At 32.4% G+C, this 72,089-nt stretch overlaps 4 protein-coding genes across 7 annotated transcripts; all 4 read right to left on the bottom strand.

Moving 5' to 3' along the window:
• Nucleotides 1–4,019: 4,019 nt before the first annotated feature.
• Nucleotides 4,020–9,203, bottom strand: LOC148612352 (uncharacterized). Its single transcript, XM_088593698.1, has 2 exons — nucleotides 8,848–9,203; nucleotides 4,020–6,541 (listed from the first exon to the last, which is right to left on the bottom strand). The coding sequence occupies exons 1-2, from the start codon at nucleotides 8,900–8,902 to the stop codon at nucleotides 4,905–4,907; spliced, it is 1,692 nt and encodes a 563-aa protein (XP_088449824.1). The 5' UTR covers nucleotides 8,903–9,203; the 3' UTR covers nucleotides 4,020–4,904.
• Nucleotides 9,204–9,275: 72 nt separating this feature from the next.
• Nucleotides 9,276–13,904, bottom strand: LOC148612351 (uncharacterized). The gene is made up of 2 exons (XM_088593699.1): nucleotides 13,652–13,904; nucleotides 9,276–12,075 (listed from the first exon to the last, which is right to left on the bottom strand). The coding sequence occupies exons 1-2, from the start codon at nucleotides 13,704–13,706 to the stop codon at nucleotides 10,820–10,822; spliced, it is 1,311 nt and encodes a 436-aa protein (XP_088449825.1). The 5' UTR covers nucleotides 13,707–13,904; the 3' UTR covers nucleotides 9,276–10,819.
• A 3,517-nt stretch (nucleotides 13,905–17,421) lies between these two features.
• Nucleotides 17,422–22,675, bottom strand: LOC148612350 (uncharacterized). The gene is made up of 2 exons (XM_088593693.1): nucleotides 20,454–22,675; nucleotides 17,422–19,598 (listed from the first exon to the last, which is right to left on the bottom strand). Exons 1-2 carry the CDS (start codon nucleotides 20,470–20,472, stop codon nucleotides 17,662–17,664), a joined length of 1,956 nt encoding a protein of 651 aa, XP_088449819.1. The 5' UTR covers nucleotides 20,473–22,675; the 3' UTR covers nucleotides 17,422–17,661.
• A 132-nt stretch (nucleotides 22,676–22,807) lies between these two features.
• On the bottom strand, nucleotides 22,808–49,156 carry LOC148612349 (uncharacterized). Of its 4 annotated transcripts, none has more exons than XM_088593694.1 (15): nucleotides 48,977–49,155; nucleotides 44,043–44,124; nucleotides 42,965–43,006; nucleotides 39,326–39,379; nucleotides 38,253–38,300; nucleotides 36,980–37,012; nucleotides 36,189–36,221; nucleotides 33,519–33,794; nucleotides 29,679–29,741; nucleotides 28,850–28,867; nucleotides 28,007–28,078; nucleotides 26,787–27,020; nucleotides 25,892–26,359; nucleotides 25,238–25,303; nucleotides 22,808–24,086 (listed from the first exon to the last, which is right to left on the bottom strand). In XM_088593694.1, the coding sequence occupies exons 2-15, from the start codon at nucleotides 44,113–44,115 to the stop codon at nucleotides 23,677–23,679; spliced, it is 1,890 nt and encodes a 629-aa protein (XP_088449820.1). In that variant the 5' UTR covers nucleotides 44,116–44,124; nucleotides 48,977–49,155; the 3' UTR covers nucleotides 22,808–23,676. The 4 variants fall into 4 exon arrangements, with proteins under 4 accessions (XP_088449820.1, XP_088449822.1, XP_088449821.1 ...); XM_088593696.1 differs by having other exon boundaries at nucleotides 28,007–28,063; nucleotides 48,977–49,154; XM_088593695.1 differs by lacking the exon at nucleotides 48,977–49,155 and adding an exon at nucleotides 47,010–47,164.
• Nucleotides 49,157–72,089: the final 22,933 nt, after the last annotated feature.

Genomic DNA, 72,089 nt, shown 5'->3' with positions numbered 1-72,089 from the left:
CTGTAATACAGTTTTTTTAGATAACATGAACTCACTTTTTTGTACCATAATTAATATTTCATAAACGAAAATGTTGCGTTTGATATATTATATAACCTAAAACGAGAAAAAAAAAAAATTCTCGGCCAAGTTGACATGTAAAAATAAGTTTAATAAGCATTAATTTAAGATAATGTTTTGAAAATAATTAATGAGTGTTTCTTGAAACAGATATGCATAGATCTAGAACTACACTGTTTTTATGGTATAAATGGCATTTGACGACATAAGGAAACACAATATTTTTCATTTTTAATGTGTATTTGATTGACTTTTTAAGACAAATAATAACCATATCTCTTTCATGTACATTTCTACACACAGCGAATATATATATATAATAACAGTAATTCAAGCAATATTGGTCTGGTCTGTGAAAACAAGTTAGAGAAGTCCGTTGAAAGGATGAAAAAAAAACGGCTTTGACAAACCAGGGAAGCCGATAATATTTAGTGTTCAGGAACGCGACGCGCGGTGAGAAATACAGTGCTTTAAATCCAATTAAATTTTACCTGAAAAAAAGCATGATTAAAACAGACTGATTATTGTTGGTTTGTTTACATATATGGAAACCGATTAATTGCAATCAATCTTATTTCATTTTACTTTAGATCGCATCAAATTGTGGCGAAAAGAAAGTTGGTTTATGTAACAGATACCAAATAAGTTGTAAAATCTATTAAGATTTCAAGCACCAAAATTAGAAAAAAAAGATCAAATAGTTAATATTTCTGAAAAAAAACCAATAACTTGTTATATGTTTAGAGAGAGGTAGAACAGATTAACAGATTGTCGCGTTAACAAATATTATGTTTTGTTTTTGATACATGTTTTATTTATATAAGGAAAAGATATTGTGAAAGAGTTATCAAGCGAACCAACGTTATGACGGTAATTAAAAGAATGTAATCCAAGGACAAAGACCAGACATGGAAACAGACAAACACAACAAGGAACATAAAGTAACTAAAATCATACGTACAAAGTAACAAAAGCAAATGAGCAATTCGGATTCCACTAAAAACTGGGAGCATGAACCAGGTGCACCGGTAAGGTAAGCATCCACTCTTTTTTTTAGAAAAATCCGCCGAGTTGCTCATAAAAAGTCGAGTCCGGGGTAGACAATCGAGGAAAGGAAAACTATGACCCGTTGAAGAAATCAGTTTTCATGGTGCAGATGGATACACCATAACGATTCAAGAGTTAATGATGACGACCATAAAACTTCTGTAGTGATGACTTCAATCTTGTAATAACATAACCCTGTTCCAGAAGCCTATTTGTTAGAGTTCTAGCGCGATACAAAAAGTCTGCGTAGTTTCGACAAGCTCTGGCATAACGTATAAGTTGTGATTTGAACACTCCATACGCAGGTGTTGAAGGGATGTTGCCACAGATAAAAGGAAAGTTGACAATTCTGAATGAAAAGCCATCACGTTTGAATATTTCAAATTATAGTATACACGTAGCTGGCTACTTTCGTGGATGGGTGAAAACCTGTGCTGTATAAATTTATCATTAATACGATGCTTAATTATTTCATATGAGATATTATTGATTTCTTCATGTAGCCATACATAATTTAATTTTTGAATTTTGAAACCAAATTTACCGCACCATTCATTGCATCATTATATAAAGGTTTACAAACATCAAAACAACCATTGGTTTTTCTGATACATTACGTTACTTATATTATAATATGCGATGCTTTCGCAAGACACATAATGGTAAATGAACCAATTCAGCAAATATAAAAATTCGTTGGTACATTCTTATCCAGCCTTAAAACAAATTTGTGAAAACGTTTAAATACAACATTTATCCTTTTATCTTATGAAATCCCCATTTTTCTAATGCAAGAGATAAAACTGAACCAACCATACTGTCAATCATGTCATTCGTTGCTCAGGGCTTAAACATATCTGCTTAAGTAAGTTAATGAAAAAAAAACTTTGCTCTAGACCCCTGCTGAGCAAAACGCTATTGAGAATGCACAAACTTTCCGTTAAAATGTAATAACATTCCTAGATAAACATAGGAGTTAAATACTTTGAGTTCATTACCATTGTAATAAAAATATTCTTTTTTAGGCCTGTAGCCGTAACGAAACACATGCACTTTTGTTTTTTCCGTATTTATCTCTCTATTCCATTTACGGCAATAAACGAACAATTTATCAAGCAGATATTGAAGAATGTCTGGCGTTTTTCCGAACAAAGCAGTATCATCGGCAAATAAAATCAAATAAATAACAAATCCGTTGTGTTCCACATTATCATATCAAGTGTTGAAGATATATCTTGAATAATATCATTAATGAAGAATAAATATTGTAGGGGAGAAAGTTTACCTTGTTTGACACCAAGAATGTTATCAAATGCATCTGGAAGTAGTCTATAATATCGCACACGTAACTGGACGGACGTATATATATATATATATATATATATATATATATATATATATATATATATATATATATATATATATATATATATATATATATATATATATATATATATATATATATATATATATACTGTAGATCGTTCTGTAGTACATAGAAACTCGATTCTTGGTTCTGGTTAGATAACGGCGATAACATGTTATTCCTTTCTATTCCTATTATATTACCAAACACAAAATCATATTTTTCAAGATCTTGAGTCTACAATGATTCTGAATTGTACGTACAAAATATATTATATTACATTATATCTTATATTATTTTATAGTAATAAATTGTGTCCTATTCTATTCAATAGAAATTGAAGGTGCAATATGCTCCGATATGGTACTCTGTTTAGCGCAATTATTTTTTAAATATATTTTCCGCGAACACAGAAGTTCCGAATATCATATCATATTGCATACTACTTGTCGTGCGATAAACAAAACGAAATGGCTGAATAAGACAACGGATTTTTATGCAGAGGAGAATTCGACGCACCCGAAAAAAATGATAATATACTGAAGTCAATTGAACACGTTTTGCAGAAAAAGTAACAACCGTAAATTGTACAAAAAGCACTTTAAATATGGTCTACAAGTGGTTGGTATCGAACTTTGTCCAACTTGAACGACGTATTTTGCTTAGATACATATTGAATAACTATACATTTAACTCAAGTAATAATGTTCTACCAAAGTCATGTAGTGGTTATAACCGACCAAGAATGTATGGGAACATTTTACCAATCATCCAACTTATAGTTTACAAGACTGAGTGAAATAAAATATTATTGATCATGTTTCATTAAAAAAAATAAAATGAAATGACTGGAGTCTTTTTATACACATGCATTGGAAATAAACACTGTCAAAGGAAAAGTAATTTAAAATTGCACTAGTGCTTATATCAACATATTTGACCTTATTTGATATAACAACAGTGTTTAAAAAATGCACCTCAGTTAAAGATAATTTTCCAGAAACAATAGAAATATTATAACATACAATAAATGGATTATTGCATGAATATTAGTGTGTAATAACCCACGCAGAGTATCATATTGCACTTTCACGTTCGTGCAATATGATATTTGCTCAGGCCAATATTTATATTATATTATATTATATTATATTATATTATATTATATTATATTATATTATATTATATTATGCAGCTTGCATTCGATCTAGTCCATAAAGAAATACCGTGCAACATATTCTTGTATTTAGTCACTTCCTCACGCTTTTTAACATATTCCGGGTTTTATTCAAATGTTCTATCAGTGTCATAGCCGTATAGTGATTGATACCGACAAAAGTGCATAAGAAGATATTGTCCAATTGATTCTTCTGATCGTTTACATGACTGAGTGAAAATCAAAGTTTATTGTCTTAGTTTCAGTAAAATATAAAATCAAATGATAAAAGGATTTTTTTTTCAATTTTATTGAATCACTGTCAAAGAACAAATACGAACTCATATTTCACTGTATTGAACCCAATGCAAAATTAGGATATATCAATTTTTTTTTCTGGGAACGTCTAGAACATAATTACTATACAATATTCATGCTAAAATCTATTATATTATATTTCATTATATTATATTAGACTGTTCAAAATCGCAAAACTTCGTTTTACAAAAATAGAATCAATATTTTTGGACACCAATCCGCAAAACTTTCGAATCGCAAAAAAATTACCAGTTTTTTACGTACGGTTGTTCACTTTTAAAAAATGATATACAATGTTTTATGACCTGTGATTTAAGGATTTGAAAATTCGAATGGTGTTGTATTCAGTTCTGGTATTTAATGTATTGTTTCGCTCGATAATTTATTGAATGTATTTCTTGCATTGTCCTGTTTTTTTAAGTTTCATATATAAGCCTTTGAATAAAAAACAACTAAAAAATAACTGGAAGATAATTTTTGTTTAAAGTATAGAACAGTAATAATTAACTTTTTTTCAGACGTTCTTTATTGAACTACTTCAATGTGTTTTGTTGAAATGTTCATGTTTATTCTCGTCAGTTTAATTATTGTATGTTAACCCTATTGACGTCTTTACGACACAGAACTTCACGTGGTCAGGTTTGTTTTACCCATAAAGACGAAAACATATCATTCCATTATTTAAGATATTTAAGATATATACACCTTATAAGGAAACTTTGTGAAGAATGAAGTATATTACGACTTAACTATCTAATCATGGTATATTGAAAGTTTAATCAGTTGAGACCCCGTCGGTAACTTGTGTTTTTAGATATAAACTGCTACTGTTTATGACAAGTTTGAGTCCTTTTTATTACAAATTTAATATTCCTATAGAACGGAACCCACTCTAAGTTTGCATGAATCATTCAAAATTTCATTCATTTTATAGTTTAAAATGCAAGTTATAGTTATTTATAATTTTTCATAGAAAAAGTCTTCACTAGAAAAGAAATCCGAATCGTCTTCCCAAGATTCAAGATTCGATTTTCGTCTTCTTTTTTCAATACGGCTTATACTTCTGCCCTTGTCACTTTTGTCCTCCGACGAGTCAAATTCGTAAGAATCTCTCTCAGTTTTTTCCCAGCTGTCGTCTGATATACCACCAAAGTTGTCTGCCAGTGTTTTGCTCATGAGACCCCGTTTATCGACCCCTTCGCTGTCATCGCTATCGTACCAAAATCCCTCGTCACTGTTTTCCCATTTGTCTTCACTATTGTCATAGTAAGCGTCAATTATTTTCCTATTTCTTCTGTAAATTTGGGACTTTACGAATTTACCACGATTACCACGAGCTCCATTTCGAACACCAGAAATGGTTTTAATATTATTGCGACCTTGCCTTACATTATTTTCAGAATCGCTATACTCGTATTCATACTCATAACTGCTGTCTTCCGATGAATAGTAGTCCCAAACATCTTCATCTCTGTTTTTTTTTCGTCGAGAAATTGGAGAAAGATTAAGGCTTTTGAAGGGTTTACGGAAGTCTAATATCTTTCGGTTTTTTCCCCTTTGTGGAGAACGATTTGCGACAGAGTCAATGTCCTCCCAACTTTCTGACACTTCAGCGCTGTAATCATAGTCCTCACTATCATCATAATATTCGTATTCATTATTCAATTTATTGTTTTCTGCAGAATACACTTTGTTTTTTAAAGACTTGACCTTTGAAAGGAACATAAGTCCACCAGGACGCGAAGCAAATCGCATTTCCTCGCTAACGTCGAAATCACCTTCGTCGCTGTCGATGAAATTGTGTGAACTGGACTTTTTCCTATTTTGTATTTTTTCCCCAGGCAGATAGTATTCGTCTGAAAATTCCACGCTGGACTCATCACTGTAAATATTGTTCTTGTTGAGTGGGGATTTGACTTCATCAGAGTTGTCACTAAAATACTCTGAATAATCGCTTTCTACGCTGTCATATATCCATTCACTTGAGTCTGATTCTTTATTCGCCAACATGAGTAACGCTAGTGATGCATTTCTATTGAATAAGCCAGATGCTTTAGTATCATTTGTTTTAAGGTGACTGATTTGTTTTGAAAACGTAGTATTCTTACTCAAGTTCATATTAGTCGGTGATATTTTGATACTTAACTGATTTGATGTTTTTTGATTATTTTGAAATATAACCACTTTCGTACCATTGTTTAAATTTTTACGGTTTAACAAAATTGGACTTGAATATTGGTTTTGTTTGCTTGATAATGTTGAATTTATTTGTTGAGGCTTCAGGTCTTGAATCCGGTTTACCCGTCCAGTAGACTCTTTCTTTTTTATGGGTTTTATTGTAACGTTTAATTTAGGTTGGACAGTTACGTGATTTCTTGTTTTGACTACCTTTCTTGTCGGAGTTGTTGGTGTAACTCGTGGTTTGGAAGTTGTGACAATCTTTGAATTCTGATAATTCTGTTGCATTGCAGCATTTAGATATTCCACATTGAATGGGAGTTGTCCCCCTTGTATTGGTATATCAGCAGCATGATTAAGTAGGTTCGAGTTAACGACAGGCCTTATTTGCACATTTGCTTCGATTGAACCAGATACTGAAAGCAAACAAAATAGAAAATTAAAATTATAATAACAAACAAGCAATATTCAATATTTCAGGAAAAATATTCCCCTTATTTTCAAAGACAAATCAATATCAATTATTGCATATTCCTATATTTCACTTATTGCATCAAACAATTTCAATTAATAAAGACTATTGAATGACCTCGAGATTCAGGACTTCAAGGCTAAATCACTTGCCTGCTCTTGCAAAAACTCTCTATTCAAATATGGTTCTCTCCAGTCATGTCATCATCTCTCCGTAAAGTCCTTTTTAAAGGTTCCAAGTACCGTGAACCACGCTACATAAATTGGAATTATGACTTATAAGTTCTTATGGATGCCATGAATAACTACGGAAAAAGGTTAAAATGACAACAAGAAGCCATTATTTCTCTTTCAGAGTGGATGTAGGCTTTGAAGTCTTTAATTATGAAACGTATGAAAGTTTTTAGTAGGTCAATGAGTGTCAATTTTCAAAGAATCGGATGTAGGAAAAACATTGTGTACATGACAAATATCTTGTAGTACCAGCAGAAAATCCCAAAACGACATTATTTTTGTCTGTAAAACGTATTACACCCAATGTTTATTATCAGAGGTAGACGTAGAAAATAATAACAGTAATAAGACCTATACTGCCACCACACTCTCCAAAATCTGTGCTATCCTCTTTTGGTTTCTCTACCAAAGACGATGATTGTAATCTGCCGTCCATGTACTGGATTCCTAAACTCCACAAGAATACATACAAGCAACACTACATAGCTCGATCTGCAAAATGTACCACCGCTTTTTTGAAACTTTAAACTTCAATACTCACAGCTGTCAAAAAGGTTCTTCATTCCTACAATGACACTTGTTTCTCCCGTAGTGGTATTAATTAAATGTGGATCCTGAAAAATTCGAAAGATCTTCTGGAAACCATCAATTCAAGATTATTATTGGAATACAATAACAGCATAACCTATAATTTTTCAACTCTTTATACTTCTATTCCCCATACTTAGTTAAAATCCCGACTCAAAAACATTATACAGCGTTGTTACTAAAATAAAAAAGACGGTACACCTAGATACAAATATGTAGCTCTTAGTATACTGTGTAAAAAAAATCATCTTACAAGTATACCGAAGATGTTTCAAAATGCTGTAAGTTTTGATCGACAACATATTTGTCCAATGTGTTGGACGAGTTTCAGCATAACTCATTTGTTATGTCAGGGCTTGCTGTAACTACGCTGACTATTTGTATCGCGCTAGATTTTTAACAATCAGGCTTTTTGAATTGGGTTATGTTACTAAAAGATTGAAATCATCACTACAGAATTTGTATGGTCGTCATCATATACTCGTGGGTCGTTACGGTATATCCATTTGTACCATGAAAACTGATTTGTTTAACGTGTCATGGTTTTCCTTTCCTCTTTCGTCTACCCCGGACTTGACATTATATGAGCAACTTGGCGGGGATTCCAGGAAAGCCGAGGACGCTTACCTTACCGGGGCACCTGGTCCATCTTCCAAAGTTTTATAGGCTTTCGAGTTGCTCATTTACTATTATTGCTTTGTACATGTTATTCTGGTTATTTTATGTTCTTTGTTGTGTCTGTCTGTTTTCCCTGTCTGGTCTTTGTCCCTGGATTACATTCTTTAGATTTCCGCTAGAATCTTGGTTCCCTTGATTACTCTTATTACGGTTTTTATATTCCAATATTTTATATATATTTAACTACAATATTTTGAGTAGAAATGCTTTGAACCGTGACCAATTCATTCTCCGTAGCCTGTACTAAAGTACTTTATACGAGGAGATTGATACGAAGTAGAAGGTTTCTTAATTTGTCAATTATCATTTCAGAACAAAGAGCATTAAACCAATTTTTCTTGATATGATGGAAATTAAATTTTGAATATTCTTTTTAATTCATAAAATGATAGATCTTGGTCAAATTCATATGCTTTAAGTTCTTAATTTTGAGTATTTGAAATGCAATATCAACATTGTTGTCTTCAAGTCATTTTCTTCGTTGCCACTTATTTTCTTAAGGAAATTCCCTGTAGAGTATTGAGAGCGTTTTCGTGACATAGCAGATATACAAGATAAAAAGTAACAAACGACATATGTATATTACATATTATGCCATTGTTTCTTATGCAACTTTAAAAATGACATTATTTGACACGCTACTTGCTTATTTTGGAGTATTATGCATCAAATACAATCGAAAGACAGCAATTATACAACTAAACTATTATTTGCGGTTAAAAAATTAAAGAACTTCAAAACAACCACTTACCTTCAATATTCAATAAACAAAACAATGCAATCCATATTTGACCCTGAAGTCTCATTTCAATTGTCAATCAGTGGCTACGGACCACATTTGATAGATATGTCGTTTTTTCGATGTTAATGAGATACATGAACTGACAATAAACCGAGTGTTACAAATTTATTTTATGGTCAATAGGACAAGAGTGGCTTGATATGACACTACGTTATATTTTAGTTACGGTAACTGAGCAAACATCTGCATACATAGAAATAGAATATTTGTTCGTGTTGCATACGTAAATGTATTCATTATGTCAAGCTTATTTATTTTATATGAGTATAAAGCGTAGTAAAAATAGACAACACAAAGCTGACAAACGACACGAATATGAAGTATGGTTTACGTTGGAAATAAATTATCGTATGTATGTTACAGTAACAACGAAGAAGTATAGATATCAAAATTTATTTTGCCTATACTAAGTATTGTTTAAAATTTTAGAAAATCACACACATGTATATTGATTTCATAAACAACTGCAAGCTCACGTATGATCAATTATGAAATATATCTCACGATTTCAAAAATGTAAAATAAAATCACTTTTTATGATATTTTACTGTTTGTACCTTGACAAAAAGGAAAAACGAAATAAATTAGAAACATTTGAAGTATAAAACCACTTCCAGAACTAATGTATCCATGTAATGGTAGGAACATTTAATATAACTTAGGTTAGAAAGAAACACCGTTTTAACTTTCCTTCAGTGTAGAAGAGGTTTTACAATTTTAATAAATTTATTCGATGAGGCTAGTCGTGTGTCAATTGAATAGCGTTTTGAAGGTATTATCTTACTTTTAAAAATAAGTTTATGTGCTTAAAAATCTAAAGCAAATAAGCGTGAAGCTTTGCAAAGTGGTATTTATTGTTGTAAAGATACAGTATTTGTATGGGGGGAACACTTCGCATTCTATGGCACATGGTGCATGGAATTGAGAACGGAAATGGGGATTGGGTACGTGCATGGAGGAATGGGGATTTCAAATTAAGGTGAAGGGGAAATTACTTTTAAACGTATTAATTGATTTTATACCGGTATTACATTTAATTAAAAATAAATGTTTGAATGTTGAAGAAATCAAAAAGGTAATGTAAATAATTGATAAAAACGCAATTTGACTCTACTAGGGTTGGAGATTTTTACATGGGGAATGAGGATAGGACAAAGGAGAAAAGGGGATGGCATATGGTGCAAATTGGAAGTTTATATCATGCATGAGCTGCAGCCGTGAATGTTCATTGTAAACATTTTCAATAATTCACACTGTGAAATAAATTTGGTAATTTCATTCTAGGACTTTCTACCGCAAACAATAATAATAATAAAAAACAACAAACAAACGTTAAAACACGTCTTATCATCTTATCATCCGCCAATAACAAAATTCAAAATCTATGTTGAGAATAACACTAGTATATGGAGAAAAAATATGATAAATAGAATAATCAATTGGTTATTATGCTCAAAACAAGTTCCCCACACTCGTTAAATCTCTGCGATCTTCGACAGTCGTGATCATATCTTGGTTATTCACTCTTTCCTATTATTTATCCCCTCATTACTTGAACAATTCTTAGTGAATGTTTCACGTAGACATTGTTCTACATATTAGTTAAAACTGTTTAGTTGGTCGGTGTATCTTTTTAACATTCTAATTGGTTTGGTGGAAATGACCCATTTTGAGATTTTGTGATTAACGAAGTCTTACACAAATGATTTAAAGTATTCAAAGGTAGAATTTCTTGTTAAACAGTGTAAAAGTCTTTATAGTTGGTTGTTGATTTTACTTGTTTAAAACAAAAAGTGTTTATAGACATATTGCAAAAGTATAGTACCATTGTAAATCTAATGTAAAATTCAAAATCATGAAATAAATGCATATAGTTTTTTTTCATTTGTTAAAAAGATATTTTATTATAAGTTTACTTCGATTAGAAGAATTGCAATCGATCAGTAATTTTTCTGTATGATCTATATTTATCATTTATATACTGCAAATGATCGACTGTCGGTAAGACGGGGTCGAAGTTAAGTTCTCCGTATCCTAGGTACTCCTGGTAGTGCCTGTTCGATGTATCTGGTGTTGACAACCGACGTATCGTCGTCGGAGATTCAATAAACATCGCCATGTTAGGTTTCGTTACTGCGTATGGAGCCAAATACTCGACTTCAAATGAATTTTGCATGTTTTTCGGTTTTATCCGTACCTTTGTGGATTCAAAATATTTATCAGTACTGCTTTGTCTTGGTCTTTGAATGTTCAAAATTTTTCTTCGACTATCAGTGGATGTTTTCGAGTAACCTCTTGAGACCTTCCTGTGGACGAAATCATTATTATGAAAATGGCCGCTTTTCTTACTTTTCCTATTGAAACTGTGATGATCCCCACCCGAATAAGGCGTTGGGCTCTTATTCGTTACTGGCAGATTGGTCCTTGTTACATCAGGGGTTTCGACATCATAATGGTAATACGACACTTTCGACTTTCTTTTGTCGGTTACACGTAAATTTGTTGTTTTTATTTTATCGCTTCGTATTCTATCTGCTAATACATGATCAGCCGTTAAAGACATGGTGTCTATAGTTTTTGAAAGAATTTTTCTTGCATTCAGAAGGCCATTTTGATTTGAGTCCGATTTTGATATTTGTATGTCATTGTTCAATAACTCTCGAGTTCCTTTACTACTACTGCTTGACCTAGTTTTGTGTCTGTTTACTCTTTGAAAAGCTTTGTCACCTCTCAGTCCTCTTCTTTTTGTTGATCTTCTTTGTTGGTTTTCGATTGCGGTACGACTGCGTGAATGAAGTTGTGAGCTATGTATCCTTGGTAATTTACCTAGAGATCGCAGATTGGTTCTCGAAATGCCTAGAACATTCACGTTTTTGCCACGTTTGTCGGAAAAATATTGTGTCTGTTCTAATGTGTTTTTAATTGATGTTTTTCGGTTATCGAATGGTCTAGTTGCATCTTTTCTCTCCGGTTTATCCCGATGTTTGAATGTCCTTCCTTGCTTCGAAACTATCAAAGTTTTCGCGACAACCGTGTCGCTTAATATTCGATCCGCACTTACTTTTCTTGCGGTAAGTAAATCTGACCTCAGATGTTTCGCATTGATATCATCAGCTTGTAAAACCCCCTCATTGTCCGGATATTTCGAAAGAGAAAATTCACGGTTCCTAGAACTATCTGAAAAAAAGGTGTAAATCATGATGTTCAGTCGATGCATAGTTTGATTCTTGTTAACCGAGTGAGGCAGTATTTGGAAAAAATATGGTCCGTTATTCCATTGAGGACACGCTTTTACCCATAAGAATGAAAATAAAACTATGGTTATTGCTTTTTATAAACAAACGTCTTATGAAATTCCTGAGAAAAGAAAACCGTCCTTTTCTTCTCTGTTGCACATAAAAGCTATCTCTGGTAGCCTGATTATGAATGTCTTGTTTTTTGGCGTAATATCTTTCGAATTGGTGGTTGATAATGACTTTTGTGTGCTTTATACTTTCCATTTTAATAATGCATTCCTGACACCGTGTTTTGTGATAAGGCTCGTCTGGTATGCTGATTACATGTGATACTGCACGTCGTACTATTTTACACGATCACATTAAATGTTTACAAAATATTTGTAATAAACAGAATGAAAAGTAAATCAGTGGGAAAGTCTCAATATTTCTGCAGGAAGATGTATTTAAAAAAACAATGACAGCTCAGTGTATGCAATATGTGCAATGTTACATTACAAAAAATATAGACAACGGTCAAATACCTCAGGTGTTCTGTAGATGCACTGAACTGCAATAAATGTACATTATCAAATGATATATGTAATTGATAACCAAGATCATGAGATAAATAGTGTCGCATTTAGCAAATTAGAGAATATGCCAGCTTGTAACCTACTGATTGTTATTTGTTGTATTTATCTAAAATTAAAATATGTACAATAGTCAAAATATTAGTCATGAAGCGAAATTAATATAAAAAAAACATAATCGGTGATATCGGGTCATTGACCAGAAGGGAATATGAATTAAATAATTTAAATAAGTTGTTTTTAATAGTCTAGTTCGTCGTAATCTTTAGAGCTTGTTAATCGTTTAGAATTCCGTACACATATACATGTATGTATCATCACCGAGACAGAAATAGCTTGGACCTATCCGTTGTGAATAATTTATATCTGACATGTCATATACGTGTAAAGCGATCAAGGCAAATAATGACTTTTTTGACAGATAAACATTAAGCACATGATTGAACCTTTCATTTCTTAAAGAAAGTTGTCATCGTTTCGAAAAATAGAATTGCTTCATATTTTATCCTTATTATAAGGTGCAAATGTTAACCCAGGAAACGTGAACTGGGTAATTTTAAAAATGTTTTTGATTAATGGTATGTACATGACTCCTCAAAAGAGAGATTTGCAGTTTGTCTAAAGACCGTATTTGTGACATTTTTTTTCAATCGGCAAATTGAAACACAGACACAGACACATCAGCTTTAACTCAGCAACATTTTAAGAGAAATAACGTCAAACATATTTTTTTCATGCTGTATCCATAAGAAAGAAAAGAATAAACAAAGCAAATAAAAATAAACATGATGTTGCAAAATTGCAAAATTCTTCGATTTGATTTCAGATTTTGTGCATTACGATTTTAAAACTAGAGCGTGAAAAAAGTATTAATATTACAGATCTCAAACGCGATACTTAAACATTATAAGAGCTCAATAACTTTTTATCAAATTATTAAATTACCTGCACTTGAAGAAATTGCGATCAGAAGAAAACATGATCCAAAGATAAAGTTCATGTTCCAGAAGTTGGCAGAACTGGTTTCAATGATATAGGTTGGTAGTCCATTTATACAACGGATTCTTAATTTAGAATTTCGATGTTTGTGCTTTCATTATGTTATAATTCATCGGTGACTACACAATTTAATCATATGTTAACCATTTTGTACTGTAGGTTTAAGAAAAAAGCTAAATTTCTTAATACATGACTTTACCGAACACAGTTGTCATAAAAATTAGATACACATACCATTAAAGCCAAAAGGTGAAAAATAAATTTAGCCAGAGGTATAAAACACCATTTGCTTTGATTTAAGTTGTATGTATTTTTCAAATGGTTGTAAATTAATTAATTTTGTATGCAGTACATCTTTACTGAAGTGTGTACAAAAGGTTTTGGTCAATAATAAGGCTATCATAGAAAACATTGGTTATCGTATTCGTTAGCAAGGTCTTAAAATAAGTAAGTTTTACACAATCTTAATTGTAACAAAATAATCAACAGTACTATCGTGTTGATTTAACTTAAATAAATGTCACTGTGTGGATAAAAATGTTTAATTTCACCAAAATGAATTCATGTTTTGAACTAGATTTGATCTGTAACTTTCAAATGAGTTTCATTTTATACTCTTTCTGAATCTTATCTAAAACTAAGTTGGACATCGTTTTTTATGATAATATCTTCAGATTCTCAAGATATTTTTTTCTGTAAGAAGCCTTTAGTTTTATTCTTATTTAAACACGAAGCAAACATATAATACCCATAGAAACAAACTTAAAGACAATCTGTAAATATTTATCAAAAAATAAGATAACAATGACGGATTATAATAGAATATTTGTGCATATTATTGGTGTTGACGTATGAACACATGTTGCCTAGGGAGAAAAAGGCTGTGATACTATCTAATTGCTTTGAATATGAAAGAAAAGTAATAATTTTACCTGAAAAATGTAAATACTTTTTGTATATGGACCATCGGGAACACATTTTTCTTCTACCAGGAGAATAAAAATATCAATATGTCATAGACTATTTGTAAACTTTACTGTATTTTGAAGTAATTTAACAATTTTAACTAATGCGGTACCATTTTATCTGTCTAAAAGAAAATATCGTATTTTTGTTATGAAAAATGTCCTATTTTGTTTTACATCAAAAGAATGCTGTCAACGAACAAAAACTAGACAAGGCAAACAGATACACACAACAAAGAACATTAAATAATCAAAATGACACGTACAAAAACAATAGAAAAAGGCAACCCGAACTCCACGAAAGACTGGGAACAGAGACCATGTGAGATAATCGTCCTCTGTTTTTCTAGAAGCACCCGCCGAGTTGCCAAAAAAGTAACGTTAGGGGTAGAAGAATGAGAAAAGAAAAACAATGACACAGTGAACAAATCGGTTCTCATTGTGCAGATGGATACAATGTAAGGATCCCCGATGGTGACGACCATACAATTTCTGTAGCAATGTCTTAAAACTTGTGGCAACATAATCCTGTCCCAGAAGCCTAATTGTAAGACGTCTAGCGCGATACAAAGTCTGCGTAGTGACAGCAACCTTTGGCGTAACGTATGAGTTGTGACATGGAAATTCCATACGCAGGTGCTGAACGGATATGATAAATGAGAAAAAACAAACTTGTTTGGAATTATTTATCTTTACTTTGTTCAAAACCTCCCTAAAATGTACTAAAAACAGGACAAAATCAGATCACCTACCATATACTGAACCAAATAATGCGTATTTCATGTAGGTTGATTTGTATGGTAAAGTACACTCACAATTTCAATAAACGAATGATACAATTACCAGAATTAGATTTCATGACTTATGTACATAATTCTGTTCATATATTGTTTACATTTTTTTTGGTTTTTTTTTGTTTTAATGTTTTGGTAGCGTGCATGGGTTTTTGTATATCTTGAATGTCCTCTAATTTTAATTATTCGATATTTTTTCGTCTAAGTGTCAGCAAACTTAGCGTAGAAATATTGAAACATTATGAAGTTTGTTCAAGTTTCATTTCCTTGTTTGTCTACCCCGGACTTCACTTTTTATGAGCAACTCGACGGGTATTTCTAGAAAAGCAGAGGACGCTTACCCTACCGGTGCGTCTGGTCCTTGCTCCCAGTTTTTAATGGAGTTCGAGTTGCTCATTTACTTTTGTTACTTTGTATGTATGATTTTAGTTACTTTACGTTCTTTGTTGTATATGTCTGTTTTTCCATGTCTGGTCTTTGTCCCTGGATTACATTCTTTTGCTTACCGCTATAGCCTTGGTTCCCTTGATTACTCTTCTACAAAAGGTGACGAAATCAATGTTCTAAATCGCAAAGCAACGAAATAACAGATAACTTTCGCATTCACTTCCGGAAAAGTTCTTCAATCATATCGAGGTCAACTGAGATGAACAGGCGTAAGATTGGGTGACATTGAAATGGCAGCCAAGGAATCATACACGTTATTCGGTTACTACAAAGAATGTTTAAATCATACAAATTTTATCGAAGCATTTCAGATATGTTTTGTTCGGAGACGTATTTTTACATTACTATTACTATTCTTGCAGCTATCAAATCTAATATCCTTTCCATGTCTATTATAAACCGTACATCCACCAGTCTTCACCAAATTCGACGTAAATGCCGAATATGAAAATTGTATATAAAAAACCAATAAATGATCGATAATTAAATAGTCTCAACAATAATCAATACATCAACGGTCTAATATTTTGTAATAAATAAACCATTGTTCGATGAAGCACATCTCCGTCCTTACTCCATAATACAACATATCATAATTGATTTGCATATATGGTAAAAACTGTGAAGAAATAAAGTTTTATATACATAATGGCTTCTGTATCTGTTCAAATGATATCAGGCGATAATTTGTGAATCAAATAAACAAATATATTTATAACTTCTTCATGACACTCAATCACAATATGTTGCAAAGGAGCAAAACGTCTTAAAAATTTGTTACATATATCCTCTTACTGTATGTAGAAGAATGCCATCATACATTTTTCATTTTGTTGTTACCTTTGCTGTACCATAATCTCAAAATACCTTTTGATGTCTGCAAAAGATCCGTTTTTTACTTGTTCTATCGAATACCACTGCATGGTTCTTAAACGTGCGAGGAACGTGGGATCTTTCCCAACACGGTGCATCACTATCGTTTGCGGTCAGATTTTCAGTATTATAGCCTGACAGCCCCAGCATGTAACACGCCAGGGGTACCCCATTCCACCACCTAGGACACACATCCCAGTTACTCTGTGGGCAGAGCGTCTAGCCCCGGCTAGGTTTCTAAGCACTATTTAGTCGCCTTTTACGACAAGCTTAGCGCTGCTGCAGGCCTATTCTTTTGGCACCCGGACCTGCAGGGGACCGAAAATTCAAAAAAGAAAAATTCAATGATTCCTAAACTTTACAACAATTACTTTCATTGCACATATTGAACAAAATGGATCTGTACTGTGATTTTTTAAAGTTTTCTTTGAATCAACAAAATAACGCAATTATATAAAATAGATATTCATACAACAATCATTTCAAAACTCGCGACTTTTAGAGTGGCCTTCTGTTGTACTGCTTTTATAATATTATTCGTATAGTGGTCTTTTAAATGAATGTGGAAAAATAAGATTGAATAATTTATCCTATCTCACAGGAGAAGTAATTAAACTGATTTCAGTGGCATGTAATTACTTTTATTTGTTTTTGCACATACTAAGTTTGTAATAAAAGTCAACAATTTTCATACACAATCAGCATTGAATTGAAACACGACAATATTATAATTAATATAAAATCCCAAAAAGTTTTGATAAGAAAGAAGATATAGAAAAAGCAACACATTTATACTTCATATTTTGATGCTAGATTATCATGTATTCATGGTTGTCATGCCATTTCAATTTGAGTTTTTAAACACCTATCAAACATGTTAAATATAATAAGTATCAAATACATAATTAATATCATCAGTATCAACAGCATAATCACCATAATCTTCATAGTCTTCAAAGTCATAATAATCATGGTCAACATTTATCTGTTTTACTTTACTACGTCCTTTTTTATTTTTGTAACGATTATCCCCTCGGTATTGAAAATGAATTGTCGACGGAAGAAATCTTCTTGGCGTGAAAGTGGATCGTAGATTTGAACTTAGATAGTGAGTTTTAAATCCTTCTCGTTCATTTGAATATAAAAACTCTGAACTATCCTCTTCTTGGGAATGATCGAAGTCATACAAATCAGTACTATCAGAATCATAATCATATTCTTCGCTAAACACGTCCCAGCTATCAGATTGATCGTCAAACGAACCGAAATCATGATTTTCATCACTATTTTCGTACGAAAATTCATATTCGCTCTCCGATTGCAAGTCAAGTTCAAATGAACTGATAGATTTCGCATGTTTTGACGCTGCTTTTAATTTGTACATTCCAAGATTCCTTTCTTCTTCAGAACTGAACATTTTATATTTTGTCGCTTGTTTTAGTTTTGAAAGAAACAAAAGGCCCTTAATTCCACTTTCACCAGATTCTTGTTCCGACGACTGTTCTGAATCATTACTGTCGTAATATTCATATTCCCCACTTTCCTCACTGGAATAGTCAAAGTCTGTATCTAAATTTCCGGTAGGTTCTGACCGGTTTCTTGTTTTAGATTTTAGAGATGATGTTTCCGGTAGACTTTGTTTATTTTTATTGACTTTACGCTGCGTCTTTGTTGCAATAGGGGTAGAACTTCTGTTAGGAAACCTTGATTTTACTGGAAACTTTGGAGGTCGATGCTTAAGTTTCTGAAACGATGTATTACTCTGATCTGCTAACAGGCGTTTTAGATATTTTCCCAGGACAGTTTTGATAGACGAATTCTTAGTTTTATTTAGCGATTTAATGTTGTAATTCAATGTGGGCTTTATATGAGACTGAATATCAGATGTATGATCGGCATTTTTTATTATTGACTTTAAAATTTTCTCTTCAGTTTCAAATCCTGTAACAGGAGCTAAGGTAGTATGAACTGTGGCTGTTACAGGTTTCAGTAATGTTGTGTCTGACGTAGTTACTGTTTGGTCAACGAAATTTCCTGGTTTAGTCTTGCCTTTAGTTTTACTTTGTTCATTCTCAATCCCAACTGAAGCTTCTGTACCTTTCAGTGTGACAAAGGTTTTTGAAATGATCTTGTTATTGCCATGTTTTACTTTTCTTTCTGATTTCGTAATCATACTTGGGCTTACGGAAAAATAAATTGGAATAGGCGTTGTCATATTATGTATATTGTTCTTATTTGACGACGTTACAACGGACGTTGGTTTCTTAGTGTTACTACCAGTGGTATCTGGTATTTTATTCATAACATGTTTAGTGTGTCTCTGTTGTCCATTTTTCCGATTGACAAACCCATAAAAATTAGAGTTTTTTCCCCATTTGTACTTGGCATTCTGCTCTATTTCAGATTGACTGGCCACTTGTTTGCTCTTTTTATTCAAACCATTGGTATTAATTATTAGTTTTCTGGACGAATAAGTAACGTGCTTCTTTTGCTTTTGTACAGACAAGACGGGATCAGAATTTACGTTTGTTGTTGAGTATAAATTAATCCGATTTATGCTCGTTATGTTTCTTACATTATTAGAAATATGTATGTTATTATTATTTCCGCCTCCCGTTTGTTCTAGTTGACGAACATTTTGACGAGTCTTTATCTTGATGAAATCAGATTGGTCACGTAAGGATTTTTTTAAGTTGTCTATATTAGATGAAATTCCTTCCAAGTATAGTTTGAGGGATTTTTCAAAATCATTTGCAACCGATTTGTCTTTAATACTACCGATTTCTCTAAATGCGTGCAACAAATGAAATACACCTGAAAACAATAGGACATCAGTTTTTGAATCTGAGTTTGTAAGTCTGATATTTCTTGATAATTCTAGAACAATAAACAAAATGAGTTAATGAACAAAAACATAGATAAATGATTATAGTAATAATAAAGATAGGTAATATTGTAACGTTGATTTGTGCACAAAGCAATTTAGTTTACCTATACAATGTATCTATTACTAAACTGTTCAGATTTGATTGATTGATTGATTGATTGTTGGAGTTTAACCCCGAGCAGCAATATTTCATCTTTCCATCTTGGTCAACTTTTTTCTAAATTAATTAGATCTTACACATTTGCGCAGGATTATCATGGTTTTGATTTAATCATTTTCGTCATTTTTAGGACACTTGACAACCATACTGCCACTGGATATGACAATGTCATTAATTTCATATAGGGTATAGGTCTTTAAAACTATATATCAATCAGATGTGATAAGCACAAATTGTTTTAAGTCGAATATTTAAGTTTCATTTTCTTTAACTATTTTCAGAGATATCTTATAGAATGATAGGATATAAACTAAATTTATTTGTTTCTTTGCACAAATAAAGAAGAAATTTGTCTTTACAATGGAACTGATTTTTTATACATTATTTCATGTCTACACAATACATTATAGTAACCTATTTACTATGAACGTCGTCAACCCTACATAGTTTAATGACAAAACATGGAATAATTCAAAACTGTTTAATTAAAAAAAGAATTCAGACAAAAATGAAAGGAACCTTATAACTGTACACAAATAGATAAAATGATCGCTGAATTTAGGGTGTAGTTACCGTGAATATACATGTCAAACAACAAATCATAGAAAGGTGATGAACTTACAGCTTAGTGTCATGTTCATAATGGCATTTCCTTGTTTGTGTGTAAATTGAGGAAACAATTATCTAAGTTATAGAATAAACTCTAACGGAAAATTGTTTACACAATATGCTAATGAAATAAACAACTTTTAAACTTACATGTTAAGAACAAAACAGGTAGAAACACACCAGACTTAGGCCACAAATATTCCATGACGTTACTAACTAATGACAATATGAAAAAAAATCATGAGAGCTTTAGAAAATTTTAATGAACTTAATTAAATTTTGACTGACAAAATTAATATCAATAAATAAACGCACAACGTTTATTATACAGGCATGATCATGTTCTTACATTATCTTAACTTTAGAAAATACATTTGAATTAACCAAAACAGACTGTTGAATAAACGATTGAATGCAACTACGGTTCGTTTCTTATTAAGTGCTAGATCGACTTATTGCTACCATTATGTTGAAGAAAAATTATCAGTCTGGTATCCGATAAACCTATGTAAATTCGGGCATCAAAACGATATATCTTAGTTTTCACACTCCAAACTGGGAATTTTTTCCCCTTTTTATCATGCATAAACATGGTTTCTTTTCATCTTTTCATCTTTTTATTTTTTGATTTTTTTTAAATTTTAAAATGATGCAATCATATTTTTCACGATATGCGGCTCCTTACCTTCCTCCACAGAGTATAGGGTAAAATTGTGAATTCTCTTTCTTCGTTTTTATGATGATAAGTAAAGGAACTAACACGATAAAAAATAAGGGTTTCCATCCATAAAGTAAATAAGTCAAACACCCATATCTTATATGCTAGCTATTATTACATCTAGTCTGCAGTTCTGATATAAAGGTTAAGCAATAAAACATGAGTTCTTAACAAAACAAAAAATAGTAAGTGTTATATCGTGACTAATAACGTCATAATAGGTCAACGTATTTTGACGTCATAACTTACGACTAATTTTTGTGAAAAGAGCTGCAAGACAGTACTACCGCACAACTATACAGTTATATACATGTTCATTTTATGTTTATACAGCATTATATTGTACGTAATAAATCGATGAAATGTTAGAAAAAAATAGTAGTATATTTTAGTGTCACATATTGACCTTCAATAACATTGCAAAACAGCGCAAAACATGGACCACCACTCTGTGTTGAGACACTATATACCCAAAAAAGCAAGACGGACAATACTAAAAGACTGTCTTTGCACATACCTTACTTGGTCTTTATCCTTGGATTATAAATATATATATTTAATTTCTGCTCGAATCTGGATTTCTTTGATTACTCTCTCTTTCATCATTTGAGAATGTATAAAATCCCTTTTTGCATACAAAATATGTGAATTACCGTATTCAATCAAATAAACAGCTTTGTTGGTTTGTTTCAAAGCTTTAAATCACCAATAAAATGATACATCTACTGGGCTACGTAATTGATGTACTCTTTTAGGGCTAAAATAATTTTGCAAACGTTAAGCATTTTATAGATTTTGTACATGATCACGTTTGTTTTCTCATCTACACATCCGATTATATTTTCTTTTGAGAGAAGGGTATCTAATTGTAACACATTTGACCATGATTTTATAAACGCGTACAATGAAAGATGAATAACTCTAAGAAAATATGGTAATAAATTGCAAATGTATTTCAAAATGACTAAATAGATGTGTTCCCAAGAGAATATGAAATATCAATTTGAGTACATGTATTCCATGACAGTTCTAATGACAATATAAAAAAATCATGAGAGCTTTAGAAAATGTTAATGAACTTAACTAAATACAGGCATGATCCTGTTCTTATATTATCTTAACTTTAGAAAATAACTTTTAATTAACCAAAACAGAATGTTGAATAAATGATTGAATGCAACTAATGGTTGATTTCTTGTTGACTTCTAGATCCATTTATTGCTACCACATTTTTGAAAAAAAATATAAAACAAATAAACACATATGTAAAATAACTGGGACAGTAACGTTTTGTACATTATTTGTACATACTAACTTCGTTCCTCGTAGCCAATGATTTATCATAACACAGAACGGTTGGGCCCCAAGGAAACGACCATATTACAGTAGGTCTTTCTTATACATAATAACATACAATATTTGTGCATAGTAATAATAAAAGCGTATGTATCGGATATTTGTGCAGGTGGAGGTAGTAAATATCGACGATGAGTTACAAGCAAAGATTTTCAAAGAGTTTTCTTAAATGTGCTTTCTGAATTCTGATTTGTTAATCAAAAACTGATTGACAATGTACAATAACATTGATGCTTATTAACTTTGGATCACAGTTCAATTCATTTTGTTAAACATAACATACAGCTATAAAATTCAAAAGAAAATTTATTTAATGTATATTTTAATCACAGCTGTAATCACATTCAGCATAACTTTAAGCATTTTTTAAGTAGATATCGTTTTTGTACATATTGATATTGTTGTGTTACCATTAATTGTATGCTGTCGGGGTCTAACAGACCTTGCTTAAATATATGTATTAGCATCATCTGCATGACCCCAATATAAATTAAGCATATTGCACAACCCTCCCCGAACGGTAATGCAGTCAACATCATAATTTGTTTACAGTAACATTGATTTTATGTTGTAAGTTCATACAAGCTGTCGAACCTTAAAACACATTCATTGTAACAATAACAATCAGTTTGTTTGTTTCTGAGAATTGATAAATAAAGAACACAAAATTTATTTTCAAACAAATGTCATTTATTAAGACCTGACGTGAAAAAAAAAACACTTGTAATGAATGTAGAAACATGGAGAGTGAATGTTGTGCGTATCCATGCTGCGTTTTATCAATGATCAATTCTAATACAGAAATGTGTGGGTCCTCTAAAACGACCATAGGTGTCAACGGTAAATAAAAAAAAATGCAAATATAATATGCTATCTGACTTCTCTTTTATTAGGCTAGATCCTTTTTATCATTTAGATACTTAGATGTTTGCAAAGATATGATAAAACTGAATTGATCCCCAGAATCAATTTTTTTAACTGAAATTTTGACTCATATTGAATGAACTGTAGTATTTGCTTGAAAATTTATTCCTGACATCAACATTCATAAAGATGGGGGAAGAATTGGGATACAAGTGGGAAATTTAGGCTCTCAAGAGTCTTTATATGATTTTAATCAAATAGCGGACAACGTTAAGTAGGATGTTTTATATTTTTTTTCCTAATTATCTGTATACTGACTCAATAACTTCTTAAGGGCATCTGTATAATATCTATCACGTCTATAAAAATATAAAGGATTTGCAGATTTGAGACCCATAGGTATGTCCATATCTTTTTTTAGAAGAACTGGGACAATGAGCGGTGACTTGGAATACAATGCGTCATTAAAGTTTGTGAGACTGCATACACGAACCCAGTAATTCGTTGTAAATGATTGTGATAATAATAATAGTAGGAGTTTTGATTTTCCAATTGATCTGTTGATATTGTCTAAAGTATTTATCATTTCATGGCTGACAATTTGTACTTCAGCAACATTAAGTAATTCCTGCCCAATGGCATCTTTCATGTCATTTTTAAAGTCTTCCATATCACTGTTATCTTCCATTGCTGACAATATCATAATATCTGGAAACATACAACATTGTGATTTCAAGTGACTGAAACATGAAATCAAGACAAAAGATTAAATAGAATTATCATTGACAAAGATTTTGAGGATGAGGCAAAATGCTCCAGAAATTTCCATGAAAATATAAACCAAAATAACACATATTTCTTTGAAAAGTCATCGTTTTTACATAAGTAATAGATGCATTGTTTCCAATATGATATCTGCCCCCACTGCAATAACATTTTATGAGGGCAATGTCTGCCATCTAATGGGCTTTACTACGTCACTTCCGCACACCTTTTCAAACGTTATCATGTTTATCGGTGACGTCACAGTCGATTTGATGTAACGTTGTCAGGTGAAATTGCGGATCACGCACTTTATCTGCCAGTCTCTTACGATATTTACCATCAAATATTTTGTGTGCAAAGAACTAACTGATTTTAATGAATTCCAAAATGGCCTTGATCGAATTGTGATTTAACGACTATTTATCAAGCTAAACGCAATTTATTTAACTAACTGTGATAAGCAACGCATTGTAATTGCTTCAAGTTGTATCCTTGTTCCAATTAATCAAGAACTTATTATTAGAACAATTCTTGTATTAATAACAAACACATAAATGAGGCAGAATTTTGATAAGAAATCACACTGCCTTACGCTTTTCTAATAGTTGAACACTGATGCGTTCAGTGTAAGTGTTTGTAAGAATCAGGCAAAATGGGAAAAACATGCATGTCAAAACCCCACTGATATGACAATAAAATATCACTCAAGGATTCTTTCTCTATATGAAAAGACCATTATTTGATCTCTGCATTACTGGCTTTGTGCAGAAATTTTTCAATAGAATGTTAGAAAAATTAGGTTTTTGAGAGAGTTATCTGCCCTTGAAATGTTCATTTTCAGTGCATTTCAATGAAATTGTAACTCAGTGGTCCAGCATGATTTGGGAAATCTTGTCTTTTTTCCTTGATTCTGATGGTGCAAATAGTCAAATTAAACTACCAAAATGGTAGGTTTTTTTCATACCATGTTTCATCCACTGCCTGATTCTTACATAGACTAACACTTAATATCATAAGCAGAATAAAACAAATGTGAGTGTTAAAATATATTTTGCTTTGCACTACATATCTTTTATACATTAAATAATATTAACCTCCAGATACAGTGTTTGGTGGCCTTCCATCTGTTGGGGCTGCATCAGTGTCGATTTTGCTGGAAGCTTAGGACAAGCAAAAAGCAAATACAGTTTTCAAATTGTGTCAAACTTAAATATAATTGTACGAAGTTTTTTTTAATAATGTTATCCTTATCTTTGCTGACATTTTAAAAATTGCACATATTTTCAAGTAAGGACGGCTTAATTTATTTATTTTGAATGTTAAGCATGTATTGAACGATACATATACGTAGAAAAAGTATATGTGGACTCCTGCACTGTAATAACATTTAAAAAAAAACATAATGGGTGCGAATTTCGTCTGAAAATGAATGATAAAACGCAGGCATAGCTGAGTATTTTCAACTGTCAATAGTCAAAGCAAAGCACCGTAGTAAACAACTAGAAAAAGTAAGTATCTAGTCATATCATTCTTATAATTCAAACTTAAAAAATCATAAATAAACAAATCTATAAACAATCAGTAATATTTAAACATAGATGCTGTGAAAATACATGTAACGTCAATAAATTGCACGGAAGATAGAAGATAGATTATCAATATTGTGCATAACTAATTCTTTTAAAGTTCTTTATTGCCTGATATTTTTAAAGACTACTATTTCATAATTTGACACAGTCATATCTTACCTTTTTGATTATTTTGTAAATGAAAGTCTTTAATTTTTTGTTGAATCGTCTCTAAATTTTCCGTGGTCGTTCGGTATATTTCGTCCTCAACTTGTAGCAATTTGTCTAACTTTTCCTTTTTGCATTGCAGTTGATGTTTACGAGGACGATATTTTGCTTCTTCTTCGATTTGACTGTTTTCACTTTCCTGAAGCATTTTTTCTCTATCTTTCATGTCATTTAATTCCAGAAGCAATTCTTTTATTTTGTTTTCACTACTTGTTATTTGTTCTTTTAATTTCTTTTTGCTTGTTTCGTTTTCTCTTCTTTTGTCCTCGATACCTCGTATCTTCTGTTCTGCCCTGTCAATTTTCTCATTACAAACCCTTCGTTCGTCATGCAGTTTCGTCTGAGCAGTTTTATTCAAATCAATGTTTCGCAACAGGACAGCTTCCTGTTCATGCAAATCTTTCAATTTTGGATTTGAATCTTAGAAAAATATAGTATATAAACTATCAATATTTTACCAATTTTCTCGTATTACTTAAACTAGATGTTTGTTTTTTTCATTGCTTTTTAATATCATTTAAGTATAAGTTCTATTTAATCTTGTAAGTTTTGTAACCAGATATATATTGTTCCGGAAAAAAAAAAGGAATTTTGAATGAACATATAGACTAAAATAAATCATCTGATCAACTCTGCGGACAATAACTGCAATATTACAAGTACAAAATGGATCACCAAATAACACTTCGTATTGACAATTTTGCTTCGCTAAAACACCATTTAAGCCACCAAAAGTATTGCATAAAAAGATGATGTTAACCTCGTTCCGAAGAGAACTTAATAAATTTTAGATCGCAGATATAATTATAACAATGGGGCGAAATTTACTTTTCAGACTACTAGATACCTGGCACGTATTGACAGTGATACAATCTTTCATATTCTTCAACTTTCCTAGTTAAATCATCCCGGTATATGTGTGCCAGTAAAGTCTTTAAGTACGAGACATCATCGATTCGAAGAAGATCCCGTTCTTGTAGAATTCTTAGTAAATCAATTCCATCATCGATTTTCTCTAATGCAGCCTTCTTAAACTTTTTGTTTGTCATATGCAGGCACGTTTTTAGCTCTCTGATTTGATCTAAATTGACATATTGGACAAAATATCATTAAAAAAAGACATTGTTAACATATAACAATCATGTTATTTTTTATTATAATTTGGAATTTAAATTGTCGTGCAATGTTAAATTATGATGTTTAAAAGAAATAAGACAATTTTAAAGTACTGTGAAAGTACTATTGGTACCAATTTTCGTGGTTTTTGCGGGTAGGACAAACCACGAAATTTGGTTCCCAAAGAAAAGGAATTTCCATTGATGTGTATTTTGAAAATCACAAAACCACGAATTCAAGTATCCACGAACTTGTGTTTCTTCCATAATCCACAAAATTGGTATCCACGACTTAAAAAACTCTCACAATAGTACTGCACATAAGAATCATGCAAAATGTAATTAATGGTTGGAAAGCCTACATATTTTTAATTGTGATATTTTGTTTAAAATGTTATTATAGCTAACATAACTTAACATGTAGCTTTTCATATATCCCGTGCTCTTCGGAGATAAAAAAAATATATATAATGTTCTGCAGAATTCGTAATTAAGGGAGATAACTCTGTAAATGACACTAGAATACAATAGAAACTATTGAATTTTTAATGTGGGTTATCTCCTAAGAGCAGACAGATCAGAATAAACAATTATACATTTATTATAAAGACATGTAAAGCAACTTAAGAACACAAATAACAATGGGGTATATCAAATATTACAGAATTTGCATGATTCTTACAAAGACAGCTACTTTAGTATAGATGAATGCATGTGGGGAACAGGAAGACACATTTTATCATTTGGATATTGGCTGACAAGTGCTGAAAATTTCCCCGTAATCTAAAAAAATTGTCCCTCTTTACCAAGTTATTTCAGTACTATTATATGTTTCTTGCTTTCCGGGTGTATTCATTGAACTTAAGCAATGAAACATGCTCCGAACAATTTAATGTGTATCACTACCTGCATGTTTTCACACTGACAAATACATGTACCATTATTGACTTACCTGCTGTCAGATCATTCCAAATCGCCTGGCATAGCGTGAAGTACCTAACTTTGTCAGCTTGAATGATATGTACTCAAATAGATATGTATATGAAATATATTGACTTGATTAAATTGATACTTTTCACAGGTTACATAGTATTCATAGCATAAGTTTAGCGAGAAATATTAATAAATATTGAAATGATGACATAATTTATGATATAATAAAACATTTTAAAATACGTCTGATCTATTAAGATGATTAATTCAACCATATACCATGCTTGTGAGTGATATAATTTATTCTAGTCCGTGCTTCGATGAATTCCTTATAACTCTTTGAAATGTGAGAGTGAATAATTTCCCCGCAAGTAATCTCTATCATGAGGTTTTGTGTCAACGCCTGATATTTTATTACATACTTTTCGAAAGTAGTGATGAAAAGTAATTTATCCAAAACTAAACTACCCCAAGAACAGCTAATACAAGGCTTCTGGGCTGTATGAATGTACTCTCTTATATGAAAATCATACCGGAATTACACTTGAAAAAGATTTTTCTTTGTTTATCAAAATAGACAATTTGAACAAACATCTGCATATTTTCCAAAAAAGAAATTAACATGTCAGTATCCCATGTGTAACTAAATAACTGCGAATGGTTGCGCAAAAGATTAAGTTGTAAGAAATAAAAGTTGTTTTGCTTGTTTTAATATAAAGATTTCATTAACTAAAGATTCCTTGAATAAATTGCATAAAAATTACATGTTTGTAATGGTCCATCTGTTTGCATACAAAGTGTAATATGAAGAAGTTCAGACGAAATAAGATATACAACCTTGGTTATATAGAACATTACAAACCTATAGATGCTACACTTCCTGAAATTAAACAATGAGAAAACTTTGTAAAGCATTTCAAGATTTTACAGGATTTTAAAGCTACTGAAAACATAATGCAATTGCGGTTTGAAAGAGTACATGTAATCAAGGGAATCAAGGTTATGGCGGTAATTAAAAGAATGTAATCCAAGGACAGACCAGACATGGAAAACAGACAAACACAACAAAGAACATAAAATAACTAAAATCATACATACAAAGCAACAAAAGCAAATGAGCAATTCGGACTCTACTTAAACCTGGGAGCAAGGACCAAGTGCACCGGTAGGGTAAGCGTCTTCTAAGCGCGGTGTTAGAATTTAGAGTTAAACAGGACTATGAGATATGACCCTGACAGTGGATTTTCCAATAATGATATGCTTAGTATTTGTTTTATTAACGAAGCATACATGTACATGTAAATGTAGGTTTCTAACATAGAATGGATTTATTTCATAATACTTGAGAAAATTTGAAATTTTACTTTAAAAAATTAATTATTCTTTTTCAAGGTTACTCTGAGATAGAAAATTCAAATACATGTAAATGGTCAGATTAAGAAGTCATTTTTTTGGAAAATAAAAAGTAAAATAATAAATGTATGATAAACACACTGTAATGTGCTTATTTCTAAACTGACTAGAAAATAATTCCGAATCTAAATCGAAAACTCTCGTTTTTTGTGTTAAATCTACAAGTTCAGGTCAAGTAGGTTCACCATACTAGCATATATTCTCTGATTGTTCAATTACTATTTCGTTTAGGTTTTGTTCAACATATCAAAGTTCCAATTCAGATTTATATAAGTTACCTTCTTCATTCAGTATTTCTTTGAGTTTTGTCACTTCTTTATCTGGTGGTTTAAGTGGAGGTTCTAGATAAAAATAATCATGAAATATTTGCGAAATGTCTAAACTATTTTAACCGCAATTATTTCTCAAGAAATTATTGTACATGTTTTTTTTTTAATCCTGAACTTAACTCACAATTCTGATCAATAAAAATCTAACACCTGTACGAATGCAAAATATGGACTAGTCACCCGATTGCAAGATCTAATCGTTTTCTAGTGAGGCTCCATATTGAGTTAGAGAACTATTACATCTTACCAAATCTAAGGATCTGAGATTTCACAATCTTGCATAAGAAAATGTGGTGTTTGATTATTTTTCTCACTTCGAGTTTATTTTCCGATTAACTGTTTGAATTGTAATGGTCTACATTTTAATGTGGCAAGTGATACGTCACGACCACGTGTAAAATATAAATAATTTAATTTCATAACAGTCACTGGATGTAAACAGTAATCAGCCATCGGTTATTCTCAATGACTGTGAAAGTACTTTAATTCGTGGATACCAATTTTCGTGGATCAGGGAAAAAACACAAGTTCGTGGATTCTGGTTTTAATGTTTTTGAAAACAGCGTACTGAAGTATACACATCATTGGGAATCTCGTATTAGTTGGGAACTAAATTTCGTGGTTTGGTCTACCCACGAAAACCACAAAAAGTGGTACCCCACGAACAATTTATTATAGTACTTTCACAGTGAACATTTCAAAAGAATTATTTTCAAACACATGTTGGTAAGATATGATCGTCCAATAATGACGGGGGAATCAGACCCACGTCTTATTATATACCATGATCGCACCACGTTTTTTTTTAAATTGGCGAATTTTGACAATCGTGCTATGACCGAAATAATGGCAATAAGATCGTGCTGAAGTCGTAGTAAGGTCATGATCGTGGAGAAACTTTTAACATATTCAAAACAAGCATAATGCGGTCGTGGCAAAATCTGGTCGTATTTTGAGAGTATTTCTTGGGCGGAGCGTTGAATGATCATGGTGGAAGCGTAGAAAGGTCGCGTTGCAATATGTTAAACCGCGACAGGTCGTATTAAGAAAGCGATGACCATAGTAGTATAATGATAAGCATAATAAAATCGTGGTATGATCGTAGCAAGATCATAGTAGAAGCGTAACAAGGACGTACGCGTGGTACTATCGTGAAAACACAAAAAATCTGCATTTTCTACCCGCTCGAAACATGATTTTACCAGGACCTTTATTTATCATAGATCGCACTGAACGTAGTGTAAACATGGACTAGTGTGACATGGGCTTAACTTTTTTTCAATTGTTTGTTTGTTTGTTAGGGTTTAATGTCCGAGCAGCAATATTTCAGCTATATTCAGACAATGAACATGAAATGGATGATAAAATGAACATGAAATGAAAAAGAAGGATGGGCCACAAGGATAATAGGGTCGACAAATTTTGATTACCACTGCAAAAAGGGGGGATGGGTAACGTCGGGCAATTTAGCCTCCTGTGGCGGAGCACACAGGTTCCTACTCCTATCGAATACCACAGCAGGGTTCTTTAACGTGCGAGGAGCGTGGCATCTTTCCCAACACGGTGCACCACTATGGTTTGCGGTCAGATTTTCAGTATTATAGCCTGACAGCCCCAGCATGTAACACGCCAGGGGTACCCCATTCCACCACCTTGGGCACACATCCCAGTTACTCTGTGGGCAGAGCGCCTAGCCCCCGGCTAGGTTTCTGAGCACTATTTAGTCGCCTTTTACGACAAGCTTAGCGCTGCTGCAGGCCTATTCTTTTAACACCCGGACCTGCACGGGGCAAATATTGGATGCCCACTTGTTTTGTCTCAACCCGTGGGTGAGATAAGGAAACTTGCACACCTTAAAATATGAATTTTCTTATCTCTTTACATGATATGCTTGTGGAAAATCATCTGTTACGTTGACATTACAGGAAAAATAAATTTATTAATTATTTGATCACACAAAGATGACTTTGGATAATAAACATCAATATTCTAAATGTACAACTCGTCAAACTGAAGCTTTAAATTATATTACGTGATTTATTCACTTTTAAGTACTCCTATGTCTAAGAATCAGACAAAATGTGTGGCACATAAACAAAAACATAAACAAAAACAAAAACAAACAAACAAACAAAAAACAAACAAAAAATCACAGAAATTTTATTTGAAAATCCAAGTATTTAACCTCGCAACCTCTAGAAATAACCATCAAAGTGATTGTAAATTTTGCCATTTTAAGATATTGAAAGGTCAAATTTAGTTGAAATGCACTAAGGAAAAATGGCGGGAAAATTACCACACTTTTTCCTATATAGGCAGTAAAAAATAGCTACGTCACAGATGCTTCAGGATAAATTTGAATAGCTTTTCGGTTGTTTTCTAAATGTATTGAATTGTATCTGAGGCAAAAAAAAAAGACCAAATTGAGAAAAATGATGTGCCACCCATTGCCTGATTTTTACATGGAATGGTACTTAATTGTATACGTAGAAAAATCCATTATAGTTTGGACGAAAATTACTGATTGCGTGAACATTTAAAAGTGATAATATTCTCCAAATCTAACGGACGAGATGATGGAATGACGAAATGTATAAGTATTATAGTGCATACAAGAATCTGAAGTTTTGATTGGTTTAAGAGACATTTGGTATTTTGGTCTATTTCTTACTGTGTCCCGCCCCTTAATTATAATTGGCTGTCACGTCACGGTATATCGCCATGTATCACGGTAGATCATTTCAATTGATCACTTTCGATATAACACCCGCTTCAACAGTAAGTTGCGTTCCAAACACGTATGCACATTTCCAGTTTCACATTTAAATTTGCACTTCCGCTTAAACGAAAACATCAGACGGCAGTTTGCTAATTGCAGCGTTTGCAAACGTTGACGAAGAAGAAACTCAATAGCTCTTGCTGAGAAGGATGACAAAACAAATTATTGGAGCAGGACATTATTCTCTACCTGTTGTGCCATCGTTATCCAATGCAGTTTAACAATTTACAAAATGTACTTGAATCAACTAACAGAAATGTTATGCCCTATATGAATAACACTGATTGTCATGTAATCTTTAAATTTCACTTGAAGTGACATAAATTTACGTTACAAACTAAAATTTAAGTTGTTACTTGTTTAAATTTGTTGTTATTGGCTTATTAAATTCTTCAAAACTCATACACATTTTATTTCAGCTACTGTTCAATACCAACTGGAAAACAGGTATGAGGAAGTGCAACAAATGTGTTAAAATGCATTTACTGAATATAACACATATTTTGGAGGGTGATACATCAGTAAAGTCTGTTAACGTACATGTATTCAGTATAACATAACACATAGTGCCTGTAGTAGAGGGAGATATGCTGATTAACTAGCGTCTCGGGTGATAAATTACCTCGTGTGTTACTTCGGAGTACAAAAAATGTACCTCCCTCTACTACAAGCAATATGTATATAATATCCCTCTTCCATGTAGATTAAATGTAGGAACAATTTATTGTGACAATTATGTTCAGTTTGGTGTCCCATTTTTTACGGAAAAGAGGTTTTTTCAAAACAAAACAAAAAACAAAAAAACAAAAAGTATTATGGAATTTTATAAAATTTGTCAATTTACGGTAATCAAAATGTTTAATGCGGATTTGACTATTGTTAATTTGTTTGTTACATGGAACAAATATACGTTAATACTGTCATGTATTGACATACTTGGCCATGGCAATATCAATAAAGTGGAAATGGTAAATTTGAAAAACTATCATTTTTTTTATTTGTTATTATACCTGTCAAATTGAATATCTCTTTTAGCTTCTGTCGAAGCTCATCTGACTGCGGTAATCCTTCCAACGCCCAGAACAGGTGTTGTTCAGCTTTGTAACGCAGCTTTGATATTTGATCCAGCCAATTATGTAGATACGGAACGAATCGGGAATGTTTTTCTTGTTCACTAATAATCATAAGTCGGGAAGCATCATATCCTAAATTGGCAGTAAATGTTCTCCAACGAAAATCTTGAGTATCAATCATAAGAAGAAAAAGGTGTTCCATCAAATTCGTTCCTAATAAAAATGATAGAAAATCGTAAACATAGAAAAACGTTTAAAAATGTGATTTTGACATAAATCACGTGAATAGTACATTGTCAGAATTCATTTCATGATCAACTGTTTTATATATATATTATAAATATATGGAGTTTAGAACAATGATTGTAAAAAAATCATGCTCTTTCGTTTAAATTTAATTCGTAGTAACTATTTTTCATAGAGGGTTACAATGCAATGTGATTCATTCAAAACCGTTTACTGTTAATTGTTATATGATGATTATATATTTGTACAAATTATTATAAGTGTGTGCATTGCATAAAGATAAACATTTTTATGAAAACGGATTTACTCCAGGTAAAAGTTCCGGGTAAATATATGCTTATACTGTACAGGGAATACCGAGCCACCCTTGTTTCCCCTGCTACTATAAGACTATAAAACGTAGGAACTCAAGAAGAAGGAGAAAACACAGGAAGGCCCAGTTCTTCAACCAGAAAATACATCCAATCACAACAGATTTCAGATATACTGAATAAAAAAATGACAAAGTATGTTGAAAAATATTGCTCCTGGAGCCATGCCACACTACATTCACCCAACACACAACACAGCTCATGTGCGGAAGTATCAGTCAAGGTAAATTTTAGTCAACACAGCTCTATATGGCTTCTTCACAGACGGATTCATCCTATAGGGGTATGGTAACAATCAATCTATTTGATAGAGACTAGTCACCTTTATCCCATATCGTAAATACTGACGCCTGTACATGGTATTACACCACGAGTGTACCTGACCCTGTATGTGCCCATATTCTCGTAGAACTACATTTTAAGAGAAAGAAAAATATGGGATGGGGTGTACATTGAGCTTTCAACTCTTCTGAGGTCGGCAAAAAGCTAAACCCTTGAAACCTGAATGGGCTGGGACTTATGATTAAATTCTGGTAACATAGAACGGGATAATGAGGGCTTACACATGGAACCCGGCTTTCATTGTTTACATGAGAATTGTATTAGAAAAGTGGCTAAATTGGGGTCAGGAAATACCTAAGCATAAGAAAACAATTAGTTTGGTTAATACTTGTACAAGGTAATCATGACACGGATGGGTATTCTATGATTCACAGTTTAGACTGCGAACAGCTAGGTATCCCGAGTCCTCTTGGGCTATAATTGAAATGTAACTCTTGGTTCTATACGTGGCTTCACCTAAAAGTAATTTAAGACCAACAATGCATCTAAAGACAACACTAAGCAAGCTAGTTATAACTCTATTGATCATTCTTCAATCTCCCCAAAAAAGTTCCAAACTTATTTTGGTCCTTGTTGGAGATGTAATGGCAAACGTAAAGTTGCAAGACAGTGGGTGTGGCTAGGATCAAAGTTTTTGCGACTTGGTTGTGTGGTGGAATGGGGTACCACTGGCATGCTTCATTTTAGGGTCGTCAGGCCATAATACGGAAATTCTGACCGCAAACCATAGTGGTGCAACGTGTTGGGAAAGACGCCACGTTCCTCGCACGTTAAAGAACCCTGATATGGTATTCGATAGCAGTAGGAATCTTTGCGCTCCGCCGCAGGATGCTAAATTACCCGACCCTACCCCCTCCCTTTTTCCAGTGCCGACCCTATTATCCTTGTGACCCGTCCAATTTTTCATTTTATCATCTTTTCATGTTCACTTTATCATCCATCTTATGTTCATCACCCGAATAAAGCTGAAATATTGCTGTTTGGGCGTTAAACACCAATCAGTCACTCAACCTTTTTATCTCAAATTTGGTCCAAGCCCCGCCTATAAAAATCAAATGTTCCCTTCATTAGCGCCCAACTGGTTAATCATGTCATCTGCCTCACACATTTAGTTTCATTCAGATAGAAATAGCGAAGTTGCACATTTAATTCTTCGATCATTTGTTTCATCTTCTGTGATACCACAGAGTTTATTGCCTTCTCTGCTCACCGGAGAGACGGTGATTGAATTGGTAACATTTCGGGTCCTTAGTATTTGAACTTCTTATCTCCCAACAGAATATCTGCCGTTGTTTCAGGTTTTCGTGTATCCGTTTCTCTTTTGATTGTGCGATATTGAGTTTTGTTGCTATTTTCTAACCGAGGGGATATTTGCTTCTCCTGATACAGTACAGCACGGACTTGTCATAATATACTTAATCGGCAGATCGCAAAATAATCCAGCCATTTCGGAATTCGTTCACTTTTGGACTGAATCTATTACTTAACCATCTATGGAATGTTCTCCCTAACTCAGATTTTTTTCATGCTTGAAATAACGTGGATTTTGGCATTCGGACGTTAAAACAATGATTTAGGTTATAAAAAACCAATAAAATGTTTAGTATACCTTTGAATTATCACGTGTAGTACATGAACTAAAACTTACGATTTTGTTCGTTTATTTGGCTTTCTGGAACATCTGAATATGAAGTTTCAAATTGGTTTCAGATAAAATAAATTTTGAATGATGTTAATTAACCTGTCGCAAAGGATTTATTATTTGTATAATTATTATACCATTTTTACTCAGAAAGTGGTATTGTTTAAATAAACATGACACATTCTCATACTAAAATGTATAATTCGTATAGTTCCACGTATTCGGATAGAATATAATAGTTTTAAGAAAATTGATATTTGTGATATTTTCTCACCTGAATTGTTAAATTAACATTAACATGAAAATACATGTATGCATGTATGCATCATAACAAAACATTTATATAAATACATGTTTATGTCAGAATCAACAACATGGGATAAATTTGACACACGAATGACATGACCCCATTGACCACATATTTTGATTTACGGCAAAGAAGTCGTCAATATTTGAAATGTATGATCATCTCATCATATCTGGAAATGATTAATTTACCATTGAAATGTTTATTTGCACAAATAGAACATAAATAAAACAATAATTAATTTTACCAAAATGATATACAAGAAATCTTTTGTATTCCATGATTCTGATGAAACAAATAGTAACATTACGCCACAAAAGTGGTTGGTTATTTCATTCAATGTTTCCCAACCTGTCTTGTTCGTACGAAGACTGAATCAGATACTTAAATTTAAAAACTAGTATTCAATTCATACAAGATTGCTTGATTAGTTTAGTGTATATACAAACTTTCAGAAATGCACATATATATGCCGTATGCATTTACTTACGGCCCAGTTTCTTTTTTACATCTAGAAGAAATTCTGGGAAAAAAGAGCAAAACATGTTATCAAAACTGACCTTCATACTTAACACAACATTGTTTATATGTATCAATTTTTTAAAAGTAAGTTGCAGTGAATCTTAAGTGTTTTGATGCCAGATCATGCAATGCTTGCACACCGACTGAAAACATATATTGAAATAACTAAGATTAAAATATGATGGAGTGTCAGAGCTTAACAGAAAATTTCTATCTTCGATAAAACGATAAAAGTAAATTTACAAAACGCGACAGACACAATCAAATATTAATTGAAAACAAAACAGACACAGAAAACCATGTGGTCTACCAGTTACTAACATAACTTTGACCGCATTGACTAAATAGATTAAGACCACAGGTTTCCAGTGTTACAAATGTAGCGTCATCTACATGAACTTTTCATTGATATCCAGTAACTACACAGGTCATGACCAATAACCTTTGTTTAATGTAATAAAAAAAGTTTTCATGGACCCTTTGTCAAGGAAACTTAAAAAAAAGGGTGTTCACAAACAGTTTTTTTTTTTAAATCTTACGAATTCAAGGTAACAATTTCTCAATTGTACCGAGACGTTGCAATAAAATAACTAAAATAAAAGGAGAAGATTCGGTTATGGCCAATTTTGGCGTCAACATTTGAAGTTGTTCAAAATTAAGATTTTTATCGTTTTTATACACACAAGTGTTTACACCAGCTAGTTTGATAAGATTCAGGCCAGAAACAGAAAAGTATCTCGTCATTGTAGCACCAACAAAATTGCCTAAATGATGAAAAATCCACAAAATCTCAATATTTCAGTATATTTTTGACGGTTTTTGTGAAACAGAAATGTGGCGGCATGCGTCTTCTTTCTTGATCTTTATATATATTGTGTAGTATTGTAATATGCAACACATATGTCAATATTTTGGATAAACACGGCCAATCCCGATTTAGGCAAAAACCATCGAAAAATATGTGCAAAAATGTAACAAAATAGAATATTTCACTAATATGTCTTTATTTTGACCGCTATTAGGTCAAAAACATTCATGATATCGCCAAAATCGACTGAGATGTATTAACAACATTCATCATCCTTTAAAATAAACTAACTAGTATAGGTAAAAACAATATTTTTCAAAGAAGTTCAATACGGGGGCCAAAATAGGGCCTTTAGTTACCGAACCTACTCCTTTATGAACAAATGGTAGAGGGTTTTGTTGGTGCGGATCGAATGTATTATCAATATATTTACGTGAGTAATGAACGTTTAATTTGTTATCCTCTCTGTACTGCAGAAAAGCTTAAAATAAACAATACAGTCAATTAAAGGTTACATGTATCATTAAAATCTGTCAGTAAATATCGAAGCTATATCTGTAGTCTGAGACCATAGCACTAAACAAATCGAAAATATTAAACGATATCAACAAGATGCCAACTACAAAACAATACCTAAAAAATAAAACCAACTATAGCAATTAAAACAAAATATACTTGTATTTAACGAATATTGATAGGACAGACACTAAATCTCTTAAATGATCTAAATTATTAATGCAAATAATGCGTAAAAAGTATATTGTAAATCTAGTGGTGAATGATGTGTCGTCTGTTTAAAACTTTAATTACATATCACATTGAAAGATGAGTATACTGAAGTTTTATATATCTGTTATTACAAAACACAGAAACACCAAAGAGTTGTGTTTGCAAACATTTCTTTCTCATGCAGGCAGTTTTTCACTATTAGTTTTTGCAAGCGATGTATTTTGCATACTCAAGTGTTTCAGTAGAAAAAAACACAAAAAAATCTTCAACGAATCATATGTTTTGATAATCCCTCGACAGAATGGAGTACAAAGACTAATGCTGCAGTGTTAATAAGTACAGTCTAGATGAATTCATAATTGTAAAATTTTGGAACAAATACATATTCTGCATATTAAAATACATGAATATTTTACCATTAATTTTTATACAATAACTAAGCATTTCAGTAAAAACGAAACTGAGTTCAACAAAATTAAGTTGAAAGAAGTAAATTCCAATTTTACTTTTTTCATAGCTATTGGTACAATGTATTTGTTTTATAGGTCCGCTTTCATTTGGTTATTGCTTTTTTTTCTAAGTTTGGCGATCATTTTTATAATTTCGATATTACTCTTATTTATCTTAATTTAATTTGATTAAATTTATTAAAATAGCTTTCCGTTTGCCACATGTTTGACGGAAAAGTAACGATTAATACGGTGTAAGTTTTATTCTGGTTTTAATTTTTCACATGTTACATTAACATTAAATATTTGATGATAATGTATTACTTACTATTTACGCTTGTTGGAGAACATGACAGTATATCTTCATGCACAGTTTCACTATCTAAATAATAAAAAGCAAACTCAATTAAGAATAAAGTTTAAAAAAGGAATTCAGTTGCTGTATAATATTTTGATGACTAGGCAGAATGTAGTTTTCTTACTCAACAAAAAGTCTCTTTATTTCAGGAATGGTCTTCATTATTATGGGGAAACCTCAATCAAAATACCGAAATCAAGCACATGTCTAGCTATGTTATTAACTCTCGGTTGCATTGTTGAACGATGTTTTATTTGATTAATGACTTGCGATTACCATCAGATAGACACAAAGGACTTGGGTTGGAGAATAACACGGAGTCAGTGACGTTTTCTTTGTATCTTGAATAAGAGCTAACTGGAACTAACTTATCCTGGATCCCGGAACTACGTTCCAGGTATTAGCTACTAGCGATACATCGGTAATCAGTCTAGACCTAACGAACTCAGACTACATACGCAGGTTTTATGAAAGACTGAACATCCACTGACGCATTCAATACAACAATTAAACTAGCAGGTTACCACTGGCATTGAGTTTATTACGAATAGACAAAAAAAAGAAAACAAACAAACAAACAAACAACCTGCAAGAGGACGAAGTTGAATATATCAGTATTTGAAAAAAAAGATGCCTCTCACAGTTTTTAACTGCCTTTCACAATTTTACAACTGAAATTTATTTTCATCATAATGCAACAAACATTAAGACGAATGATATGAATATTAAATGTTGTTATAAGATATGAAACTAAAAAAATATCCTTGCTTTGTATATTTTGCAGTCTAAAACAGTACCTTATCGGGCATCATTATAATGTTAGTTTCATCATAATTCCAACCGTCTAATTTCTTATTCTGACATTTTAAGTTTTCAATTTGTCATTTCTGTCTGATTCTCCACAGTATTTTCACCGTTAAGGAATTGCAATTAATGTTTCTATTTAATTTATCATTGGCTGTAGCGAGTTATTTTTTTTTACGATTTCCATTTTTCTACATTGAATTTTAACAGTTCAGTGTGACTTTAAGTATAATAGTTTAAAACAAGTATACGTTTTCAAAAAAGCTTGCACACCGATATCATTTCTTATTTTGTTGTGGTAGTGCAGAATTTTGTTTTGACTGGATGTTTGTATTGTATATCCCATGAGTTTTTATTCATTAAAATTACCAAATCATATACATGGAGTTAACTATAGAAGGATTGAGAATATTCATGGTTGAGCAATATATTTTAGGCTAGTGCTTCAATACCAGTCTTCTATTGATTAGAAAGTTGTCCATGTACATGCATACATGTTAAGTAGCTGTCTTTGTAAGAATCATGCAAAATCTGAAAAATGTGATACATCCCAAAAAAGGCTACATATTTTTATTTTTGTAATTAAGTTGTTTTATGGGTCTATACTATGAGATGCGTAATAATTCATTCAAATCTTCCTGCTCTTAGGAGATAATCCACATTGAAAATACAGTAGATTCTATTGTATTTGAGCGCCATTTACAGAGTTATCTCCCTTAATTTTGAAATCTACAGTGCATTCTATATAATTTTTATCTCCTAAGAGCACGGGTTATATGAAAAACCACATGTTTATTTCTGTTTACTATGACATTTCAGACAAAATATCAAAAATAAAAATATGTAGGCTTTTTTACGCATGAATCGCATTTTGCGTGATCCTTATCTGGAGTGCTACTTAAATATTAGTGTTCAGGAGCGTTATTCCGGTTTGAGTTTTTTGAGTATTGTACCTCAAAGTAGTGGTAATAGATGTATGTTGTTTATATATATGAAGACTCTATATACCGTGATGTACCTCTTATTTGATTTTCTATCTTTTGGGGATTCTGGATTCAAATTAGACTGTCATGATAGACTAAAAGCGAACTGTCTAATCTGTAGCTCCTCTATTCTAAAACCACTAAATAGAATTTAATTAAACTTTCAAAATCTTTATCACACGATGCCATTGTGCACCTATCTCCTTTTCCATCTTTTTTGGATTAACTCATGTGAAACATGGACTATGACTAACCCGTAACTCCTCTATAAAGTATAAACACTAAATTGAAGTTGTTGAATGCAAACATGGAATTTGACATACCTGTACCGAACCAGTGCATGATTATTGTAGTTGAATGTTATGTTGTGTTATAGTGCAGGTACGGATACGGGTTACACATTTGGTTGTGTTCCTGTAATCAACTGGTACTAATACACATGTATATCTAAGGAAGTGCTAAACAAAAAAATTTAGATATCCGATTTGGAACCAATGCATGATCTAAAAATGCACATCAATCTTGATCGGTGTGCAATGATATATTCTTCTCGATGTACTAAAAAGACAACATCAATATTACTGACTTGACTGTCCCTAAAAAGGCTTGCAAAATCCCTATCTTATTAGTTAATCGGGCACTTGCTGAACAATGTCCAAATGGCTTTTATTACGGATTGTTCTATAGATTTACAACGCTAGCAACAACGCTACAAGAACGTTCGTGAATACAAATTACGACATGTCTTATGTCTACCGTAAATTTACGACAAATGTTTACGATACGACATGTCGTATCGTATCTTTAGTGAAAACGGGGCCAGGTTAACTTCCTGTCAGACTGAAATCAGACTCTTAGTGCTTTTAAGGTGAAAGGTTAAATTCGCATTGATTACCGTTACATGTAAGAGGAATTCCTCCTCTATAATTTCAGTAATTTCTTATAATTTAATTTGAGTATCAAAACTGAACGATTAAATTATTAAAAGAGATTGATGATGTCACAGTCACGTTACAAAATTTGGTCTTCGAGATGACAGGCAAGATTGTTTTAAAGCGTGTTATTTCTAAAATTGAATTCTACTGAATAGCTGAAACTCTAAGCTTCACATTACCATAGTAATTGTCAATGTGGTTCGAAACAACGTTTAAGCAATATTGGCATCTCCGGTTATATAGGCGATTTCAAGTATGTAAAATTGAATTCAATTTGACAAATATTATACAATTGAACAACCGAACTGCCGCATAACATTTCTTGATTTATTTTTTTAATTTTGGAATCAATCAGCATGAGACAATTTTTTTTCCCACCTCATCCACTTTTAAGGGTTAGCTATACAGGTTACAGACCACCAATTCAACCAATAAGGATTTGGAACATACGCAAAAATAGTCCTACACCGAAATTACCCCCGTTCCTCATAGCGCTGTGAAAAAAGTTCTCATTTTATTTCAAATATTAAAACTGTTTCTGAAAGGAAAAACATTTCTGTACATTTTATAAGTGCATTTGGCTTCTTGTTATGTGGAGTCTAGTCTCGATGATATCTAAATATACCCCTATCTTGTGAAAACACTGGGATTTCCTATGCTAGTTATAGACCCTTCACTTCCGGTAACCAGTTCTGCACTGCAAGTCTGCTAACCCCAAACGCTATTCTGAGGATTGTGAGCTGACATATGTAGAATCATGCTGGTATATAGTCCTCTGCATGTTAAAGTTTAGGTAAAGTCCAGAGAAGCCATTGATTAGAATGTTGTGAAATTAGGATTGAAGCTTATGGGAAGCAGAATTAGTGGTTTTTATCCCACATGATTACCTTTATTTTCATCAACTGGTATTTCGTGTTTTCCATGCGATTCTGAAACAAATATGATAAGATAAAGCTACATGTAGGCTTTCAAATGTAAATCATTATTATAATATGATCTTTGAAATTAAAAAATACAGATTAAGAACATTTGAAATTATTAGACTAAGATGTAAATTAAAATCAAGAACAAATATAGTAAATGTAACCAAAATGTTAAATAAGCAAATTAAACTACCAAAAACATATACAACATAACGTGAAACGGAATCCCGACAAAACACTTTAAAGAATAAATAAACAAAAAAAGCAATGCAAAACAAAACAAACAAAAAACATAAAAAACAAAAAACAAAAACAAAAACAAAATAGGAAAAAATATCTGAAAAATTACGTGGTTTCAGTGGAAATGAGTCATAAGACAAAACGTAAATTAGAAAAAAATCTCTGCTCGTCACATTTTTTTCAAATAATATTTGTTTTGTACAAGAATTGTAAATCAAGATACTTTTTCATCGTAAGAGCTGGATGAGGGAAAATAAAGACTGGTTATATATGGCAGTTGATTGATTTTTGATTAACGTACTGTGGCAAATATTTCATGCATTTCAGGATGAGAACGATTGACCAATCGAACAGGTCCTGCTCTGTACTAGTCAGATATTTTTATTGCATTAGTTCATAGAAACAGCAGTTCGAAGAAAGACATGTCACTCATTTTTGGCACATTATTCTGACACACGATCTCCCTTGATGCTGCCTGGTTGGCGGAGAAGCAGTGAGTATACCTATTTCAAAGGGATCAAACCCACGACCTCCCAAACTCGAGGCGAGCAAGCTACTCTGCGACCACCGAGGAGGTTACAAAAATGGAAGGAAATAATTTTCTGTAAGTTTCTACGATACTGCTGCTGATATCATAAAAGCATTCTTCATAAAGAATTAAGGTTGGTGGAAAATTTATAAAACATCCGGGCTTTTTTCATGCATGGTTTTTATTTCAACATGGAATTAAAGACAAAATAACTTAAAATTAAGTACATCATATAAAAAAGTACTGCGTGTATTAAAGTTGAAACATAATTACTTTGAATGTTGACAGTATATGGTGCAACAGGTTCTGTAGGTCCTGCGTCTGGTTGTAAATCGCCAGAACTCATTGCTTTTATCTGAAAATATAAATATAAGTATTGAATGGGCATATTTTTTTCTTGAATATATATGTATGTTGCAAATTCACAGTTATTGAGGATAAATACGTAATTGAAACCCATATTACGTCTTAATAAATTGTTCTAGTGCTTTGAATAATTCCAGTGCTTTGTGACTGTTGAAAAAACAGGCTGCAAAACTAGTTTCCATGACAATTCTGATAGATCCCTTCCAAACGGTATCCCCGCATTGGACGAAACGTTTGGTAAGAAATAATTCAAGTACCAAGCGTCCAATTAACATAGTTTTCATGTTTACAAGTAAGAGAAGATACATTCACAATGAGATTTTTCAAATGTCAGTCTGATAAAATAAGCGAGTAAAGCTTAATCAGATTTTGAAGTTAAGTCGAACAATCTAAACTTTGAACTCTTGAAAAGTATATACCACTAATTTTAACACTCCTTATTAATAAACTTATTCCATTTTTAAAGTAAATACTTGTACTATAGCCAGTTGTTGTAGTACTTATTGTATAGGAAGTATTGAATCCTATTATTAGCTTTACATGGAAGGAAGTATTTGAAGTCTTCAATCCCGGTTTCACCGATACGATAAAACATGTTTATGAGTGACACTTTACAGAAGGATTTTATTGATAATTATTCATACAACCGAAACCTATTTTTAATGCAGGAAATAAATCGTCGGTTAACAAAATGCAAATTGATTTGTGATTGTCTTCATTATTTGCTCTTAAAATACACGTAAAAATATTTTTATGAATAAAAAAGATAAAGAATAGATCATATAAATTCACAAATGCGAATTTAAAATGGGATTGTAATTTTATCTTATTAACTTGCAAATTTGGTGAACTCCGCATGCCGTGCAACATCATTAATTTACTTCACCAGTAAGAAAAATCCGTCCTTACATAGAATTTCAATTTTTTATTACATTTAACTTTGCTCAACAGTAGCTATGAATATTTGTCAAGGAATGAAAAAGCAGGAATACAATGCATGATTAGAACAAGAAAAAAACAAAAGATATCTGAAATCTAAATAGAAAAAGAAATTAAAAAAAAAAACGCTCACCATTCAAATTCAGGTACAAAATGACGATTTGACATGGCATCAACTAACATTGAAACAGTTTTTTGTGGAGTCCGAATTGCTAATATACTTATGTTACTTTGTATGTATTATTTTAGATACTTTATGTTCTTTGTTGTGATTGTCTGTTTTCCGTGTCTGGTCTTTGTCCCTGGATTACATTCTTTTGATTTCCGTTAAAATCTTGGTTCCCTTGATTACTCTTTACCATCCAGTATACAGCCATTTGAAAGTTTTAAGAAACATATCAAGACTCAATTGTTCACACTGGCATATGAATGACAGTCCTTTTACGTTTAACAGAAATTCTTTTTTAATTATTGGACTCCACAACAGTATTATAATGCAAATATTTATATATTTTTATAATTTTATTCAAATAATATTTTGGGATTTTATTTTTATCTCTGCTGAATTACTGTGGTTTCATTTAATTCTCAATTCATATTGATTTTCTTATGGTCTCAATTTTTATTTTCTTAACAATTTATAGATTTTTAAAAAAAATATTCTTCTTTTTTCACGTTTATGTCACGATCCCATACCTGTTTTATTGTTAAGTTTCATTGTCTGTTTGAAATGGTTATTTTTAGAATTTGATTTTTTTTAGTAGTTCTTAATTCTGTCATTTTAGTATTTGTATGCACCTATAGGAATATTTTAGTCCTGACGCTACATAAAAGTTCTGTATAATTATAAAGCTCATGTACATTTATACGTACGTTTATGTACAACATCTCAATCAAGAGTTGTTATGGAGTTGGCCCTATCCAACAGTTTACATACAATAAAATAGGCAATTTAAGGAGGTAGACCTGGGGTAAGCGACATAACTCTTGAAATCAGTGATATGTTTGTATTATATACAATTTCACCAAAGCCTTTCAAGCTTTCAATTGAAACAGAATGAAATCAATCCAAGTTAATTAGATGCTTACTTAAGCTTGGTATCAAATGCTGAATACAAACATTCAAATCATTATGATTTGTAAGAGTTGTGTCCCTTACCCTAGGTCTACTACCTTAAAGCAATTCATATCGAATGTTGTTCCAACTTTATTGCTGATTATTTTAATTCTCCTCAAGCAATGACACAGTCTCAGGATATTGGCAACAAGGTAGTTGCGGAATTCAATGTTACAAGACTTATTATTTACGTAAACAAGTTTTTGATAAGAATAATAATTTCAATGGCACAGTTTGTGAAACAATACTCGTACGAATCTCACCAGCTGATTGACCGGATCTTTGTTAGTAATTTACAAAGTTAAACACTTACTTGATTTTGAGGAGATTTTTTGGTTTTACACTGAGACGGCATTTTTATAGGAGCTTAAATGCCGTGTATAGTACATGTACTTTGTGATGATTTATAATTAGATATTGCCACAAGTCACCATAACAACCCCTTATATCTGAAGAGAAAATGCCAAGTAAGGCATTTCTACTGAAGCATAAATACTTAAGGGATTTTGAAATTAAAAGTATGTTAAATAGTATCCGAAGAAGACTTCTCAAGAAGTTCGAACAATTGAGTATTATAAATCTAGAGGTTTTGTTCCAGAGAGTAACAAATATTGTACAATGTATTAAACTAATTTAGAGATTCTGAGAATATTCTTCAGCGACAGCTGGATTCCTAAATAGGAGGTATAAATACACCTGAAAATCATAATGAAGTTAATAATACTTAAAGGACCGCACGTTAGACCCTCCAAGTGCGTGAGGTAAACAACTGAAGTGAAACCGTATTACAGTTGAAGGTAAGATCTTATCATAATTACCCAGCCAACAGAGTAGCGAGATATTATGTGATACCCTCAGAAAAGTTCGTCTGTCTGTCCGTCCTGACCGTTTCCAGATGACAACTTGAGGACAGACCAATGGTTTTTAGTTTCCATAGTTGTTGTATACAATGAAATAAGAATTGAGTTTAGTTTTCAGCAAAATCCAAACTGTACAGTAGTTGTTAGAGTTAGGCTATTTCAACTTTTTCCCACCCCCTCATTTTCACCATAATCTGGTGGGGTATTACTTAATGTTTCATTCATTCCCTATTTTTAAATATTGAATTGATTTTACTTTTTAAATAGATTATCCGACATAAATAGTAGACTTTCCTTAAAAGGTGGAGGATGCTAGCAAAGAAATCACACCTAGTTATCATGGTTGTATTAAACGCAAGGTGGTCTCACTATGCTTCAACTTGTAGACCATCTTGATTTTCAGTGCACCAAATCCATAACTAAAATCACTCGTCAAAAGGCCATACGATGTCAAGTTTCTTATATGAAGCACACTTTTGTTATTTTTATATTTGTAGAAGGGAAATGACAGCTTACTTCACATTTAGATCAAAGTCTGTCATTTCAAAAATACTATATTATAAACAGAATTCAAAATGTTTTTTTAAATAAAAGCACGCCTTACTTTATGACAGTTTTTATGCTTAAAAAATATAATACCAAATACGGTTCAATATTTTTACTTTTAGATTAATTTCAGAACATGCAGAAAAAATCTAGATTAAATGTTTAGAACAACGAGGAATTGAAGAGCTACATTTTTATGTATATTTGTAAGTGTATATGATTTACTTCACAATATACATGTACTCATATTAACATTTAAAGTCCTATCAACACTATCGAATATCAGCATGGGAGCAGCCCGGTTCAAAATGTGCTACAGCCGGCAGTGGCGAATCGAGGGGGAGGGGGCTACAGGGGGTTGGCACCCTCCTTTGTATGGACAAATTTTCATTTTCAGATGTACAGTGTAAATCTAACAAAAATTAGTAAATAATGTCCTAGCACCTTCCTTTTTTTCCTGAGAAACCCTGGCTGGCACCCCTGCTTTTCAAAGTATCTAGATCATTAGTAACAATCCATTTAAAACTCAGACACAGCCAATGGTAGATATAATATAAGCTGAGTGCAGCCGTCCCCCCCCCCAAAAAAAAAAAATAAATAAAATCATAGAATAAACTATGTCGAAAGAAAATCAGACATGCAATCCATCATACCAAATAAAGAACGTTAATTCTTTTAAAGTGCCAATTCCATATACAATTTGTCTATCTATATAATTTTTAACTGAGATTTGTAATTGTTTGCGAATTTGGTTTACTTTTGACATGTATCATATCCTGTCTGGTATTTATTAATCTGCTATGTTTACTTAAATGTTCATTGTTTGTGATATAATAAATGACGATCAAAAGATAAAAATTAAATCGTAACCATGTCGGTTTTTCCTCATAAAGTACAATAGTTTCGAAGATAAACCTACGACAAACCCGTACACATACTACGCCCAGCATTAGCACCTACTAATTTTGTTCAGACAGTATTTCTTGTAGTTTATACATGTATTAGGTATCTAAAACACCGGTTTAAATATTCCTTATATATTCAGGAAATGCAACTTGTAAATTTGTCAATAGCGTGTGTGAAATTTTAATAAGTGTTTCACTCATCAATAACTTACTATAACGGTTTTCGTCCATTCCAGAATTCCAGAAAATGCTAAGACATTATAGGACTTAAGGGATATAAGACACAATTATTTAGAAAATCGTGTACTAGCAATTTTGTTTATCTATTAAAACATTTCACTAATTAAAAAGGGAATAGAAACTGTTAATGATAATACAGCTAATCTAGAGTCCAAATATTTTTTTAACCTTTGATAGCAAATATATATATATATAATGGTGGTCAAATGAACACGTGAAGTAAGCTTTACTCACAAATTATGGGGTTCTCCTTCCTATGATAATGACACTATACAGTTGTGGTGTATATATGTACAATAACTTCCTTAATCTTTGGGAAACTCTATTGTTATTTTCCCATTCATTTCTCATTCTTGATCTTGTTTATGATTTTACACAAATTTATACAAATTTAAAAAAAAAAACAGTAATGTACATAAGCAACCCAAATCTAGATACGTTGCATAGGCAATGAATATTTGTGTGCATACAATTAATGTTTTTTTTATATTTTTAAGCACTATATTTAGAAGGTGTGTCAAGCATTATAAATATAGAACAAGGAAATAAGTAACATAGTTCCCTTGTTCTATTTTTGACATTTTTCTTTCGACGAGAATTAAATTCAATGTCCACGTCAACCATATAATATTACACATAGCAAATAGTTCAATGATGCTGATGGTCATATATGCCAATATATGGGCCGGTTGGTTGCCCGACCTCGCCCTATTTTTTTCTAGATCGCAGCGAAATTCGATTATACGTATGGATGACAAATTTCTGCAGTTTGTACATGTATTGAGCAGGTCAACAATTAAGCAATCGCCATGGGTACGACTAATTACCCTTTTTAAAAAAACAGAATGGTGAAGCAATAAACTTTCACTATATAAAAATTTAAAATTAAGCCTTGATAAAGAATTTTATTTAAACTTTCATGACTTCCACGTAAGAAAATACTTTACAAATTTGCGATTAAGCCACCACAATCTTGAAATAGAGAGGGGGAGACATTTAAAAATTTCAAGGGAAAACCGACTATGTCAGCACTGCATTGTTACTGAAACTGAAGAACACTTCCTTATACACTGTAATTATATGAAAACTTAAGACATAAACTTCTGAATGATTTAAATTGGAAATTTGAAGACACGACTGTATCTGAACTACTTAATCCTTCCTCTAAGGAACATGTAAAATTTATTGGCTCCTTTTTGAAACAGTCATTAGAACTGAGGGTAGAAGAAACAGAACTATTTTCATGTTCTACTTTAAATAGTCTCATATTTGCATTTGTCATTATTGTATGATTTGTGATTAATTTTGTTGTTGGCTTTTGTTTGTCACAAACATTATTATATTTACACGACAATAAAATATTTGAATATATAATACATGTATAAGAGTTGGAAAAATTTGTTAAAACGACCCCCTTTTCAACCCCTTTAAAATGGAAGCTATTGGTTTGGATTATTGACTTATCCTTCTAGTTCAGGATAAAAAATGACCTGTAGATTGTTTTCTAATTATTATCATTATGTCAATTAAAGTTTTGACTAATTCTATCATTCAGTTTGTGTTTTCAGAAGGTGATCCATGGATGTCAAAATCCCCGGAGACCAAATGCATTTCCGTCGTTCAAAAAAGTAATATCGGCAAAGGATTACTAAAGCGTAAGCAGTGGGATAATATCCAAAACATGATCTAAACGTGAAAACATGAAACAAAAACGATCTACATATACAATGTAGCGAAACGAACAAAATATATTCTAAATAAAAAGAATGAAGGTAAGGAAAACAAGACTTCGTGGAAAAACAAAACACTAACAATATGAACATGCATCCACAAGAAAAAAACCGGGATTGACAGCAGATGTTCCGGAAGGGATAGCATATCTTGCACGGTCAGCGGCACCCGTCCTTGCAAGTGAATATTATCCGGTAATAGAGTTGCAACAATTATGCAGCTCGCCCACACGATTCATGAGAGAGAAATTATTCATTTCAACATACTATTATGACGTAGAAATAGTAAATAATGAGAAAATTGCGAAAAAATATCCAAAATAGACAAAAATAAATTAAGATAATAACAAATCACTATAAATCAAAAGACATTATGAACAATAAATGTTTGAACGCTGGAATTTGATCTTGAACTTGATATCACAGGCAATAACTCATCGCGATAAAAATTAACATCGTGCCAAAAATTTACCTTAAGATTTCAAAAGCCTAACCTCCATATGAGGAGATATTCATGTACTGCGTATAATTGTTACACAAAAGATACCAAATTTAAAATTTTCATTTGGTTATTGCACGTTTGAGATAAAGGTTAAATAAATAAAGGTTTTCTAAAAAATAATAACTGCATATATAGAAATGATCATATTAGTATCACATAAAGGCGTATGTAGATCGAAAATATATCGTTTGTTCTTTGGGCTTTTCTGAAACATGATTCACGTCTACCATAGACAATGTCTGAATTTTATATCGATTGGTTTGCATATTAAAATGACGAGAGTAATCATTAAACACAAATTTTCTCAAAATTCATTGCTCTAGGAATTGACTGAAAAGTCCTTAAATTGCTCCTATCAACTATCTCCTTATAAAACCTCGTCTCTATAGCTACATAAGAACCAACAGAAGCTTCATTCTGTAAAGACTTAGCAGATTCAGAAGAATATTCGTTCAATATTTGATTGATATGTCTGGACAGCAGTTTTCCGGTATATATCTAAATTGATGCATTGGACGACTGTATTGATCATTCAGAATTTCTGCTGATTTTAGTGTCAAAGATATTTTTTGATGAATATTGGGAAATGTTTGCAAAAACTTAACAGTGTCCATGAAGCGTTTCAAGACAAAAGGAAAACTATTGCAATATTTCCAGAGGATTTGATTCTATTAAAAAAGTAGCTAATACGGGATAGTCATTTTAAGGATTCCCAGGAAAAGATTCTCCGAAATCGTTTTCCTGAAAAATCACCGAAAACATAGACAAAGTATAACAAAGTTACGTTAATCTGACTTGGTCTCGAATTTCTTCGAAATATTTTCGCTGATAATATAATGTTTTTTTTTTAATTAGCGGAAAGACAAATTAACATATCAAATTCGATGTATATAAATCTAATTATATCTTTCAACACGGGTACATTGTATAAGTTCATGTATGTACCATCCATGGGCAACATGTTTATTTTTAGACAAAACAGTCATTTTGCGCTCGACCTAATAAATTATGTTAACTCCTATAGTATCATTGGGCGTAAAACATATCGTCAGTCTAGGAGAAAAAGTAGTAGACTTTTGCACAAGTTAATAAATAAAAAATAAGGCATGAATTATGTGAGAAATTGCACCCTTTCCTAAATTTATTATGTAATTATTTACACGGACACCAGTATTCAAATAATTATCTCTATCATGCATTTTAACTTTGTTTTTCTGTCTATACACTATTTAAACTTATATGCATTTGACAAGTTTCGATGTGGAATAAGAACTTATATGTTATATGCATGGTGACCTACGTCATAAGAGAAATTTACGTGAGCGTTATTCTATGGCTGTGCTTAAAAGATATAATTTTGAATTTTCGTATTTCATTGTTATTTTATCTTTTTTTTCCGATATATTGTTACATGCAATTGAATTAGTTTTTCCCAGGATTCTCCAATATAAGTGAATAATTAGCGACATAGATGTCGACGTCATTACTAATACAAAACCATTTTTGTACCGATAGCAGTTATATAAATTGTATGTAGTATGAAGTCGCAGTGATCTTTTTCCATTTTGTCAAATCATTTTCGTTTATGATTTGTTAAAATCCTTCCAAAATCTCTGAAGCATATTATATACATGTACCATGACGACGTGTGTGACGACGACAGTTTACATCAGATTTTGTTCTCATCTTTGCAGCTTAACTACATGTCATACATGTAAGTGGGGTGACTCCGACAGTGACATGCCATTTAGACCCAAAAGGCATATTCAATTCCATCACATAATTGAGGTAAACGGAGCTTGGTCGCTGTTAATCAAAACACACCAATTGATCGAAAATTTGCAATTAATTTAAATGCTGTTCAGTGAAATGAAAACATACACAACAGGAATTATAAAAAATATATATTGATATACAAACAGTAAATTTTGCTATCATAAAAATTGCTGAATTAAGGACAAAATGGAGATTTAGAATAATTAAATAATAATCTTCAATATGAAATTACGAATCAGCGAAGGTGGTTTGCAAAAAATGGTAACTGTTTCCGCAATCTAAACGACGAAGGCAATTCTGTACTAAAAATATGGGAAAGGGCGGGAGGCTAAAAAGTTTTGCTTATCCAAAATGACGCCTGCAGACGACTGATCAGATAAGACTGTCCAGACAGAAAAACGCGTGGCTGTCTCATATTCTTTGATTGGTTGACCATTTTACATTCCGCTTCACTACAATTGTGATCACTGCTAACGTCTCTTAAACTCTGTTAGAATCTGTCAAGAAACCTTTCTACAACAGCAGACAGGACAGAAATCATGACGGATCCTGTCATGGTCTGATAGAGGTTGTCCTGGGTTAGGACACATTTTTGCCCTATTTCCTGACAGATACTGACAGAAGCTGTCCTTGGTCGTGACAAAGAAATACGAAAAAGCTTTTCTAAACTGTCATACCCCAGGACATTTCTTGACACTAAATTTATCTATTGTGCGTGACGTAATTTAGAACTAGAAGTCCATGATTAATAATGGAAACTTTGTAACGTAATGTCAATTAGAAAATCCTATTAGAAAAAAAAAAACATCTAGATTTCAAAATTTCCATTGAATTATTCAAATCTTCAATTATATAGAGCTCATCGTGATCATCACCCCACCATCACTCGATCGTGGTTCATTTTCCAACATTCGGTGCATTCACGCATCGTTCAAAAAATTATCATTGTTTACATGCATTATTTTATACATTCTGTCATGGACATTTATTTAATTACAGCTCTATGATTCTGTTCTAAAAAAAAACGGTAACCGATAACTTTCAGATGTTTATTAATTTTCACAAAGTTCAAGAATCGTAAAGTAATTTTTCAGTGAAAGTATTTTAAAATTACGCCCGGGTCTCAAATCATTCTATAAACTGTTCAAAATTGACATTTTTTTTAGAATTAAATGGGTGACTGCTATCTAAACAATTTGGTCAAAATACTTCAAAATGCTATTTTTATCAAACAATATGAATGTGAGCATTTCCAATTAACCTAATGGTCTTAAATCTATGTAGAAATGTCAAGAATATTAGTTTCATATTAGTGATTGTGACACCTGTATTTCAATCAAAGTTCTAACAATTGACATATTTCTGCAAAATGTATGAACTTTTTATTTCCTTAAGAGTCTAAAATCATTCAGTAAAATGTTAAATTTTTTCCATTTAACTGTCATGTGGGTGACTGCGACACATAAATTGGAGTCAAAATTATTTAAAAATATCATAATCTAGCAAAATGTATGAGTGCGAGCACTTTTAAATTTCATAATAGTCTAAAATTATTGTATGAAATGTAAAAATTGTCAATATATGTATCATACTGGTAACTGCGACATATATTTTTCAATCAAAATTCTTAAAAATAGCATATTCTTGCTAAATGTATGAGTGCGAGCAGTCTTATAAATTCTGAAGGGATAAAAAAAATTATGATACACTTCTAAATTTTACCTTATATCCACGTAACTATCATGTCAGTGGCTGTGACAACAGAAATTTGATTCAAAATTCTTCAAAAATGTCATATTCTTACAAAATGTATGAATGCAAGCACGTTTAAATTTCAAAAAGGTCTAAAATTAATGACTAAAAGGCCAAATGTTTCCATGTAAACTATCCTTTAGGTGACTGTGACACATATATTTCAGAATTGTTTTTAAATGCAAAATGTATGAGTCCAGGCACTTTTAATTTCCATAAAGGTCGAAATTTATTGTATAACATGTAAAAATTGTAAATATTAGTATCATTCTGGTAACTGCTACACATATATTAGTATTCCAATCAAAATTTAAAATTGACATTTTTTTGTAAAATGTTGCGAGCGCTTTTAATTTCGATTAGGGTCTACAATTATTGAATAAAATGTTGAATTTTGCAATATAACTTCCGTGTGGGGGATTCTAAATTCTTTGAAAATGCCATATTCCTGCAAAATGTTTGAGTGCGAGCACTTTTAATTATCACAAGGGTCTAAATTTATTGTATAAAATGTACAAATTGTAATAAAATAATAAAAAAATAAACTAGTATCTGAAGGAAAATCCAGACTTCAATATAGATTTAAAATAAAGAATCAGGCACGGATGCATAGTGGGTTGGGATTTTTTTCATGAAATCCTTTTTTCGCAAATTCTACCCCAAAATCTGATTGACTCTCTTCCCTCGACCTTAAATTCTACCTACAACCTTAACCGGAATTCTTGAACACGCTCTTGCGATGCCCCTGAGACATTTTAAATTTTATCACTCATAAATGTATCAAAATTCCTATAATTAGCTATACAATGCAGATGTTATACGTCCATAACTAGTTCTCTAAAATGGTATTTTCGTGTAAGGTAATTTCATTCAACGACCATCACGAATTATCCTTATTTAATTGGCTTGCGAATGATTTATACTTCAATCAATATTTAACGACCTATACTATAAATGTGAGATGAAATTGCTCAGAAAATTACGTTCCGAGCTTCATTGGTATCTGATTGAATCTATTTTCAGTTTATCCTCACGAAGGTAAGATAACTTTAAAAGAATATTCTTTCTTGTTAGTTTCTTTTTTTTTTGTTAACTTATACGCAAATATCTAAATACAATCAATGCAACTGAAAATATTTGCGTTTACTCTACCCTCTTCATTTTCGGAAGAGAAAACAAAAACAACACGTTTTTTTTCCTTTTTTTTAGCCTCCTGGCAGGTGCTTTGATAATTTATTAATATGTGATTTAATATGTTTGTTTATGCTAAAGGATTCAGGGAACAAATCTATAACAAATTATTTTTTTTCAATGAAGTTATCTAATCCTTACCAAAGTTCACTGGTTTAACAGTTTAACTCAGTTTAAATTTTACGACTTCATTTGTTAAAAAAAGAATGATAGATAAATATATTGAATAAAGTTTAGATACTAAGTGAAATGTAATATAGATATGGATTCAATCCTAAAAAGTGCGGCCATATCATGCACCTACTTTCTTTTTATACAATTATCAATCGTTACCCTATTTAGAAACCCAATATTTGTTAAAGTTTGCGTATTCTTGTTGCAAACTTGATTTACGTGAGGTATATCGCGTGAAATGTTAGAAGTATTACAATTTTATCTATACCCGTATGTTTATTGTCTGACAAAACTTCTTTCAATTTTGAATATATGTTTGATTTGGTTGCCTTTATTTAAATATAGTAGTTAGTTCATATGTCAAGTGAACAATGCATTCAATAAATAAATACCAAAACACAGATGTATTTTCCATTATAGAAGTTGAAATGGCTGGACTAGTACCAAACTGTACCTCCGGATCATCAAGTAAACAAAATACTACAGTGGCGTCGGTACTTTTACTTCCACTGTCTCTAACAACTCTCCTTCTAAACTTGCTATCATTCTGTGTCTTGGTTCGCTCAAAAAAGGTGCGAAAGAGTAGATTTCTTTGTGTACTCATCTCTCTGAGTATCCATAATATGGTGCTTAGTTTTACAACTATATCTACGATTTCAGCAACACTAATCCAACTTCAGTGTGTTCATATCGGATTCGTGTGTCTGTGTTTACAGTTGTTAGCGAACATTGCAATGTCATGCTCACTTTTACAAATTATGTTCATCTGTATTGAAAGACTTTTTGCGATGTTTTCATTTCGAAATACCAGCATCTGGTCGTTTCCATACACGTGTATTTACACGACGTCCATTCTAGGCACAGCAGCATACGTTACTGTTATCTTTGTTATGTACGCCGACTTTGATTCAGCGTCTTGCAAACCAGATGAAATTTTTGATAAAAATTATTGGCGTTTTCAACTCTTTATAGCAATCAAGAGGTTGGTCTTTTTATGCATTACATCTATTGTTTATGTTATCGTATTTGTGCGGTTAAAAGCGAGCATGAACAAGATTTCCCCGTTTCCGTTTTCTGAACATAATGAAAACAATTACAAAAATACTGTTAACAGCATTAAAATAGCGTCTTTTTCGGGAGAGGTTTTAACAAGAGGTTCAAGATGGCTAACAAAGGTCAAAAGTCCTGGCTTTGAACAATCAAATAAAATCGACAATATAATTCAGCAAACACAGGAGCAATCTACACTCACCGATGCCAGTGGTCCTGCTCGTGAAACATTGCATGGAACTCCTGGAAGAATTAAGAAGTTCCGACGTTCAATGGTCACTTTGATCATAGTTATTATAGCTACATCAGCTTGTGTCCTTCCAAGTGTTATTATAAATATTATGTCTGCTTTAACATTTGATCGCGTGACAACCAATACGATAGAATTTACAAACATTTTTATCGTACTCAATCCGTTAATTGATCCAATAGTGTACGTTCTTCGAATAAAGGATTTCCGAAACCAGCTGAGATGTAGGAATTCTTGACAGCTATACATTTTTAGCATAAAGAGGGGGGACATTAAAATGTTAGTACTCTTCCGGTATATTAAATGACAAATAATGTCAGGAACACCAAAATAAAAACGGACGAAGAACAAACTGCATCACACAAACTAACAAGAAATATACGGATAACAACAAACAACACGAACCTAACACAATCCGAGTTAAACCCCGAGAGTTTCAAAACAATATACAGTGACTTGTGCCTGCATGCACCTAGGGTCTAATTCGGTGAAAAGGGAAACAATTCTAGGACTGATGTCGAATGTGGATTCATATTGAAAATGTCATATTTCAGAAAAAGACTAATAATCAGTTTCTAAAACGATTAAAAGCCAATAGATTAAATGATACTAGACGATTTCCACATGCAGTTCCGGTCCAGAAAAGTTCTTCAATTATGTATAGATCAACTGGGGGCAACTTTGTCTTGTACAAAACCGCAAATCAGTAAACACAAGATTAGTAATGAAGGTAAACGTCGTCTATTGTTCTAAATTATTATTTAGTCTTTTTTTTTTTTTTTATAAAAAATTGACTAATGTCTGGATGTTTTCTTTTTATTGTTTCATATCGTGATTTTTATTTAAAGTCGTTTTTATATCATGTTGAGGATGACTAATTGTAACAACAATTTGTCTCAATAAAATCAATATTGTATGAATTTGTCGTCTCGTTCGATTCTCGTTCGTCTAGTCGGATATGTACTTTGAAATATAATCTACTTAGTTTCAAGATTTACTCGACTTTTGGGCAGATATTTGTTGATGTTAAAGATAGAACGACAAAAGGAACATAAACTATATGACCAAGAGTAATCAAGGGAACCAAGGTTATAGCGGTAATCAAAAGAATGTAATCCAGGGACAAAGACCAGACATGGAAAACAGACATACACAACAAAGAACATAAAGTAACTAAAATTATACATACAAAGTAACAAAAGTAAATGAACAACTCAGACTCCACTAAAAATTGGGAGCAAGGACCTGGTGCACCGGTAGAGTAAGCGTCCACTGCTTTTCTAGAAACACCCGCCGAGTTGCTCATAAAAAATCAAGGCCGGGGTAGACAAACGAGGAAAGGAAAACTATGACCCGTTGAATAAATCAGTTTTCATGGTGCTGATGGATACATCATAACGATCCACGAGTTCATGAGGACGACCATAAAACTTCTGCACTGATGACTTCAATCTTGTAGCAACATAACCCTGTTCCAGAAGCCTATTTATTTGTTAGAGTTTAAGCGCGATACAAAAAGTCTGCGTAGTTTCGGCAAGCTCTGGCATAACGCATGAGTTGTGATATGAACACTCCATACGCAGGAGCCGAACGGATGTTGCCACAGATGAAAGGAAAGTTGACAATTCTGAATGAAAAGTCATCACGTTTGTCGTAAAGTTTGGTCAATAGTTTTCCTTTACCACCGATTTCTAAGTGTAGGTCAAGATATGAGGCTGACTTCACAGTGTCTGTAGTATCCTTTATCTCAAGTTCTTTTGGGTAGATGCGATGTATCAAATCCCCGAAATTAGGATTGTTTAAAGATAATACGTCATCTATATAGCGGAAACTGAGATTGAAGGATCTAGCCAAACAATATTCTTTCTTTCTGATCAGATCAGATATAAAGTCAGCCTCATAAGAGTGAAGGAATAGGTCAGGAAGTAAAGGAGCACAATTTGTTCCCATTGGAATGCCGACCGTTTGTTGAAATACGTCCACCACACTGGACAAATATATTGTCGATTAAAAATTCCAGTTCTTTGTACTTTTTCCTTTAACAAATATGCATCTTTTTAAAGTAAAAGATGACAAACCATCCTTAGAACGATGAAAAGGAAATTAATTATTCATATTTCTTCATTTTAAGAATGTCCTTATAATTGTCTTTGAAATACAACAATCCTCAACTTTAACATGTTTCTGCATTTATTTTGATGTCTTCCTTTGTATGTAGATCGTCTTTATTTCTTGTTTTCACACATTGGGCATGTATACCTTTGATTTGATTTTTTTAAACTCTGATTATTCGCTTATTTTGTTTTCAATTTGGCATTAGAGGAGTAATCCTATCGTATAATCAAAATGTTGTATTTCAAAGATAACTGTAAGGACATTCAATAATGTTGAAAATGTCATTAGTGTCATAAGGGTATATGATTTCTATTTTTCTAAATATCGAATTTCGGTAAATGTGGTTAAAAATAAAGTTCGAACAGTTCTTGAAAAAAAGGTAAAGACAATCTATATACAAAAGACAACAATATAAATACAGTGACATGTACAAACTTTTAAGTACCATTCTGTGTAAGAATCGAGCAATGGATGGCACATCATATGTTTCAATTGTGGTCTTTTTTGCCTCAAATATAATCAATACATCTAAAAAACAACTATGAGGCTGACTTTATAGCTGATAGGATCAGAAAGAAAGAATATTGTTTGGCTAGATCATTCAATCTCAGTTTCCGCTATATAGATGACGTGTTATCTTTAAACAATCCTAATTTCGGGGATTTGATACATCGCATCTACCCAAAAGAACTTGAGATAAAGGATACTACAGACACTGTGAAGTCAGCCTCATATCTTGACCTACACTTAGAAATCGATAGTAAAGGAAAACTATTGACCAAACTTTACGACAAACGTGATGACTTTTCATTCAGAATTGTCAACTTTCCTTTCATCTGTGGCAACATCCCTTCGGCTCCTGCGTATGGAGTGTTCATATCACAACTCATACGTTATGCCAGAGCTTGCCGAAACTACGCAGACTTTTTGTATCGCGCTAGAACTCTAACAAATAGGCTTCTGGAACAGGGTTATGTTGCTACAAGATTGAAGTCATCACTACAGAAGTTTTATGGTCGTCCTCATGAACTCGTGGATCGTTATGGTGTATCCATCAGCACCATGAAAACTGATTTATTCAACGGGTCATAGTTTTCCTTTCCTTGTTTGTCTACCCCGGACTTGGTCCATGCTCCCAGTTGCTCATTTACTTTTGTTACTTTGTATGTATGATTTTAGTTACTTTATGTTCTTTGTTGTGTATGTCTGTTTTCCATGTCTGGTCTTTGTCCCTGGATTACATTTTTTTGATTACCCTATAATCTTGGTTCCCTTGATTACTCTTTAAAGGCCATTTAAATTTATCCTGAAGCATCTGTGTCGTAGATATTTTTGAATGCTTATTTTAGGAAAAAGTTTTTTTTTTCCATAGTGCATTTCAACTAAATTTGACCTATCAATATCTTAAAAAGGCAAACTTTACAAACACTTTGACAGTTATTTCTTTAGGTTATGAGGTATAAATATTTGGATAATGCAATAAAATATATGTGTATTTTTTCGTCATTTGCCACACCTTATACACATTTTGCCTGATTCTTAGACGGAGAAGTACTTAAATGATTGATACATTAAAGAAGCTCGTTGAAATATTCTTTTGTTCGGAGATGTATTTCCACATAACTATAACTATTCTTGTAGTCCTAAGTTCCGATATCCTTTCTTTGTCTAGTATAAAACTGTAAATCAGGTTACATCAGATTAAACGTTAAAGGCGAATGAGAAAGTCTGCTATTTTATAAATTATTTTAAAATGTCTTTTTTATCGAGTAAATGACTTATGTCTGGAAAGATGTCTTGATGATAACTTTTATTGCTTCCTGTCATGATTTGTATCTGATGTTTTTATTTTATCTGAGAATTACTACTGGTAACAACAATTTGTATGAATACAATTTATACTTTGTTAATTAGTCGGCGTCTCGTTCGAATCCTGTGTACTTTGAAATATAATCTAACTAGTTAAAAGATTGAGACGTCCTTAGGACAAAAATATGTCAATGATAAAGGTAGTACGAGTAAAGCAACACAAACTATTTGATCAAATTCATTGCGTGTACCTTTTCCTTTAACAAATAGTGCATCTTTTGAAAGTAATATATAACACACCATCATTAAAACAATGAAAAGGAAATCAATTATCCAAAATTACTAGACCAAGAATCACAAAATTAAATACAAGGACGAATACGCATAGAAACTTTTATAATGTTATAGTTGATCGATGCGTGTTAAAAGCAACAAGTACAGTAGAAAAAAGTACATGTGTAATTATTATAATTGCCTTTGATTTTGGAAAGAAACAGTTTTTGAAAATGAATAGAGCAAAGGAACATAATCTTGCAAACAAAATCTATCAAGGTTTGGTTTTGTTTTTTAATTCCGATTAATTCGCTTATATTGTTTCCAATTCAGCAGCAAAGGAGTGATCCTATCGTATGATCATTTTGTTGTATTTTATTGTATTTCAAAGATAATTGTGAGGACATTCATATAATGTTGAAAATGTCTTTAGTGTATAGAATTTCTATTGTTTGTAAATATCATATTTTGGAAAAAAGAAGTCACGACCAGTACATGAAAACAGGAAACAAAGTCGATTTACATACAAACGAAGACAACAAAATAAATACAGTAACATGCACAAGCTGAGGATTAGGTTAACACTATAGCACATTCCCACTACAAAATCCTTCAATATACAAAAAGGGAGGCCTTTGTGCTCCGGAAAACGTAAGCATGGCCCCACCAGCAGTTTCTGTAAAAATGCGAGTGAGTAAAATCGGTAAGATGTCAAATTTTGGGTGTTGTCATCCGGGTAGCACGCGAAACTAATTTAGTGTATCCTGTCTCATCTGTAACAAAGAAACTTTTAAAAAGAAACTGCAAAAAATAAGCGTATTAACCCACGTCAGTTACATGTCAATTGTCAAGTATATATTCTATAGACTTGAGATGTTAGTATTTTGCCGGTTAGGAAGGGACTATCTACAAGTCGAAAGTCAAAAGCATCATAACCTATCTCGAAAGTAATGTTTATCTTTGAGTACGTAACAAATTCTGCATAGGGAACAGAACAAGGTGCATCAATTGTTTCTGTAATAGAGATACTTGCTTGATTCACCATATTTCGTTTCAGCTTTGGATTTAAACACCAAAAAAATGAAGAGAATAGCAAATGGCTCATCGTAACTCTTTTTTTTATTTATAATTTATAAAACTTTATTGTTTACTTTGTAATAGGAAGCATCGCGATGTTCATATTGATTGATTCTTTGTTGGGGTTTAACGCCCGAGCAGCAATATTTCAGCTATATTCAGGCAATGAACATGAACAGGATGATAAAATGATCATGAATGATAATGAAATGAAAAATGGGATGTGACACAAGTATAATAGGGTCGACAAATTTTGATTGCCACTGCAAAAAGGGGGGATGGGTAACGTCGGGCAATTTAGCCTCCTGTGGCGGATCACAAAGGTTACTACTCCTATCGAATACCACAGCAGGGTTCTTTAACGTGCGAGGAGCGTGGCATCTTTCCAAACACGGTGCACCACTATGGATTGCGGTCAGTTTTTCCGTATTATAGCCTGACAACTCAAGCATGTAACACGACAGGGGTACCCCATGCCACCACGTGGGGCACACATCCCAGTTGTTCTGTGGGCAGAGCGCCTAGCCCCCGGCTAAGTTCCTGAGCACTATTTAGTCGCCTTTTACAACAAGCTAAGCGCTGCTGCAGGCCTATTCTTTTGACAACCGGACTTGCACGGGGCGCATTACGATGTTCAAAAATCCGTCCGAATTTCCCTCGAATAAAGGTATAATTTCTGTCAACCTTTTTTGTCATTAAATCTATTTTGTAATCATAAATTGTATGCGCTATTTTCTTGAATGTCAGTCAAGAATATCAAAAATCTTTTATATTACCTATATTGACATTGGTCACTCAAATCAAGTCTTGGGTTCGTAACAGACACACAAATCTAAAAACTAGAAATATGATCCACTATAACTGGTTTCTTCAGACTAACAACTGCAACGAAAATTTAGTTAAACTGAACATATAATGTTTGAAGTAGCAAGTCATCAAACAGAAAGCAAAGATTACAGCCAAGTGCCAGTTGGTTACAAAAATTGGCAAGGGGATAAGGGAAAACCCGACATAGATTTGAGGATATAATGAAAGTGACTGATTTTCTTATTTTAGGCATATCATACCTATTACACTGTTCGGTAATTTTACAAATAATTATACAGACATATATATTTTCAATAAATTAATAATGTTGAAAATTGTGCAAAAACAGGATGTTAAAATAACGTTGAAATCATATGAGTTGTTTACGGAAAGTTTTGTCCTTTGTTTGACCTAGGTGATTTAATAAATTAAAAGTTTCGGTAAATATTCACCTTCCATCACAAGAATAGGTATTAAAACAAAATAGGCGACCCAAAAGTTAAATGAATGTTGCACGTAGTTTGGTCTCTCTTCCAAAGACAATGATTGTAGTTGCCATCTATAGCTATGTATCAAAACCCACAAAAATCCATACAAACAACGCTACGTAGCTGTATCTGCAAAATGTAACAGTTTCATACTTACAATTTTCAAAGAGGGTATCAAGACCTACCCAACACTTGTTATTTAAGTAGTGGCATTAGTTTAATGTGGATCTTAAAAATTCGAAAATTCTTCTAGAGACCCTCAATTCAAGATTATTATCGGAATATAATAACATTAAAATCTATGATTTGTTCAACACTTTATACTTCTATTCCCCGACTCAAAAACATTATATATCGTTGTTTCTCCAAAAAAAAAGATGGTACACCTAGATACAAATGTGTAGTTCACATCACATCACACCTCATACGTTATGACAGAGCTTGCCGTAACTACGAAGACTTTATGTATCGCGCTACTTACAATTTGGGTTCTGGAACAGGGTGATGTTTCTACAAAATTGAAGTCATAACTACAGAAGTTTTATGGTGTCACCATGAACTCGGGGATCGTTACCGTGCATCCATCTGCACCATGAAAACTGATATATTCAACGTGTTCTTTTTCTTTTTTGTCTACTCTAGACTTTTTATGAGCAACTCTGCGTTTTCTAGAAAAGCAGAGGACGGTTATCCTTCCGGTGCACCTGGTCAATGCTCCAAGTTTGAGTCCGAGTTGCTCATTTACGTTTGTTACTGTGTTTGTATTTTTTTGTTTGTAAATGTTCTTTGTTTGTATGACTGTTTTCCATGTCTGGTCTTTGTCCCTGGATAACATTTTTTTTTTATTTCCGCTACAATCTTGGTTCCCTTGATTACTCTTTTGTTTAAGAAAGGAAGTAAGGCGAATATTTAAAAGTGTAATTTGGTCTACGTAAATAATAAATAGGCAAACGACAGTCACATTTAAAAGTTCTGTAAAAAAAGAAACCAAATACAATTAGAATACATATAAAACAAATTGAAATAAGAATGCAGTGCCAAATTTTCCGCCTTCCGGCCTCCATCAAGGGCAAAGAGTACCGCATCCAAACGAGACCATTTTTGACCAAGATTATATACACAAAACAACTTTCAAAATGATCTTGATCTGTGTGAGGAAAATGCGTCAAGTTTAAGACAAAAATAATGTAATTCAAGTGGAAATAATGAAATACTAGAGAAAACTACGCTATGATATAGTACATTAACGTGAATTTTAACATTCTTATCAAAGTGATCGGCAGTCCCAAGAATGAGGATGACGCGTTGTTCAAGGAACTGCTACTGTTTTTTACCTGAACAAGTTTCCAGAAGAACAGTTCCTTTCATGTCATTCACACTGTGGTTAAGTCTCCCGCAAATGCTCTTCGACTGAACATTACTTTCCATTGTTGACACTTTGTTTATGCTATACAAAATGATCGCACAACTTCCGATAAGTCTTGTCGGCATAAACCTTTTTGCAGCATTTGCAAAGCAAACTATGTAAATCACGTTTTCTGATTTACAGGTGAATCGATCTTTTAATTTGAAGACATTGGCTGGCCTGATGACCTCGTCGGTTTCACCTTGTGTAGGGAGATGTCGATAAGCATGTCTGCTTAAAATGTAATGTGTTTATGTAGCCAGCAGGGGAGAGGATCGGTTGGTAGCACTCTGAAAATGACGCAAACAGTGTGCGCTTTCAGATCTTTCCCTTTTCTACAGGTAGTAACATAACTAAATCGTGAAATACTGATGATGTGAACATGTCTTTTAGCTTTACGGGTTTAAAGCTGCGGAGTCCGATGTGCTCATTTACTTTTGTTACTTTGTATGCATTGTTTTGTTAAATATATGTTCTTCGTTGTGTATGTTTGTTTTCCATAGCGAATGCTTGTCCCAGGATAACATTCTTTTGATTTCCACTAGAAACTTGGTTCCCCTGATTACTCTGTCACGATGATACACCTTTTATAATACAATGTAACTTATAAGTTTTGTTGTTTATATCGTACAACCATATGACGGTCGAACATACAATGACAAATCATTCAACGTCCCTAAATCAAACAACAACAAAAAAAGATTATTCAAAACAGTCTAGACAATATTCGTCAAAAATATCAAATAATTGATCTGATCATAGACCTGAAGAATCAGATGTATGACCTGACCAATTCATAATTATTGAAAATTAAATTAAGTAAATGCAGAAATGCATTAACTTTTAAAGTATACATTAGCACCGAAACAAAAACGTAGCTTTTGCTATTGATTAAGATCCAGTTATTTGATATGATATGAATGACTTTAAATGGAATAAATGAAGATCGAATGGAAAGGCGTATATAGTAATTACGGGCATTGTCTAACACCTGTTGCCATCGTTCACTTTCATTTTTTAAATAATGTTAAAGATTTCATCATCCATTTATTGCCACTTTTTCAACATAATCCCCTTCTTCATTTTTAAGGATATTAAGGATATCAAGACCTTACTTAGTCCACTTGAATAATCATGTACAGTGAAGATGCCACTCCAAAGGATTTCATTGTATGCCTGTGGAGTAATTTCTTTTGAAAGGATTTCTTTTCAAGGCAAATATCTTCAAACCCGTTGTGGATAAAAAATCTGAAAACTGTAACATGTACAAGAACACATGAAATTATTAATAAACTTACAGATGTAATTTTTCAAACATTTCAGGAGTTTTATCCCTTGAAATATAATACTTTTTTTGAAAATTCATTTATTCAAGAACCGGATGTCATAGAGACATGGAATTTTCACCAATAACATTGGTCTATGTGGCTTTTCATTTGCAAGGTCAAAGGTCACAGTGTGGTAAAGAATATGAAAAGATATAGGCGCATTCGTGCAGCATATGAAATGACCCTCCTGATGAACTCTACGTTTTGAGCTCAGGTTTTCAACTGCCAAACTGTCTGATTAAATTTATGGTAATTCAATTATTTCAAAGAGTTACTATTATGACATTGATATGAATGTATTACATTGTCCATGAAACTTCCGTCAAGGTAAAGTGTTGTTAATTGAATGACGTTAGTCTCGTGTATGAATTTCCTATTCTGGAGTAAGTAATTTGATTATGTTTTAATTATTCATTAGGCTCAAAATGGCCCGTTTTTTTTAATTCAATTGTAAATGTTCTGCAAATTATCAGTCAGTTTACAAATTTAATATATCCTGTGTTGTTTTCGACATATCAAAATTTTAGTTTATAAGAGCAGGAATATATATTTCAAAATCAACAACACATACATAACAACTTTTGCACAAGATGAAAAGATCTTCACATTAATCTGACATAATACCAAGAACCAACTAGAAAGAAAACGATAAAACTACAACATTAAATTTTCATATTTTACGATGGCTTTATATATTTCTTAAGTTCCAATTCATAGAATTGATATTACATCTTTTTGTCAACTTTATCCGATATATTATCTGAAGGTCTAAAAGGGCATATTTCACAATCAAAATTTCAAACCCAATAGTTTACACATGTGCACTTAAGTGTTTTATATTGTTGCTTATAAAATAAAAGGTCCTCATAGCGAGTACATCACTTTCGTTTTACCGAAAACAGAATCTGTCATCACTAGAGATTGGAATATCATTGGGAATTAACTCCTACATAAAGTAGTAGTTTTTAAAGTGGTCCACAATTAACAGAACCACAGCACCTCAATTGAAAACTTATAATGGATACTTTTGAAGATTATTCCAGATCATAGATAAAGAAAGAAAAGGACAAGGACAAGGAACCAGAAACCAAGTCCTTGTCAGATTGGAGACGTGCCATCCGATCGTTGGTACGGAAACGTATTGACAATTTCCAGAAGTATGTCAATAAAAGACCCAAGACCGTATTCAACGACCGTGAGGCACTTTCCTCACTACATGAGAGATATGTTATCGTCCCTGCGGGCAAAGCTTCAAACAGCATTATATTTGTTTGCAAAGCGCATTACCTCAGTTGTCTTATTAAGGAATTGGGCATTGATAGTAACATCCCAGATAAACGTACTACTTTTGATAAAGGCGAAATTCTAAACAACCAACCAAAAGTCATTCATGTATATGACTTCTCTCAACATCGAAACAAAATGTGACGACTTACCTTACTTGTATGGACGCCCAAACTTCATAAGAATTTATACAAAGAACGGTATATTGCAGCATATTCTCGTAGTGGTATTAACCATATGTGGGTCCTTAAAAGTTCAAAAGATTTACTTCAAAACCCAAAATCAGTCTTGTATATGGACATATAAGTTATTTTATTGCAACTTGTGAAATTTATCAGTATAGTGAGTTTCAATGCTATATTTTTTCTGATAACATCTGATAACTATGAACTTTAATATTTGAGCAATACTGTAAAGTATACAAATACATTAAATGGTCTCTTACGTAGGTATAATTTAACCATCTGCAGTGCGCATATGTAAAATCCTCTTCAATTTATTTTGGGTTTCATTGCATTTTTATAGACACCAGAGGAAGGCGAAGTCATTGCTCCTCTCATAGACAATGTTTTAAACATCTTTTTATCAAGATGGAAAATTACAATAGAAATAAACATGACCTAAACGTAAACACACGAAACAGAGATAACTGAAAATAAAGGAAAAAAAACATGTCACACAAAAACGAAAGTTCTAGTAATATATACTCCCACAAAAATAAACCTTGAGTGACACAAGGTACTCCAGGAGGGTAAATTTGTCCTCCTCCGCCAGAGACATTCATTGATTTTTTTCTCAAAACAAAAGTATGATTTTCGATTACACGGTTAATATCCACAAAGCAATAACTGAAAATAAGAATTGATATAAATAATTACATATATGACACATTTTCATCGCTCTATACATATATATACATATACATGTGTCCCTCGTAATTACTATCACATCAACTTTGCTTGTAACAAATATTTTTTGGACAATTTTTTCAATTATTTCGAGATCTATTTGCGTCAACAGGCGTAAGGTCGGAAGTTATTGCAAAGGGAGACAATTACAGATTCGATTACTACAAAGAATTTAAATGGTACATATATTATTGAAGCATTTACGATATCTTAATGTATTTCAAACGACTATTACTGTTCCCATAATCTTATAATTAAAAAGATTTTCTTTGTCTAGTATAAGACTGTACAGTTTCCACCAGATTCGACGCAAACTATTAATCCTAGCATAAATGAATATCGACCATTTTCCAGTTAAATTTGAACTAGACACTTTGAAGCTGATCGCTCATTATGTTACTTGGGATCGGAGGATTTATCAACAGTTTTTTCGTAAGGGAAAAGACGGAAAATATGCTAGCGGCTAATCCTACTGTCATCAAAGTCCCAGTTGCAACTATACCTAAATAGATTAACACAAGATTAGCTAAATTGTGAAATGAAAACTAAAGAATAGATTGTGAAGCAAAAATCTGGATGAAGTTAAAAAGAGGGAAAAAGAATAGAAAAATTTTCTCCAAATGTAAAAGTCTTCTAGCTGTTATGTTATTTACATTTTTTATAGAAAAAAAAACACAACCGTAGATATTGAACAGAAAATACCGGACAAAAATGTTCATTTCAAGGGATTTAAAATCAAACGAACAATTTGTTTCAATGGAGAAAGAACATTTCTGTGCACCCCAACCCCATTAAATAATAAGAAATTAATAAATGAATAAACATACAAATAAAATAATAACAAAAACAAAAACAAAAAACAAAAAACAAAAAAAATTAAGACGATGGGAAAGGTTTCATTAATACAAGAATTAGAAAGAACAGCAATAATTTAGCGCGGATTTAAAGTTGAAACAACTCCCTTTTTTGAAAGCTGAATTTTAATATCTAAATACCTTCAGTACTTATTGTTTCGTCATTGTGCCCAGTGGTTTGGTTATTTGTAGAATTTGTAATATGGTTGTCACGATTTTGTGGTTGACTAGTTGAAAAAGACTCTAAATCGCTGTTTGTAGTCATCTTGTTCGGAATTTGATTAGTATTCAGTGAGTCTGTTTGAATATCATCGTTTGAATACATTTGTACTATATCATAAACTTCTGTTAGTTTGTACGAATTAACTGGCTCCTGATCAGCATTTGCAAACATTTGGTTTCTCTTCTCAAGCAAATGTTTTGATATACCACCAGAGTTTGCAGGTACGTGTTGTGTTGTCTCATCGTATTTCATAAGCAATAGTGGCATTATGTCAGAATTGACAGTAATCTTTTGTGACACTTCGCCAGCACGAACAGACGTTTGTAACGTCAGATTGTCAAGACTCATAGGCAGATTTGAAACATCTCTAACATTCACAGGCGCTTTTTGTGTTACTGCGTTAGGTTTCACAAGTGTTGATTGTGTCACACCACCGTTAATTAAATGCACGTGTTGTGTTACTTCATCTGGATTAACATGTATGTTTACGAGAGAATTCACAGACACTTGTTCTGTCGTCTCGACAGAATTCGTAAGCATTTGGGTTGTTTCTACAAGCATATGTAACAGGTCGGAGATGCGATGCGTAATTGTCATACTTTTGTTTTATTTGCGATTTGGCACTTTTTATTTGAGATAATACCATATCCTTAATGTACAATAAGACAATATTACAGTTATTATTTGTTTCTGTCTGAAATATGTATACGATAATTCCCCCGTCATTTTGTTAAAGTGGGAGGTTGTGCAGGATTATAGACATTGACCAGGAGCTTTTCAGTTAATTTTTGTTATATTACTGTTTCAATAATTACAACAAAACTGCAACTCCTACCAAATGGAAAAAGTGTATGTCTAAACGATCACAATTAAGAAATGACATGAAACAGGCAACACTTCGCATTACGCATTTTATAATGAAAGTGAATTTGATTATAGTTCATACATTTTACCTACATTTTGCAGGCAATTTAGGTATAAAAATATATCTCTTACTGAGAAATGTAATGGAATGAATTAATTGTCCAGATTGACAAAATGTAATAAAAAATGCCGACAAATGCCTGTTTATTAGGTGAGAAATTTTTCTATGCACGAGTATTTTCAGCTCAATTTGTTATATACAATGTATTAGTTTTTCACTATAATAGTTGCTTCAGTTTCAGAGATACGTACATCATAAACATTTTTTCAATAATAAAATGGGTTATTTGAGTTTATAGCTGATCTGATCCGGAAGAAAGAATATCTTTTGGCTAGATCCTTTAATCTCAGTTTCCGCTATATAGATGACGTATGATCTTAAAACAATCCTAATTTCCGGTGCACCTGGTCCATGCTCCCAGTTTTTAGTGGAGTCCGAGTTGCTCATTTACTTTTGTTACTTTGTATGTATGATTTAAGTTACTTAATGTTCTTTGTTGTGTATGTCTGTTTTCCATGTCTGGTCTTTGTCCCTGGATTAAATTCTTTTGATTACCGCTATAACCTAGGTTTCCTTGATTACTCTTTGATACATTGCATCTACCCCAAAGAACTTGAGATGAAGAATATCGTGCTAGAACTCTAACAGTGAGCTTATGGAACAGGGTTAATTATTAAGTCATCACTACAGAAGTTTTATGGTCGTCATCATGAACTCGTGGATCGTTATGGTGTACCCATCTGCACCATAAAAACTTATTTATTCAATGGGTCACAGTTTTCCTTTCCTCGTTTGTCTACTCCGGACTTTACTTCTTATGAGCAACTCGGTGGGTGTTTCTAGAAAAGCAGAGGACGCTTACCCTACCGGTGCACCTGGTCCATGCTCCCAGTTTTTAGTGGAGTCTGAGTTGCTCATTTGCTTTTGTTACTTTGTATGTATGATTTTAGTTACTTTATGTTTTTGTTGTGTATGTCTGTTTTCCATGTCTGGTCTTTATCCTTGGATTGCATACTTTTGATTTCCGCTATAACCTTGGTTACTCTTTAAAAAGTAATCAAGGGAACCAAATATTGATTTCCAAAATAACGCCAAATAAAGTTACCGTCACAAGATAATAGTGTTGTGGTGTTCTGACTGGAGAAAGATACAATTTCACATTGACCGACATTCGTGTTTGTTTTGAAAAGTGCAGTCTAATTAATTATCTGGAAACAATATGTCCGGTGTTTTACTTTTGCGCCATATAATACTCAAATTGTGCAAAAAAAGAGACTTTTGCGCTAGGAAAGTAATATACTCTTTGCGCCGTAAACAGGTAAATTAGGATATTAGTATGAAACATACTCAGTAGTATTCAAATTGTTGTCTTTTTGACTTAAATTAAATTCGTTCTAGTCAATTACAACATTTATAAATAACATCA

The sequence above is a fragment of the Perna viridis genome, chromosome 7, assembly GCF_037379345.1.
Source record: "Perna viridis isolate PV_CMFRI_1.1 ecotype Kerala chromosome 7, ASM3737934v1, whole genome shotgun sequence".
Lineage (NCBI taxonomy): Eukaryota > Metazoa > Mollusca > Bivalvia > Mytilida > Mytilidae > Perna > Perna viridis.
The sequence above is the reverse complement of the archived record's forward strand: the minus strand, read 5'-3'. Positions and strand labels throughout refer to the sequence as shown.

Coding starts and splice junctions, on each gene's coding strand:
- LOC148612351 (XM_088593699.1), bottom strand. CDS start 13,706: ATGAACTTTATCTTTGGATCATGTTTTCTTCTGATCGCAATTTCTTCA. Junction 12,076..13,651: donor CGCAATTTCTTCAAGTGCAG/GTAATTTAATAA, acceptor CCTTTTTTTCAG/ATAGTTCTAGGAACCGTGAA.
- LOC148612352 (XM_088593698.1), bottom strand. CDS start 8,902: ATGAGACTTCAGGGTCAAATATGGATTGCATTGTTTTGTTTATTGAAT. Junction 6,542..8,847: donor TTGTTTATTGAATATTGAAG/GTAAGTGGTTGT, acceptor GTTTGCTTTCAG/TATCTGGTTCAATCGAAGCA.
- LOC148612349 (XM_088593694.1), bottom strand. CDS start 44,115: ATGAGTTCTGGCGATTTACAACCAGACGCAGGACCTACAGAACCTGTT. Junction 25,304..25,891: donor TTTACAAAATAATCAAAAAG/GTAAGATATGAC, acceptor GCTTGTCCTAAG/CTTCCAGCAAAATCGACACT. Junction 24,087..25,237: donor ACCAAACACTGTATCTGGAG/GTTAATATTATT, acceptor GTATGTTTCCAG/ATATTATGATATTGTCAGCA.